General features: G+C 47.5%; 2 protein-coding genes across 4 annotated transcripts; both read left to right on the top strand.

Moving 5' to 3' along the window:
* Positions 1-9,567: 9,567 nt before the first annotated feature.
* On the top strand, positions 9,568-34,493 carry SGPP1 (sphingosine-1-phosphate phosphatase 1). Its single transcript, XM_077323897.1, has 4 exons — positions 9,568-10,974; positions 27,063-27,152; positions 30,823-34,016; positions 34,161-34,493. Exons 1-3 carry the CDS (start codon positions 10,249-10,251, stop codon positions 31,372-31,374), a joined length of 1,368 nt encoding a protein of 455 aa, XP_077180012.1. The 5' UTR covers positions 9,568-10,248; the 3' UTR covers positions 31,375-34,016; positions 34,161-34,493.
* Positions 34,494-40,387: 5,894 nt separating this feature from the next.
* Positions 40,388-56,913, top strand: WDR89 (WD repeat domain 89). 3 transcript variants are annotated; one of them, XM_077323898.1, is made up of 2 exons: positions 40,388-40,519; positions 52,198-56,913. In XM_077323898.1, exons 1-2 carry the CDS (start codon positions 40,446-40,448, stop codon positions 53,390-53,392), a joined length of 1,269 nt encoding a protein of 422 aa, XP_077180013.1. In that variant the 5' UTR covers positions 40,388-40,445; the 3' UTR covers positions 53,393-56,913. The 3 variants fall into 3 exon arrangements, with proteins under 3 accessions (XP_077180013.1, XP_077180015.1, XP_077180014.1); XM_077323900.1 differs by lacking the exon at positions 40,388-40,519 and adding an exon at positions 45,934-46,129; XM_077323899.1 differs by lacking the exon at positions 40,388-40,519 and adding an exon at positions 51,067-51,324.
* Positions 56,914-70,947: the final 14,034 nt, after the last annotated feature.

The following is a 70,947-nucleotide window of genomic DNA, read 5'->3' on the forward strand; positions in this document are numbered from 1 at the left end:
ATCAGGGAAGGCAACTGTGCCAAGAAAGGTATGCCATGTGCATGTGCGTGTGTCCGTGCGTGTGTGTGTATGTTTGGTGAATTTTGCAGATTGTTTGTTGATTCAGTCAGTGCTTGCCCAAAAAAGAACAGGGAAAAGAAACCGCTGAGCAGGAAGTAGTGTTGGATGAACGCCTAACATTCAAAGCAGAAATGAAACAACACAAAGCCGAGCCCCTCCCGATTGAAAGGGAGATGCTAATATTTCCCGAACTTTGCCCTCTTCTGCTGTTAGGGCCAAGCGGCCGGGAGGGACAGATGCCACCTAACCTAAGTCACAACAACTGGGCAAAGTCCACAGGCCATCCAAGGAAATGGGCATTGCTCTTTTAACTCTTGCACAGAAAAACACTCACAGCCACATGAAAGGCGGTTTTGAAGGAGTGGGCATGCATGATCACAGGAGTCATCAGAGCTGACAGGCAGTGCTCATGCTGGTATGTACAACTTGTACTGAGGCAAACTAGTTTTGCCTCCTCCCTTCGTTACAGTTGCTGCCCACTGGGGGAGCATGGAGTTCTCCCAGAATGTCATGCTCCAGAGGGCCAAAGATGAGTTCTCCAGGAGAAAATGGCAGCTTCAGTGCCATCTCCACTAAACTCCCTTCCCGAACTTTACCTTTCCCAGGCATTGCCCCCAAAATTGACCACACATTGGACAGACCACCCTTGGTCTTAGAACTGGGTGTTATTTATTTATTTGATTTGTATCCCACCACTCCCCAATGGGCAGGTAACATGGTCTTAAAACCCCATTAAAACACCCCCATTAAAAGACTGAAAAACCCATAACATGGCGGATGATCTCCCAACCTACTTCCCCATTCCAACTAGAGGCGTTGAGAGCATGGGGTGGCATGATGTCCACAGGCCCACAACCTCCCTTCGCTGGGTGGAGCAGTTAGATTTGTAGTGTGTTAGCTTATGGATGGGGAGTTTGTTCCTTTTCCCCTCTTGTTTTTATTTTACTTATATTTATCTGGGTTTTTAAAATTAATATTCTTCAGATCTTCCTATTTAGTCTATCTTTTAACTCATAGTCTCAGAGTAGCTTTTACCTCCATGCGATTTCAAACAATGCCAACAGCTCTGCTGAGTGGGTGATACCATAAAACACCAAAAGATCAATGCTTCTGTATTTGTGGAGCGTTAGTTCTGCAGGATCTCCCACATTACATTCTCACTTGCCCATTGTATACAGATCCTAGGGCCAAATTTCTTGCTGGCCTACTTTTGTTGTTGTTATGTGCGAAGTCGTGTCCAACCCATCGCGACCCCATGGACAATGATCCTCCAGGCCTTCCTGTCCTCTACCATTCCCTGGAGTCCATTTAAGTTTGCACCGACTGCTTCAGTGACTCCATCCAGCCACCTCATTCTCTGTCGTCCCCTTCTTCTTTTGCCCTCGATCGCTCCCAGCATTAGGCTCTTCTCCAGGGAGTCCTTCCTTCTCATGAGGTGGCCAAAGTATTTGAGTTTCATCTTCAGGATCTGGCCTTCTAAAGAGCAGTCAGGGTTGATCTCCTCTAGGACTGACCGGTTTGTTCGCCTTGCAGTCCAAGGGACTCGCAAGAGTCCTCTCCAGCACCAGAGTTCAAAAGCCTCAATTCTTTGACGCTCGGCCTTCCTTATGGTCCAACTCTCGCAGCCATACATTGCGACTGGGAATACCATAGCCTTGACTAAACGCACTTTTGTTGGCAGGGTGATGTCTCTGCTTTTTAGGATGCTGTCTAGATTTGCCATAGCTTTCCTCCCCAGGAGCAAGCGTCTTTTAATTTCTTTGCTGCAGTCCCCATCTGCAGTGATCTTGGAGCCCAGGAAAATAAAATCTGGCCTACTAGATGGGCTAAATCTGTGGTTCCCAACCCCCGGTCCGGAGAAGGGGACCGGTCCGTGGATCAGCACTGGGCCGCAGCTCCTCCTCATCCTCCTCCCCGGCTGCTGCCTTAAGGGCTGCCTTCCACTCTGCCGCTGGTTCACCTTTGGTGCTCTCCAGCGGCCACCATGGCTGGGGCTCCCCCTCAGCGTGGCACTGCGCGGCTGCTGCTGGCAGCACCCCCCAACAGGTAGCAGAAAGTCAGGGGCTCCGGCAAAAAAGCAAGTGGAGTCGGGGCTCAGGTGGTGGCAACGTCCCTCGGCAAAAGACTACCCCCCCGGGCCTCAGTAAAATTGTCAAGCGTTGACTGGTCCCCAGTGATAAAAAGGTTGGGGACCAGTGGGCTAAATGATAAATCTGACCAGGAAAAACTTGTGTTCTTGTTAGCAGATACTAATTCATTTGCTTCTAACAAAATGTCATTATTTGCCCTTGCGGTAAAGAAAATAAGGGCCAAAGTGGTCCTGCAGAGAGCAAATACCTAGAATAGATATAGGATAGGTGGATGTATGTAATCTGGAAATGTTCTTATGATGTTAAGTAATTATTATCTGAGATTGCACATTCTCTTATCTACTTTTTTATTACTGATTTGAAATGTTTGAAATCCTTTTATATTTTCCTTTTATATTGTAATGGCCTATGGCTACATGCAATAAAATCTGACTTGACTATTACTATTCTGGTCTAAGGCTATTTAAATAAACTAATAATCTAAGAACTAAGACCGCCCCTGGAGTCCTGTGTGCAGTTCTGGAGGACTCACTTCAAAAAGGAAGTGGACAAAAGGGAGAAGGCGCAGAGGAGAGTGACAAGGATGATCTGAGACCAAGCCCTGTGAGGAAAGGCTGAGGGACTTGGGGATGTTCCGCCTGGAGAAGAGGAGGTGGAAAGGGGACAGGATGGCTCTCTTGAAGTATCTGGTAGGTTGTCACTTGGAGGAGAGCAGGGAAAGGTTCCTGTTGGCAGCAGAGGAGAGGACCTGCAGTAAGGTCCTCTCCTCTGTGTAGAATAGTACCAGCTAGATGTCAGGAAACTTTTTTTCACAGTAGTTCAGTAGTGGAATGGGCTGCCTAAGAAGATGGGGAGCTTCCCCTCACTGGTGGTCTTCAAGCTGTGGCTGGACAGCTAATTATCCTGGATGCTTGGGGCTGGTCCTGCATTGAGGAGGCGGCTGGACTAGATGGCCTGGATGACCCCTTCCCACTTTTAACATCCAGAAATTTCCCATGCTGGAGTTGGCAACCCTATCTCCTCCTCTCTCCCAGCCTGTTTGTTACTACATGCAGAAGTGTAGATTTTCAACCAAGCAAGAATTTTTTCTCCTTTCAACAACAGTCATTGTGGTTTGGGACTGTTGAAAAAGGAAGGTACTGCAGGACTTTCTGTAATTATTTAGTTCCTTTTACTGATAGGTCTTTGCAGCAGTGGGCATGGTGGAAGGATTGGAGCATTTTCAGCATTTTGCACCATGATGACAATAGCACTTTTAGGGGGAATCAGCACGTTCTACATAGAATCATAGAATCCTAGAGTTGGAACTTTCCATAGAGGACATCTAGTCCAACCACTTGCTCAATGCAGGATCAGCCTCAAGAATGCAGGACAATAATTCCCTCTGTAACGCTATTACAGCAATGGTTAGACAATACTGTTACCTACCCTTGAGTCATAATTATATACATTTGTAAACAGATCTGGCTGGACCGCCTTACATTTTGCCATAGGAAACCACCAGGATCTACTTCTTTTCCATTGCCAATTCCTTTTCTTTCTGCTTCCCTCCCTCTGGGATTTTATATAGGACAAGAAGGGGTTTGTTTATATAGGACAAGAAGGGGTTTGATTGCGTAGTCCCTGGTTATGCAACTAGAGGGGGGGGGGAAATGATGTTCCAAGTTTATTCTCCCCATTCGGTGCTGACAAATCCTCCCACACCTCCCGTTCTCTGCTTTTTGAAATCCTTCAAAATGCTGAAGGAAGAAGGAAGAACAAAAACAAGGCTTTTGGTACAGGTCTACGCATGTCTGCCTATTACATTTTCATCTCGCCCTTCCTTTGAGACGCTCCAGGTGGAGTCAACAGCTCTAGTCTCTCTAATGTACACTTTCTCAATCAGGGTTTCATGAAACGCTGGGGTTTCTTGAGGGCCCCGGAAAGGTTTCCTGAAAGGGTGGGTGTTAATTCTTTATATATATATATATATATATATATATATATATATATATATATATATATATATATATATATATATATATATATATATATATATATATATATATATATATATATATATATATATATATATATATATATATATATATATATATATATATTTTAAATTTGTTAAGCATTTATTGAACACCCCCTAATGGTTAATGATGGGCCTGGGGAGGGGGTGGAAAGGGGAGGGGGCCTGGATGGGCGTGTCCGCAGCTCTGCTTCGCAACAATATTCTGCATGATTGCACCACTTCTGAGGTTTCTCAAAGCCTAAAGAATGTTTCAGGGGTTTCTCAACGGTAAAAAAAGTTAAGAAAGGCTGCTTTAATGTATCCTCCTTTCAGATTATGCTGGGAGAGAGTGAATGGCCCCAGGACTGTCAGCTAGTGAATTTCAGGGCAGAGCAGAATTACTGGGTTCTCCCTCACTGCTGAAGGGGATAGCGTAGGGTAGTCAGCTCCAGGTTGGGGAACAGAGTTTCGGGGGTGGAGCCTGAAGATAGGGGCCTCAGTACGGTATAAGGCCACGTAATCCACTTTCCAAAGCATCCATTTTCTCCACACAATCTGACCTTCATACCCTGGAGTTCAGGTACAATCCTAGGTCAGCAGTTCTCAACCTGGGCGTCGATCGACTTTTTCCCCAGGGTTTGCCGCTGTGCCGCCACCTTCCTAATGGCACAAGGGTTGCATGCTCTGGCACACTCCGGCCATCACGGAAGCCTGAGGCAGCCAGCGCTGCAATGCAGAGGCGAAGGGCACTGGTGCCGCCCCTTCCCTTCCATGCCGTGGTGCTGGCAGCCTCAGGCTTCTGTGATCACCAGCATGCCGGAGCACGCAACCCTACGACCCCCTTTGGGTCGCTGAGGTCGCCACGCCGACGACGACACCGCAAAGGGGTGTCGCACCATCAAGTAGGTTGAGAACCACTGTTCTAGGGCAGTGGTCCCCAACCTTTTTATCTCCAGGGACCGGGGGGTAGACTTTTGCCGAGGGACGTCGCCACTGCTGCCTGAGCCCCTGTTCCGCTTGCTTTCCTGCAGGCGCTCCTGCCTTCCCACCGGTGCCCCTGCCTTCCCGCCGCCCGCTGGGGGGCGCTGCTAGCAGCCCCTGTGCAGTGCCATGCCGAGGGGGAGCCCCAGCCATGGCAGCCGCTGGAAAGCACCAAAGGAGAGCCAGTGACAGAGTGGCAGGGCAGCCCCCAAGGTAGCAGCCAAGGAGGAGGACGAGGAGGAGCTGCAGCCCGGTACTGACTGTTCCTCGGACCAGTCCCGGTCCCCGGACCGGGGGTTGGAGACCACTGTTCTAGGGGTTCCTCAGGTCCCACCTACAGACTGGCATCCCTATGGTGGTGGAGTGACCATCTGAACCCAGGCTTTCTACCAATACATCAGGCCTACGACTGAGGCCAGGAAATTAACACCGATAAAAGGCTGACCCTCTCTGCTCGCGCCATCTACGAAACACCACCCACCCAACTTCAATGGAATTCTCCTTGATAATATTCAATAGGGGTGGTTTAATAATATCATTTTGTTCACTATGTTTTAATTTAAAACGTTTGATCACTGTTTATCAATGTCACTTTGTATATGCCTCGTTGTTACTCACCCTGAGCCAACCGGGAAGGGCAGGCTATACAAATGAAGCCATTTATCACTGTTGTTGTTGTTAGGCTGTCTGTTCCAAAGTGAGATTCAAATGGTTAGCCGTGTTGGCCTGAAGCAGTGGAACAAATTTGAGCCCTGGAGTACCTTTATGACAGACAGGGTACGAGCTTTCATGTGCACGCTTGCTTCTTCAGACACAGTGTAACAGAATTTCCTCAACCATTACATTATAGGTAGAGGAGGAATTAGTTGCCAGGATGGGTTAGTTAGGGTCAAAACGCTGCAGCAACTTGTTGATTATAGCTTGGATTGGATAAAGGCAGGAGGCAAGATCTCTGAATAGCGGTAAATTAGCATACACATTAGAGCCTCTTGTGGCGCTGAGTGGTAAGGCAGCAGACATGCAGTCTGAAGCTCTGCCCATGAGGCTGGGAGTTCAATCCCAGCGGCTGGCTCAGCTTTCCATCCTACCGAGGTTGGTAAAATGAGTACCCAGCTTGCTGGGGGGTAAATGGTAATGACTGGGGAAGGCACTGGCAAACCACCCCGTATTGAGTCTGCCATGAAAACGCTAGAGGACGTCACCCCAAGGGTCAGACATGACCCAGTGCTTGCACAGGAGATACCTTTACATTTAGCATACACATTTTATTTTTATTTTTTATTTTTATATCACCCTTCCCTACGGCCCTCGGCGATTTACATGGAACGTTTCACACATTTACATAGAACTTTACGATAATCTATAACAGGGGTAGTCAAACTGCGGCCCTCCAGATGTCCGTGGACTACTATTTCCATGAGCCCCTGCCAGCATTCCATGAGCCCCTGTGCACATTTGCTGGCAGGGGCTCATGGGGATTGTAGTCCATGGACATCTGGAGGGCCGCAGTTTGACTACCCCTGATCTATAACATGGCACAAATTTCAAAGAACATCTCAACAAAATATCAGGTAACAATCACAACACAGCATGAATAATAACACTGATATACCCCTGGGGAGATCAAGTTCCTCAGTCATGGAAGGGGCATCTGGGGAAAGGGGACCAGCAGATGTACTGAGTCGGTGAGAGAACATATGTTGAATCAAATGGCACTTCAAAGACAGACAAAGACAACTAAGCCCACCCTTCTCACTACCTACTATGTGATGATTGGCTGACTGGGAGCAGGCTGTTAATTCAATTACCTTATATACCCACGTATAAGCTGAGAAGGACTTTTTCAATGTGAATACTGTGCTGAAAAACTCGGCTTATAAACAAGTATCTACGGTAAACGTACCACTGGCCTCAACATTTGTTTTATTCCAATGTCAGTACCTTTTGTTTAAATAAGAGCACATAGGCCCCAAAGCTGCCTTATAAGCAGTCTGGATAGCCTGGCCTAGTTTGAGCTTGGCACAACTTGGAAGCTAACCTGGCTCGGCTACAGTTAATACTCGGATGGAAAACCACCAAACAAGCCCAGGGTTGCTATGCAGACCCTATGGAATGGGTCACATAATTTGGCTGGACCGTGACAGCATGTCTTTGTGTTCTATGCATACTGAGAAATGAGCTCTGCTGGGTTTGCTAGGAGAACGGTTGGTTGTGATATCCTACTTTTCAGTACAAGAAAGCATCTCAAAGTGGCTTACAATCACCTTCCCTTTCCTCTCCCCACAACAGACACCCTGTGAGGGAGGTGAGGCTGAGAGAACCCTGATATTACTGAAGAAGAAGAGTTGGTTCTTATATGCTACTTTTCTCTACCCAAAGGAGTGCAGAGGACGAGGGATCAAACCAGATTAGAAGCCGCCACTCTTAACCACTAGGTCTGATCCAATGTGATCCAAGGGTTGCCAGACACCGCCAGCCATTGGTAGGGTGGTAGAGTGGCCAGTTCTGGATTGGGAAATGCCTAGAAATTTGGGGGTGGAGCCAATGCCTTCAAGTTCACCTTCCAAGGGCACCATTTCCTTTGGGGGGACTGATGTCTGTAGTTTGGAGATGAGCTGTAATTCTGGGAGAACCCCAAGACCCACCTGGAAGTTGACATCCCTGGCTGATCCAGAGAAGCCCACAAATCATATGCCAGAATCAATGTATGAGGCACCAGGCTGAGAGTCCTTTGGCCTGCGTCTGACGGGCTGCACCTCTAGAAATGCTCAGGTTTTCAGTTCCTGCAAGGAGATTTAAAAAAAAGAAGAAGTCATATTCAGCGGTACTCAGATAGTGCTAAGCAGGGTTTTTCCATGGGCACAGAAGGGGAAAACAAAATGCTCATGGACTGTGCCCACTTTAAAGGATGGAGAGAGAAAAAGGCACCATGCATACTTAGCTAGACTGGGGGTGGGCAGGCTAGAAGAAGAGTTGGTTCTTATATGCCGCTTTTCTCTACTCAAAGGAGTCTCAAAGCGGCTTACAGTCACCTTCCCTTTCCTCCCCCACAACATACACCCTGTGAGGGAGGTGAGGCTGAGAGAGCCCTGATGTTACTGTTTCATGTATCGTTGACTAGTTTTAATGTAAACCGTCCTGAGCCTTCGGGGAGGGCGGTATATAAATCTAAATAAAATAAATAAATAAATAAATAAGAAGAATTGGTTCTTATATGCTGCTTATCTCTACCTGAATGAGTCTCAAACCGGCTTCCAATTGTCTTCCCTTTCCTCTCTCCACAACAAGCACCCTGTGAGGAAGGTAAGGCTCAGTCAGAACAGCCTTATCAGTGCCGGGGAGAGCCCAAGGTCACCCAACTGGTTGCATGTGGGGGAGCGGGGAATCAAACCGTGCTCCTAACCGCTACACCAAGCTGGCTCACAAAAGAAATGTTAGTGGCAATAATAGCCAATGAGTCCCTGTCACTTCCCAACTTCCTAACGTACCAGAAACACTTCTGTCCAGTGGAGACCTAGCAGCAACGCTATGTCCCACTGTTTCCAGGTTCCTCAGTCTGGAGATGGCCCGAAAGCCCCTCCCTTGACGCATATGTTGCTAGTCTTTCAGGTGCTCCTGACTCTTGTCCTTTTCTGGTGCTGCAGACAGACTAACTTGGCTACTTGTCTTGGGAGGGAGCCGTAACTCATGAAAGCTCCTCCCCTGGCCCAAATCTTGTCAGTCTTTCAGTTGTGCCTGAATTTTGGCTCTTTTCTCTATGCTACAGACATAATAAGACTATCCATGCTGGAGGTGAGCAGTGACTCACGGAAACACTTCCACTACCCCAAGTTTTGTTAGTCTTTCAGGTGCTCCTGGACTCTGGCTCTTTTCTCCTGCTACAGACAGACTAACAGGGCCACCCATCCTTGAAGTGAGCCGTGAGTCACCAAAACGCCACCCCTGTCACAGATGTTGTTAGTCTTTCAGGTGCTCCTGGACTCTGGCTCTTTTCTCCTGCTCCAGACAGCACCCTTTTCTTTTGTTGCTGTCCCTTGGTAATTAAAAAAAAATCATAATATAAAAACATGTCAAAGGAGGAAAGTTAAAAAAAAACAAAACAGTAGTACACACGCACAAAAATCCCTTTAAAAAAAGGCAGCCCTGTCCTGCGCATGCGCCACCAAGCCTTCCATCTTCTCGGACCAGCCCGCGCGCGGGCGCTTGTCGCCGTGCGCGCTCCTTTCGCGAGCGGCGTTGGCCGTCCTGACAGAAGCAGCGCGCGCGGCCTCATTCCATCCCTCGTGAGAGCGCTTAGGACGCCCTGACGGGAATCGGGGCGGGCGGGCGCGCGCGCGCGCGAGCCAGCGTAGGCGGCGGTTGAGAACGACGGTTGAGAGAGGGGGCGCGAGGCAGCGATGAGGGGAGGGGAGGGGCGGGCGGCCTCGGGGGCGGGGCTTCGTCGCGAGAGCGCGCAAAGGCTGAGGCGGGGAGAGACTAGCGAGCCGGTCGCCGACCTCCTGACGACGCCTGACGGGATGACGGAGAGGCCGGGCGGCCGCCGGACGGGCTGATCGAGCGGGGCCGAGCCGCTTTCCCTCCTTTCTCGCCGCAGGCGCCCGCGGGCACAGCCCCCTCCCCCTCCCTCACGCGCCCACTCCTTTATTCAAGCCCCCCCTTCTAGGGACCCCCCCCTCCCCCGGTGTCTCTCGGCCTGCTGCTGCCCCCTTCATGCAGCCCTAAGACCCCCACCCCCCTTTTGCCTGCCCTCTTTCCTAGTTACTGGCCAGGGGGTGGGAAAGCAGGTAACCCCCCCCTCCCCCCTTCCCCGGGGCCTGTTCGCTCTCTGGCATCGGAGCTGTCCCAAGTCCTACTTCCCCAAATCAGATTCCCCCCACCTCCAGGTCAAATTGGGAACATTGACGCTCCCCAGTCAGAAATCCCTCCTCCCTCCAGACCTGCCAGGTTTAGGTACCCCCTCCCCCACCCAGTCAGACCCCACCCAAATCAGTCTTGGAGGAGGGGCCCGGCTAGTCCTCCCCATACAAATTGGGACATATCCCTCGCCTGGGCTGACACCGTCGAGGCTGCCTCCCCATCCGCCTGTCCTGAGCCGGCCCCGGCCCCTTCCCTTCAGCCATGGCCGTCTTCCACCGCTGGGCCGCTTACCTGCAGGATCCGGAAAAAGTGGCCCGTTTCCAAAGGCTGTGCGGCGTGGAACCCGTTCTGGATTGGAGGTCTGGCGCCTCGGAACAGGCTCAGGAGCAAAGGGCGTCTGAAGTTTTCTTGGTCAACGGGAGCTGCCTGGCTCCCCAGGCGGATGGCGAGGGTGACGGGAGGCGCCGGTTGCAGAGCGCTGGGGGTGCCAGGGAGAAAGGCAACGGGTGGCACTCCAATGGCATGAAAAACGGGATGCTTTCTGGAGAAACCTGTGCGGCAGAGTCCCAGCAGGGGCCTCCAGAGGATGGGAAGGAGCACCGCTGGGGTATGCAAAGGATGCCCCGGCGCAACTCCCTGACTGGGGAAACCGTGTGCCAAGCGTTCCGAATCCGCAGCCGTTTCTTCTACTATCTGTTCACCCTGGGCACGGAGCTGGGCAACGAGCTCTTCTATATACTGTTTTTCCCCTTCTGCATCTGGAACCTGGATGCTTGGATAGGCAGGAGGCTCATTATCGTATGGGTCTTGGTCATGTATCTGGGTCAGTGTACCAAGGACGTTATCCGCTGGCCGCGGCCTGCCTCCCCGCCAGTGGTGAAGCTGGAGATCTTCTACAACTCAGAATACAGTATGCCCTCCACCCATGCCATGTCAGGCACAGCCATCCCTCTAACGCTGATTCTGCTTAGCTATGGAAGGTGGCAGGTAAGCGAGCCCCCTTTTCCTCCCCTTTCAGATTAAAGATTTTAGCCACAGCCACTACTGTTAAAATAGTCCGGTGAAATAGTCTCCATCTTTGGAGATTCTTAAACAGGGGCTGGAGAGCCATCTGACAGAGAGGCTGATTCTGTGAAGGTTCAAGGGGATGGCAGGTGACAGTGGATGAGCGAGAGGGTCGTGAGTGTCCTGTAATGTGCAGGGGGTTGGACTAGATGACCCAGGAGATCCCTTCCAGCTCTTATTATTCTATGATTCTAAAATATGGCACAGCTCTGCTGCTTTGAAATGCATGCAAAATGAGCGTATCCTTTATCAGGTTAACACTTGGTACCAGGTACTTTAGTTAATGTGGTGCAGGAGCCAGAATGTATGACTGGGGTTGGTTTAAATCTTCACTCAGCCACGATGCTTGCTGGATGACCTTGAGGCAGCTGTGCTTTCTTTCTGTCTAAACTAAATAAAAAAAAACTGGGGGGGGGAAATGATGTATGCCTTCTTGAATTACTAGAAGGCTGGTGGAATTCCCCCCCCCTAAGATTGGTAGATGTGATATTAAACCTTTAGGCTAATTTTGAAGGTTGATATTAATATCGTAATCCCAGGCATCTGAACGGGGGCTCTGTTTTGTCAAAATGTAGCATCTATGTTAAACTTCTCAGGCATTCTTGTAGTCTTTTTATTTGAAAACTCTTGAGTGTGCCTCAGCTGTTAGCACTGTGTATGTATTTACTGTATCAGCTGAAAGCCAGGCTGAATGAAAGACATGAAAATAGAACAATACATTTAACGTAATTTTCCGTTCCCTCAGTTGGAAGATTTAAGTCCCTCCACAATGTCTGTCTGAAATAGAAATTGTAGCAATGTTAGTTTTATCTCTTATTTTTTAGCTTCCTTTAGCACAAGAAAAAGCAGGAGGTGACCTATATTTCTTATTCAGTGGGAGTTGAACATGCTTCCAGATAAACATCCCTTTAATTAGTTCCTTAAAGCAGGGGTAGTCAATCTGTGATCCTCCAGATGTTCATGGACTACAATTCCCATGAGACCCTGCCAACATTTGCTGGCAGGGGCTCATGGGAATTGTAATCCATGAACATCTGGAGGACCACAGGTTGACTACCCCTGCAGGCTTAAAGGGACTTCTGAACCTTAACTCTGGAGACATAGATGTAAAATACCAGTTCATCTCATCTGTGATTCAATTCCAGTGACACAGAACTCTTCATGCACCAGCTAGTAACTCCATGGAGGCCTGGGTGGGTGTTGTGATATTGATGTAAATAAATATCATATGCAGTAATCGCACTTCTTTGGTAACTGTCTACGAGTTGGCAAAGGTGGGAATATGACCACAGAGAAAGGACTTGGATAGGAATTACGTCACTTTCCTGTTAATGTTGCATTTGTACTTCTGAACACAGTCCAGCGTTGCTCTAATAACTGGCTTTCTTAACCCCTTCCCCCCCCCCCCATGCTCCTCTGTATGCCTGGGCCTTGTACCCAGTGACTTCTGGTTCCCTTTAAAAATAACTCCCTCTCCCCAATCTTTGCCTTTAAAAAGAAATCTTAATGCCAGGTTTGTCCTTATCTTCACCACATTCTGCTGTTAACTAAGACAACAGGAAAATTGCTGACTTCGGTGACTGACAGCTGAGGCAATGAGAATTTGCTGAGAGGAACAGTTCCGTAGACACTTTCTGTTGGCAGAATGTCATAGTTTGTATCACTTTAATTTGTATAAGATACTGATCCCTACTCTTAACATGTAGTTAACCAAATAATAGCTGCTCCTCCACCACACCTAAATGTGGTAAAATTGTTCTATGTGAAAATAATCTGGGAGGATAGAGAAGTCTCTCAAGGAGATGTTTGGGTTACAAAAATCAGGATAGAGTATTGCTGTGTGATTTCACTTGTTAACTTCATTTTAGTCCAAACTGAAACTTTTGTACAGTTACGGTGGGTATGGATTTGGGGCTACAATGCTCCTTTAAAATGGACTGTCTATCCTCTCTTGCAGAGAAAATTCCACGTAGGAAAATTTCTTGAGGGAAAGGGTTGCATTTAGAAGATCTAGGAGCTGTGTAAACAGCTTGATCAAAATGCCACTGGTCAGAATAGTTCCATTTAAGTACAGTTAGTGAATAACTGTTCTGTTGCACTAAAATGCTTCTGGAGATGTAAAACCATGAAGTCTGAGGTAGCTTGTGAGTCTATTGCTAACATCAGTTTTATGTCTTAATGCTGGGAAGCAGCTTTTGTATTACTTGTTCTTTAAACTGATGTTCTAATGCATATTTACCTGAGATCAAGCCCTGCTGAATAAAGTGCTTCTGAGTACATATGCATAAGCTTGCATAGCAATTTGTAAGGTTTTTCTGATTCAGTTTTGATGACATTACTAGACAAGACTGAGATATGGGCAGAGAGGTTAAGTCATTCTGATGTTATGCATAAAATTATTAGATTCAGAATGGGATCACAAAGGGACATGCTTTTTGTCTTACTGCAGGCTTGATGAAATCCTAGCCAATGGAATCCTTAGTCTCAGGTTCCTGCTGCTAAAATCCTGTTCAATACCAATACTTCTCTGAGGGCTACATTTACTTCTTGCATTTCATTTCTAGAAATTTTTTGCATCTCCTTGGGAGCTTGCTGGGTAACCTTGGGCTGGCTACCTACTCTCAGCCTAACCTACCTAACAGGTTTGTTGTGAGGATTGTTGTTGTCTGCCATTTAGTTGTGTCTGACTCTTGGCAATCCCATGGCATAGCTGCTGCCATGATCCCTGATTCCACACATCCTCCCACAGCCATGCAATGTTCTGGCCGGTGTCAACTTGACCACGCCCAACCACCATGCTCTCTTTTTCCACTGACCAATCCTAATATAATTGCTTTCCCTATTGAGTTACATCAAAAGACATATTAGACTTTGTGCACCACAGTATTTCCTTGTTTGTGACTTTTGCTGTCCGTGGAACCCACAGAAGACTTCTCCAACACTAGAGTTCAAATGAATCGATTCTTCTCATGTCCGATTCTTTCATTGTTCAACTTTGACAGCCATAAGTGGCTATTGGGAATATGATAGATCTAACTAATCTACGTTTGGTAGTCAGGCTTCTGTCCTTGCTTTTCCATGTTCAGTTCAAGCTCATCATTGCTGAGTGACCCAGAGCAATTTGACATTTTATTTCCAGTCTGCAATTGCCACTCACATTAATTTGTGATCCAAGAAAAATAAAGTCTTGATCACATTAGATCTCTTCACCATCTATTGTTATTGTAACATGTCTATTTTATGCAGTGTTCTGTTTTTTGCAGTGTTCATCATTTATGTCTTTTTAGTGTTTAAGAAACCTTTTTGATTAGCTGTTCTAGGCCTTCCTTAGTTTCTGACTGGAGGGTAGGATTGTGAAGATAAAACAAAAGAGTAATGCACGTTGCCTTGGGTTCCCAAGGCACAAAGGAGAGATAAAAGTTTGGAGCAGGTGACCACTTAATAAATATTATTTTCTCATCTTAATCAGTGGTTCCCATCATGAATTGGATTTAGTCTAAAGGGAGTTCATGATGCTATACAATTGTTGGTCTGCCATCACTGTGCTGTATTCCAGTGATTTGTATACCACAGTGAGGTGTTTTTCCTCCCTTATTGCATGTTATTTCTCAGCTATACCCACGTCTGAAATATGAACAATTTGCTGTTTTAAAGTCCTTACGCTTAATTTTTTTAGAGTAAAAGAAAGCTCACTTGAGTTATAAGCATTTCAGACAAATTGTTTCCTTACACATAGTCCCGAAACCATTGTTTCCTTATAATGGCTATTGGCACGAACTCCATCCCTAGAAAGAAGGAAGGTATTCTAGGGAAGCCTTTTCACAGTGTATTGAATCCGGGCTTGTTAGAGAACATGTAATATATCCCACAAATTCCCCAGTGATAAGAATTTTCATGAGCGACACCATCTCACAACTATGCAAGTCTCACAGACTTGCAAAAGAGAAGCCACAACACTCCTGTCACTGACCCAAAAGAAACACTTTGTCCTTTGTTTGCATGTGTTGTTTTAAGTTATCAGAGATGCCAGTTTGAGGTTGAAGAGAACAAAATAATCCGATCTTGCAGCATAAAACATTTTGACCATCATTAATGCCTCTTAAAACTGTAGCTCTGTGTTATTCAAGAGCAGAATAATTACATAATTCATGTTCCTGAAAAAAAAAATTATTTTGTGTAAACAGCTTACCAAAGACTACTTTAAACAAAAGCAAAAAAAGTATCTTATTAGAGGAATAAAGATTTTTCTTCTTCCTCTTGTTGCCTGTCTCCCTAATGATACATTGTTGCTTACTCAATAAAACTACCCTAAGGGCCAATGTATGCCTATATATACTGCACTGCAAACAGAACTCTGAAATAATATTTCAAGTTTTAATTTCAGCACAGCTGCAAATAAAAATTAAACTTCCAGGAGACAAGATAGATCTGTACAAGAAAGCTAGTATTTGTACTTGGGCTGGGAATATTATTCTCTGTTCGTGTTCAGTATTCAGTATTCTCTTTTCTCTCATCCCATTTTTCCTACTTTTGAGTTGGTATTGGCATTTATTATGACCTGCTAAGTACAGCGGTTAAGAGCAGCAGGTTCTAATCTAGTGAGCCCGGTTTGATTCCTCACTCCTCCACATGCAGGTTCAACCCTATCTTCAGCTGTGACAGTTCTCTTAGGGCTGTTCTCATAAAGCAGTCTTGTCAGAGCTCTCTCAGCTCCACCTGTCTCACAGCATATATGTTTTGGGACAGGGAGAGAGATACTTTGAGATTCCTTCGGGTAGAGAAAAGGGGTTTAAAACCAACTCTTCTTCTCTGCTTGTTTGGTAATGCTGCAGCAGGAAAAACAGTCTACCATGGCACTAATTTCTTTCAGTATCCACCCATTGCAGCCTGCAGCAGACATTGTAAATGTTCAAGCTTGCTTTAGGCCCTTGCGTAATTTATATACAACCTCTAGCAAGTACTAGTTTTTGCTGAGATAGGGCATTCTTAAATGTGACACTTTTCAGACTCATTTCTTCTGGGAAGTTATCACGTGTTCTAACAAAACAAAAAAACCAACAACAAACTTCTTCTATTCAACACCTGAGTCAGTTTGTTCCAGTGGTAGAAAAGACAGGTCTTGTAACTGATATGAAATAGTAAACATGATTTAATAGGGTTACCATGTTTTGAGAATCAAAAAAGAAGGCATATTCCTGATTACTTCAAGCAAGTGATTACTATGGCAAATCTCCTTTTAAATATCCCTCCTATTAAAGATGGGGTCATTGTTACTAATTAAGAATATTCTTGACCTTCCAACTCCAGCCACCAAAAAGAGAAGACCTCTTGGAACCCTAGATTAAATTGTGGGGGAGGGGAGTTTATGCTACAGAAATATTAGCAGTGCGATCTGATGTAGATATACTCAGAACCCTATTCAGGGTCTGTTCAATAGGGATACTCCTGGGAATGTCTTCTGAGGCTTGTACTGTAAAGATGCTGAAGAAAACTTCTGCCTTTTCTGAACATTTAACCTGTGAAAAAGAAGTGTTGGTTTTTATGCCCCACTTTTTTCTACCTAAAGAGTCTTAAAGTGGCTTCCAATTGCCTTCCCTTCCTCTCCCCATGGCAAGCACCTCGTGAGGTGGGTGAGGCTGAGAGAGCTCTGAAAGAACTGTGACTAGCCCAAGGTCACCCAGCAGGCTTCTTGCGGAGGAGGAGTGGGGATCAAACCTGGTTCTCCAGATTAAAGTCTGTGGCTTTTAACTATATCACACTGACTCTCCAAGCCTCCATGACTTTTCTTCAAATATTTATAAGCTTGTTGAACTAGAGTGGAAAAACTGCACAAAACTATTAAATATGTGGGCTGCCTTTGACTTAGAGGGCAGACGGGCTGGTTCCAGATGTTATGAAATAAGGTTCACAAGTCAGAAAAATCTCGAATGCTTTTTTATTCCCTCTGTTTCATGTTTCAAATCACTGTTTCTCAACAGTTACACTAAGGCTAGAAAGCAGACCTCGAATTGCTTTATTACCAGGGAGAAAAAACAAGATCAATTTAGTTTTGAAGGTTTGATCCACAAGCGCACATGGTCTGTGGGTTCCCAAGCTCAAGTTAGTTTTTTGCCACCTGACCCAGCCAGCCACATTGTATAGGTCACTGAAAACCTCCAGTACCAACCCGATCTTCAACAAACAGCAGCTATGCAAACAAATTCAGAACTCAGGGCACTCCTGCCTCAGCAACATCACAGCATCATCCTAGAAGAACCACTGTTCTTTGTTATGATATTGCAGAATAGAAACTGAGGACTTTCAAACATTGTTTTTCTAGCATAGTTCTAAGCCCCCTTCCCTTTGCAAAGCTATTATTTTGTTGGTAAAATTTATTTTATTGTTGGAAACCTTCCATATTAGGGAGTTATTCCAGGAGTATCCAGGATGCTTTTATGAAGTTTAGGAGTGATTTTTTTTAAATCAACCTTTCTGTAGTGAAGCACTGGCTCAGATATTGTGGGACACATTTCCAAGTGGCAAGAACAAGATCAGGCTGTAGATTTCTATGGATTTGGCTTGAAAAATGTGTAATGAATACAAATGTTTAACTGTGGCTGTGTATGCTTCCCTTACTACCTGTGGCTAGTAAAACCAGAGTCCAGTAGCACCTTTAAGGCCAACAAAGATTTATTCAAGGCGTGAGCTTTCGAGTGCAAGCACTCTTCGTCAGACTGAAAACTGACTGACGAAGAATGCTTGCACTCGAAAGCTCACGCCTTGAATAAATCTGTGTTGGTCTTAAAGGTGCTACTGGACTCTCATTTTATTGTGCTTCTTCAGACCAACACGGCTACTCATTTGAATCTACCTGTGGCTGGAAATGTTATTGTGTTGTCTGGGGACTACAGCCACTTGGCTATTCATCACTTTGCTGTCTGTGCCAGGGACCTAAACTGTAACTCTGATCTTCTCCAAAAGTTCCCGGATCATTAGTGATTCATATGTAGCTGTTAGCACTTTGTGTCCAGATATCTTCCCTTAGCCTTTTGATTTTATTGGTTAGATTCCTATAATTTATTTGAAAGCAAATGCTTAGCTTCAAATATTTATTTTTTTAGACTTTTATTCCACCCTGGAGAGGAGCCTCTTGTGGCGCAGAGTGGTAAGGCAGCAGACATGCTGTCTGAAGCTCTGCCCATGAGGTTGGGAGTTCAATCCCAGCAGCCGGCTCAAGGTTGACTCAGCCTTCCATCCTTCCGAGGTTGGTAAAATGAGTACCCAGCTTGCTGGGGGGTAAATGTTAACGACTGGGGAAGGCACTTGCAAACCACCCCGTATTGAGTCTGCCATGAAAACGCTAGGGGGTGTCACCCCAAGGGTCAGACATGACCCGGTGCTTGCACAGGGGATACCTTTATCTTTATCTTTTACCACCCTGGAATCTTCACAATAAAATCCCTGAATGCACTGCAGCAAGCTGCTTACAATATACATTCAGTATTTAGAGTTTGCTGTCCCTTCACTTTTTTGTAAGGTATCGTGGTTATAGTATGGGTATCCTATCCATTATGTTTGACATGCACAATGGACTTTTAATAGTAATTTGGAGAGCTGTCATACGAAGGCTAATTTTATTCATTGCTATCTGAACCAATCCGGTTCAACAAAAGACTCTCCCCTGCCCTTGCCATAGTCCTGATCCAAACCAGCTCCCAGTGGTGTCTGGGAACAGTTCTTAGCAGCTGCGGTTTGACTGTGGGGAGGGAGATTCTGAGTTCTGCAGATCAGTTCAAGGCCTCTAAAGCCCCCAAGAGGAGATGCTGCAGGGCGGTGGTGGACAACTAGCACATCTCCCCCAGTTCTGCTGGTCACTTACGTGATTGGCTCATGCCTGGTGTCAGAGCTTCCCAGAGGCAAACTTAGGTCATAGTATCATAGAATCATAGAATAATAGTGTTGGAAGGGACCTCATGGGTCATCTAGTCCAACCCCTTGCACTATGCAGGACACTCTTTTGAATTAATCTCATCGCATTCGTTCTGGTCTGTCCCTCCAGGGCAAGAGAGAACAATTCTGCTCCATCCTCTATATTAGTGGTCCCCAACTTTTTTATCACCGGGGACCATTCAACGCCGGGGACCACTCACCGGGGACCACTCAACGCCTTTTCCTGAGGCCCAGTGGGGGGGGGGGTGTAGTTTACTCCTCTACTCTCAACCACTGCCCTAACGCTCTCTGATCGCTATGGTAATGTTTAAACATCCCTTCAAAATAAGATACAGACACGTCACAACAATGAACATAAGGAACATTTTATTTTCATGGAAATTTTAATTCATGACAATGACAAATCAATGGAAACCCTGAGCTTATTTCTCTGCAACGAGATAGTCCCATCTGGGAGTGATGGGAGACAATGACACCCAAGGTGTGTTGTAAAGGGCTGGGGGGGATGATGTAAAGCAGTGGTCCCCAACCTTTTTGAGGCTGGGGACCGGCAGGGCAACTGCCCGCCCGTGCATGTGTGCATGCACGGCTGGGCCGCGCATGTGCAATGCGCGGGCGCAGCCCTGATTCCCTCTCCCCCCCCTCCCGCAGTAAGAAGCTTCCCGGGCTGCAAGCTTGCGGCCTGCAAAGTTTTTTACTGCGGGGGGGGGGCGGGGAGAGGGAGCTGCGGCCCGGCGCCAAGGCCTTCGCGGCCCGGCACCAGGCTGCGGCCCGCGGGTTGGGGACCACTGATGTAAAGGGCCGGGGGGGGGGGAGAAGGCATCCTTCGGGGCCCACCTCCAATTAGTTGAAGGACCACATGTGGTCCGCGGCCCACAGGTTGGGGATCGCTACTCTATATGGCAGCCTTTTAAATACTTGAAGATGGTTATCAGATCCCCTCGCAGTCGTCTCCTCTCTAGGCTAAAGTCAACACCATCTTTCCCAGCTCCTGGGCAGGGAGATTCCAGTTGGGAAATCAGAACCTAACTGGTTTTAATAATGATAATGATAATAATAATAATAAACATTGTACCCTATAGGAATGGACAGTGACTTACAATATAAATATAAATAAAAACATAAATTACATAAAATCACTAGTTAAAACCTACACTTTAAAACTGTCAATAGATAGGAGACCTAATCAAATGTTTTTATGAATAAAACTGTCTTCAGCTGTCTAGTAAAGATAGAGAATGAGGGGGGCCAGGCATACTTCCCTGGGGAGGTTGTGGTGATGCCAGTGAAAAGACCCTCGCTCGTGTACCCTCCAGACCAGCTTCCTTGATCAATCAAGAGGGCTTCTCCCTGATATGCATGAAATTACAGGTGTGCATGCCTCCGACCAATTTTATAGATGCCACTGAAAGTGGTTTTGACTCCTATTGTTCCTATGCATGTGCGAAGCAGGAATGAGGCAATCCTCAGTAAATTTGTATTAGTTTTAAAATCAATTTATTACCATTCATGAAAAAAGACTGTTAGTCACATATTAAGTAGATATCAGGAAAAAACTTTTTTCACAGTTGGAGTAATTCAGCAGTGGAATGGGCTGCCTGAGTACATGTTGAGCTCCCCCTCACTGGTGGTCTTTAAGCAGCAGCTGGACAGATACTTGTCCTGGATGCTTTAGGCCAGGGGTAGTCAAACTGCGGCCCTCCAGATGTCCATGGACTACAATTCCCAGGAGCCCCTGCCAGCGAATGCTGGCAGGGGTTTCTGGGAATTGTAGTCCATGGACATCTGGAGGGCCACAGTTTGACTACCCTTGCTTTAGGCTAATTCCTCATTGAGCAGGGGGTGGGACTAGATGGCCCAGTTCTATGATTCTAGCTGCTTACAAATTTCTACATGTGATGGAATATTGCATCTATCTTGATATAATATTAATAAGCAGGGAGGATTCATGAGGACTTGAAAGGAAAGGGAAATCTCATTTCATCGCCCCATAGCTCCTGCTTTCCACCACCCTGTTGCTGGCTCTGATTTGCCACCTCCAGGTGATGACTAATCCTGGTCTATCTCCTGACTACCACAACCTTTGAGGCATTTACTCATACACTGTTAAACTTTGGTCTGGGAGCCCAAGTCTGTGCATACACAGACATGTACTTATGGTTATATTTCAAGGGGAAATGAGAAAGAGAAAGCAAGTAAGCATAAGAACCCTGCTGCATAAGATCAGTGGTCTGTTTAATCTAGAGTCCTGTCTCACAAATAGTAAAATCGGTTGCCTACAAGATACTGGCTAAGGTCTTCCCTAATAGACCTTTTTAGTATTGGTATTCAGAGGTTTAATGGATTAATAAATGGAGGTTCCCTTCATTCACTAAGGCTAGTAGCCACCAATGGAGTTCTCTAGCTGAATCTGTATTTTTCCGGCTTAAAGAGATCTGTGCTTATGGCCATAACTAAATCCAGTGGAAGTGAATCCCATCATGGAATTCCTCATTAAGTAGAGAAGTATATCCTTTGATCCATCCTAAGCCTGTTGCCCATCAATTTCATTGGGTGCTTCTAGGTTCTAATATTATGGGAGAGGGAGAAAACTCCCCAGCTCATGCCACGTGTCTCTCCATAGTTTCCCTTTTTTTTCTAGACTGAAAAGTCCTAGAGGTTCTTCATAGGAGAGATGCTGTGCAATCCCTTGATCATCTCAGCTTCCCTCATCTGTACTTTTTCCAGATCTGCAGTAATCTTTTTGAGTTATAGTTACCATAACTTCACACAATACTTAAAATAGGCCACACCTTATCTTTATGCAACAACATTATAATATTGGCTGTTTATTTTCAGTCATAGAATCATTGAATACTTGAGTTGGAAGGGATCTCCTGGGTCATCTACTCCAACCCCTGCGCTATGCAGAATGCTCACAACCCTATTGCTCATCCACTGTAACCTACCATCCCCTTGAACCTTCACAGAATCAGCCTCTCCATCAGATGGCTATCCAGACTCTGTTTAAAAATCTCCAAAGATGGAGAACCCACCATCTCCCGAGGAAACCTGTTCCACTGAGAAACCGCTCTGACTTTCAGGAACCTCTTCTGGATGTTTAGACAGAATTTCTTTTGAATTTATTTCATCCTATTGGTTCTGGTCCATCCCTCCTTTTCTGAATAACCTTTCACCAGCTGCCCACTGAGTCAATGGTTTCATTGAGCTATGCACTGGAACTTCAAGATCTCTTTCCTTCTCAGCATACATTTAAAGTATATTTTGTTCCTGGGTGCATCACCATAGGCCCTGTGGGTGACTGACACTGAATTTTGTTTGCCATGTTATTTTCCATTCACTCAAGTCAGAGAAATGTTTTTGGAGCTTTTCACCATCTGTCTTGGTTTTCACCTTCCTGAATAGTTTGGAGTCATCTGCAAATTAGGACCACTATACTGCTCATCCCCCATTCCAGATCATTGATGAATAATTTAAATAATGATGGTTCAAATACAGACCTTTGTAGAACACCACCGCCCAGTACCCTCCATTATGAGAACTGTCCCATTGATTCTCATTCTTCCTGTAGTTTGGACATGTTTAATACATAAAACGATTGAGAGGAACCGGAGCTTTTAGTGTTTTGTGGGGCCTGCAAAATGGAGCTCTTCTGCCAGGTCTATGGTTGAAGCTGGCGGTAGCGAGGAAGATCTGCAGGGTCCCCATGGTATACTCAACAGTCAATTCGCATTGTGACCCTCTTTATTTCCCCTTAGAGTTTTAGGGGGGGGAGGAGGTTGGGGTAGTTTTACTGCCATGTCCTGTTTTTATTGTAATTTTTGCTATCCATTTTAATGGGGCTTTATTGGAGTTTATATTTATTTATTTGTTATTTAGCTTTCTTACTTGCCTCTCCCTGGAGGCTCGAGGCAAGTTGTAGCACATACACCCCAGTAAAACCATACAATAAAACCCATAAGAACAAGAATATATACAATTAACAAGCACAATACAAGCACAATAAAAACAAGATAGCAAAAGGTTACTAGACACGAGCCAGTTTCTCACCACAAGCCAGTTCCGAGAGTGGCGGGCAATAAATTGAATATAATAATAATTTAGGTAAACCATGTGTTTATTGAGTCCAGTGATTGGCTTGATTGACTGAATGGCTAGAAGGGAAGATAAACATCAAAAATGCAGTGCTGTGAAATCAGAGTTATGCAAGCATTCTGGAAGCAGTCATATTTCATAGAATCACAGAATCATAGAGTTGGAAGGGGCCACATAGGCCATCTAGTCCAAGCCCCTGCTCAACGCAGGATCAGCCCAAAGCATCCTAAAGCATCCAAGAAAAGTGTGCATCCAACCTTTGCTTGAAGACTGCCAGTGAGGGGGAGCTCACCACCTCCTTAGGCAGCCTCTTCCACTGCTGAACTACTGTGAAAAATTTCCACTCATCAGTGAAATCCATTTATATACAGTGCCCTCCAAAAGAGAAGGGGCCGAGGGGAGGGGAAGGCATTGTAATGAAGGCTGCTTTGGTGTCAAGTTGACTGGGCAGACCAAGGAGGGATGTCTGGCTTAAAGTGGGGGGGGGGGAAGGAAAAGGGCAAATGGAACAGAGCCTTGGAAGCATCAGAAAAAACAGAAAGATGGGAAGAGAAATAGCACAATGGACAGTGGCTGGTCAGAAGTGAAAAGGAGGAAAGAATACACTGTTGGCAGGAAGAGGACTTTTTTCAGTAAAGTTCTGAGAAAGAGGAGAGAGAGACGAAGAGAGCCAGAGGCAAGGGCATGGTTGGGTGGGTGAAGACAGATGATGATCTGGGCATGGAATTGGGGTCACTTTGTGGGCAGTTAGTTGTGATGCTATGATTCTAACATCTGTGGCAGGACATTCTGTTGTTCCATATGCACTGGTAATTCAATTTGGTCTGGGTGTGAAGACATCCCATAGAGCAGGTTTTCATGAAACCCTGGGGGTTCTTGACAGCACTGCGTAGGTTTCCTGAATGGGTGTGAGGTAATTAATTTTTAATATATTTTTAAAAAATGTGTTAAACATTTTTTCAGGTGATATGACCACATATGATTATGTCGACCCTTTCCGCCTTTCCCCAAATGGCCAGTGATGGGCCTGGAAGGGGTGGGAAGGGGATGGGCCTTGGGTGGGCATGTATACAGCTATGCTACTAAAACATATTCTGCACTTTCGTGCCATTTCTGTGGTTTCTTGAAGAGTATTTTAATGGTTTCTCAACAGTAAAAAAGGTGATAAAGGCTGCCATAGAGTCATGAATGGTTGATGAATGGGTGTGACAATTAAGAAATGGCTGTCTTGCCATGTGATTGCATTTTATCACATGGATTCTTATCATGATTCGCTTGACCCAAGATGGAATCTGCCCACATCTATGGTTTATTTATTTGTGTTATTTATAGTCTGCCTTTCTCACTGGTATTCAAGATGGATTATTACAAGATAGGACATTATACAAGATAGGACATTCAATAAACAATGAAATACAACTTGGGTTGTAGAACCCAACCAGAAATCTAAAATAAAACTGAAGCAAAGCATAAGTGGCTGCATAGACCTCAGTGCATTGATGACAACTACTGGTAACTTATGAATGTAAAGGTAAAGGTAAAGGTAAAGGTATCCCCTGTGCAAGCACCGGGTCATGTCTGACCCTTGGGGTGACGCCCTCTAGCATTTTCATGGCAGACTCAATACGGGGTGGTTTGCCAGTGCCTTCCCCAGTCATTACCGTTTACCCCCCAGCAAGCTGGGTACTCATTTTACCGACCTCAGAAGTATGGAAGGCTGAGTCAACCTTGAGCCGGCTGCTGGGATCGAACTCCCAACCTCATGGGCAAAGCTTTCAGACGGCTGCCTTACCACTCTGCGCCACAAGAGGCTCTTACTTATGAATGTACTAGGGGCCAAGTCCCTTGGCATTCAGGAATACAACAGGCACTTGATTGGGGTCTGTGTGTGGAAGAACTCTCCCTCCCCCCAGGACCCAGAAAGGCTGCAGGCTGGAGACCCCTGGGGAAGGGAACTCACCAGCAGGGGCAGCTCTCACACAGCAGGGATCTGCAGCCTCTGAGCCTCGGAGGGAAGTGGAATGATGAAGGGGTGATCAGGGGTGGGGGACGGAAGGTGATTGGTTGGCTGCTGGACAGACAGGCAAGCCATTTGGAGGAGGAGGCACTCAGGGATGGTACAGTTACCCTGAGTGGGTGTTAAGCGCTGAGTGGCAAGTCATGAGACCAGCTCCTCTTCCAAGGCCTTACCAGATATATATTATGTGGAACAGATTTGCAAGCATCCTTAGGATGATGACATCTGTGGTAATAGATCAGACATCTTAATTATCAAGAAAAATGGTTTCTTTTTGTCCTCAGGTTTGTTGGATTTAACATGATGTTATGCTTTTGTGGGGCACAATACAAGCTGTGCCATCCTTATACTATTACCACTTGTAAATAATCTTGTGTGCTTGAAGAATCACTAGCAATATGCATAATGAGTTTGTTCTGTTCCTTTGCTCAAGTAAGTAGCTTTATCCTGTTAGCTGAAAGAGTATCATTTACTCTGAACAGCCAAGTGATACTCTTCTTGCGCCAAGGCAGGCCCCGACACGTGCACTTGTGGTGATTAGATATTGTGAAAGCAGTAGTAAAGAGATCAAAGCCCTATTGCATTCCAGTCGCCATCTACTTTGTTTTCCTTGTATGTATCAGATGCTGAAGGATCAGGCATGGAGTTCATTTTTGTTTTGGAGTAGGCGTAAAAGGCCAGCCAACTGAGCTTCATGGTTCTGAGAGGGTTTGAACGTTCGATTTGGATGCAGAAAAACTTTACTTCTGAACCTGGCCTAGGCCTCATGTAGCACTTCATCATGGTTACTAGGCAGTGGGTTTGAACAGATTAACAGATGTTACTTAAAGCTTATTGTGTTTAATATTACTATTATTACCACTAGTGTGCAGATTTCTACATATGTTCATAATCTGGCTCCTTTCTTTGCTATTGGCTTCTATCAGTGGTCATTCTCTCGTCCCTTCCCTCAGCCAACCTAGGAACAATTGCTGTTTGGATCTTCCCTTCCCAGAACTTGAGTTCTGTAAGGCATTCCATCTAGACTTCCGTATTTTTATTTTCCCTTCCGATCCCCCTTTCTTTTTATGTTGGATTACATTATGTTGTTAGGTGCATTTAGATGGTAACCGTGTTGGTCTGAAGCAGCAGACAAAGTTTTAGTTCAGTAGCACTTTTAACAACAACAAAGTTTTATTGAAGATATACTAGCAGAAAAGCCCGTTGTATGAAAAATACAACAGGCACTAGCCTTCCCCCCTCCCCCTGACATGGGCAGGCCTGCTGAAGCCATGGTGGGGCTGCTGGGGCGGGGGCAAGCACTGGCGGGGGTTCCCTCCCCCCACCCGGGCAGCCCTGGCGAGACCACAGCTGCTTGGGGCAGTGGGAGCTCTGGCAGTCCCAGGCCCTCCCCCCTCCCTCCCTCCCTCCTAGCTCCTGTTTGCTGCCTGGCTTACCGCTGGCCTGTACTTCTTCCATGTGGAAGAAGTTGGAGGGGGATGCGGCCAGGGGCGGGACAGCCTAGCTGATTGGCTGTTCGTTGGATGATTGGTCAATCAGGTAGGCAATGAGTCCCAACTCCTCTCACCCCTTCAGTAGGGCTTTATGTTACAGAAGATAAGCTTGTGTGTACATGAACACTTTTCCAGAACCTATAAGAGAATGTTGTTGGTCTTATAAGTGTTGCAGGACTCAAACTTTGTTACATTGTTTGGTAGTTACTTTGAATTTCAACCACCTTGAAGGACAGATATATACCATCATCAAATAATGTAATACACAGGAGAATTCATGGAGGAAATCATTTACAAGTATGCAAGTCTGTGGCTTATGCCTGATTTCTTGTTCTAGTGCTCATGTATGTGTTGTTTTCATTTGTTTTGCAAAAGATAAGACCAAATAAGTGTTTATTACATTGAAAATGACTTACCAGTAAACTTTTCTTTTCTAACTATTCAACATTCTCTCTTTTTCCCTCCTTCCTTTCCAGTATCCAGTGTTCTATGGGCTGGTTCTTGCAGTCTGCTGGTGCTTACTGGTTTGCTTTAGTCGGATATATATGGGAATGCATTCAGTTCTGGTAAGACCAAGTTACGTCTTCTATGTGATAATTGAAATTCTGCTTAGATCTTGCCTATGTTTGCATGAAAAGGGTAGTTTGTGAATCAGAAATATCCGGGATGCAGCCACGTGCAACAAAGTACATAGCAGAAATCACTTATTTTCTTGATCATAAATGTAGACATTCTGTATTTATATAGAATGAAACATACTGTTGCAAATTGTAGCATCTTTACAGTTAGAGCATCAGAGGTTTTCCTATACCTTAAAAATCAATACCTCTGATGTTATAGGCTCTGGCTCATCCCCCCCCCTTTTTATGCCTCAGCAAGGACCTGTGCCCAGTACAATTGTTAAGTTTAATTAAAGTAACTCAGGAACTAATTACTTGTCATATGCTGATTGTGTGTGTGTTAAGTGCCATCAGGTAGCTTATGATTTACAGCAAGCCTATGAATTAATGACCTCCAGAACATCCTACTGTGGTTCCTACCTTGCTCAGGTCTTGCAGATTGAGGTCTGTGGCTCAGATCTTGCAAATGGAGGGCAACAAACATAAACACGTACGAATCGAAGAGGAAACCATGTTGGCTCAGGCCAATAGTCCATCCAGTCCAGCTTTCTGTCCCACAGTGCCAAACCTCAGGAACCCTCAGGAAGACCACCAGCAGGGCCAGAAGCCCTTCCACTGTTCACAACCCCCCTCCACAACAACAAGAATACAGATCATCACTGTCCCAGACATAGTGTGCCATCTATTCCTTGTGGTTAATAGCCACTCATGGACCTCTGTTCTATATATTTATCCAGTTCTCTCTTGAAGCTGTCTATGCTTGTAGCTATCACCATTTCTTGTGGCTGTGAATGCCACATATTAATAACTCTGGGTAAAGAAGCACTTTTAGACATCAAAATTGAAGATGTGTGAACAGGCTTCCTCGGGAGGTGGTGGGTTCTCCATCTTTGGAGATTTTTAACCAGAGGCTGGAGAACCATCTGACGGAGAGGCTGATTCTGTGAAGGCTCAAGGGGGTGGCAGGTTACAGTGGATGAGCGAGAGGGTTGTGAGTGTCCTGCATAGTGTAGGGGGTTGGACTAGATGACCCATGAGGTCCCTTCCAACTCTATGATTCTATGTGTGTCAAGTCACGTCTGATCTCTGACTAAAGGTGATCAATTAATGACCTCAAAAATAGCCAATCATTAGCAGCCTTGCTGGTGCTTACCAAGGGCCGTGGCTTCCTTGATTGAGTCAACCAATCTCTTATTGTAAACCAAGGGCCGTGGCTTCCTTGATTGAGTCAACCAATCTCTTATTGTAAACCAAGGGCCGTGGCTTCTTTGATTAAGTCAACACATCTCTTATTGAGTCTTCCTCTTTTCCTGCTGTCTTCCTCTTTTCCTAACATTATCATCTATTCACAGTGAGCCTTGTTTCCTCATCACAAGATCAAAGTATGACAGCCTCAGTTCGGTAATTTTCTCTTCTGGGGAGAGAGGTCCTTCACTGGATCAAACTGTGATCCATAAAAGTCAGCCTTTTTATTTTTGCAAGGATCCTAGCAACTTGAAGCTTGTCCACTAGAAATGGGCCACTGATCCACCAGTAGATTTGTGATCTAGAAGAAGAAGAAGAAGAGTTGGTTCTTATATGCCGCTTTTTCCTACCCAGAGGCTCAAAGCGGCTTACAGTCGCCTTCCCATTCCTCTAATCTTAACTTCTTTCACCTGCAGCAGAAAAGGTGAATTGTTCAAGCTTTATTTGCAAAGAACCAAAATGTTTTCTTTCTTGGAGAATGCAGCGTGTTCCCCTTCTTAAGGAAGGCTTCAGAAGTTATTTCCTTTGAAGTCTGCCTTCCATTTGACATATCCCCCCCCCACACACACACACAAACAACCCTGGTGTTAATGTTTTGGCCAGGTTTATCACTATTGAGAGCTTTTGATCTCTTTCATTCAAGATGATACAAAAGAGAACCGATTCCAATACCATAGTTTCTTCCAGCTATGGCCCTGGAATCTAACAGTTCAAGTCTGGTTCTCCCCCATCCTCCACTTTTCAAGTTCCTTTTTTGTAAGGGAGAGCTGGAACTCAGAAATGGGAGCTCTGACAGAGAGACTCTTCAGCACTCCGTCAAATGCAGGTTTTTTGTATGAGAGTAGTGAGGAGCTGTTTTGAAAGTGTCTGTTGGCTTACCAGTGACTGAAAGCCCTTGGCCTGCTGCTGCAGTGTATGTAGACTTATGTAGCACATCCTGTTTGCATGCTGCAGCCCTTTTCCCACCATGACAGGTGTGCATACCTGCATATAGCCATACAAATGAAAGGGAACAGACAGAATTAACAGGGTACTATACCAGTGTGAGAGCCTCTTGTGGCACAGAATGGTAAGCGGCAGAAATGCTGTCTGAAGCTGGCTGTCCATGAGGTTGGGAGTTCAATCCCAGCAGCCGGCTCAAGGTTGACTCAGCCTTCCATCCTTCCGAGGTCGGTAAAATGAGTACCCAACTTGCTGGGGGGTAAACGGTAATGACTGGGGAAGGCACTGGCAAACCACCCCGTATTGAGTCTGCCATGAAAATGCTGGAGGGCGTCACCCCAAGGGTCAGACCTGACTCAGTGCTTGCACAGGGGATACCTTTACCTTTACCTTTTATACCAGTGTGACCACATGACAAAGAAACACAGAAAATCTTGGTAGCAGTTATATAGCTTTAGAATACATACTTGAAGTATTATGAGGGTGCAATGACTTGATAATCTAGCCATGAAACTACTAAAAGAACTCAACCATATAAACCAGGGGTAGTCAAACTGCGGCCCTCCAGATGTCCATGGACTACAATTCCCAGAAGCCCCTGTCAGACTACCCCTGATATAAACTGTGACTCATGAAAATGATTGCCCTGCTACGGATCTTATTAAAGGTGCTACTGGACTCTTGCTGTTTTCTACTGCTACAAACAGACTAACATGGTTACCCACCTTGATCTATGACTTTGAGAATTTACATGGATGATACAATTTCAGGAATGTAGTAGTCCTGTCACTTGTGTATTGTGGGCACCAATGAAGACACCAGCAAACTGGCTGCAGAAGTACCTGTTAACCCACAGAGATCCGCTGGCATGTGTTGCATAGGTGCACTTTTTGGTTTTGCTGGAGCAATATAGACACCTATGTGTTTATTTACAAATTGCACATCTATTTGCATGCCGTGATCAGGACCACCAAGGTGGCTAACAGATTAAAAACATAAGCAATAGAGCCACATCTTAAAAACCATTCAAACCGAGGCATTAAAAAAATTAACCAGCAATTTGGACATAGGGCAGGAGGGAGGAATAGCTAAGGGAATGCCAAACAAAGCAAAGAAGACTTTTTCTGCCGGTTGAAGATGGCAACAGAAGGATACTGGCAAGTCTCTCTGGGGAGAGATTTCTAGAGTTTGGTGCCCCAACCCAGAAGTCCCTTTCCCAGGTTCCTGCCCACATAATCTCAGAAGGCAGACTAGTGACTGTGATCTCACTCCTTCCTTATTATGCTCCCATGCCAGTGTCCTTTTGGAAGTGTTTTTAAAATATGTCGTCTCTATCTTTCTTGTATTAAAATCTGTATGTAGCATGTAGCCACCACACTTATAACATACACATCATGTTTAATCTCCCCCCCCCCCCCCGCCTCAACAGGATGTCATTGCCGGATTCTTCTACGCTACTCTCATCTTGGCTGTCTTCCTTCCAGCTGTGGACCTAGTTGACAACTTCAATTTAACCTACAAGTACGCCCCACTCATAATCATCAGCCTCCATCTCGCCCTGGGGATTTTCTCCTTCACTCTCGACACCTGGAGCACATCACGAGGGGACACAGCTCAGATCCTGGGCTGTGGAGCCGGCGTGGCTTGCGGCTCACACATGAACTACCTGCTGAATCTGATGCCCGATCCTTCCCCAGAGGCCCTTCCCCTGCCGGTTCCCTCCCTCACCGTGGCTGTCCTCGGGAAAGCCATGCTGCGGCTGCTGATCGGCGTGGTGATCCTGCTGCTGACCAAGACGGCCATGAAGAAAGTCAGCATCCCCCTGGCGTGTAAAATCTTCCGCATCCCTTGCGACGACGTCCGACAAGCCCGGCAGCGAATGGAAATAGAACTGCCGTATCGCTACTTCACCTACGGGATGGTGGGATTCTCCCTCATGTTCTTGATCCCTTCCTTGTTTGGCATCATGGGACTTTCTTGACACTGGTGTCTGCTATACGTGAGACAAGTAGAGCGTTAACCGCTTCCCCAGGAAAGGTGCGTTGTTTGAGAGCTGCAGCTGAAATAACAGGTGGGAAGCCAAGAGCTTAGATCCTGGCGATTAAGACCTGGAAACGTCAGGTCTCTAAAAATGCCATGTCTAGTCTTGCAAAAAAGGGCAACAAACGGTAAACACGCTGTCTGTGAGTCTGTCTGTGTGCATAGGTGGGGTTCATGCCTCCGGCTATAAACGGACTTCTCTTTCTTTGGAGACACACAAAAAAAGCAGGTCTGTTTATAGCTGATCCAAAAGCTCCACCTGCGGTCAATCAAAGCCATTTCATATTAAGTTATTTGCGTCTTTGGATGACTCCCAAATATTTGACGTAGGACACCATTCCCCTGGACCAACATCGCAGTGGTCTCTGGCTCAGAGGAGCCAGCGTTCACAGTCTCTTTCCGTCTTCTAAAACGACTTTCAGTTTGCCAGAGCAAAACTGTTAAGATTCAAGTACTGTATGTTTTGCTTGATCATTGTGCCTTTGTGTTGCTCGACTGAGGGGGGGGGGGAAAGCACCATCTACTGTGATGTAAATACAAGAAAGCCTGCTAACTTTATTTTCAATTTTTACTGAATCAGGCAGATATTTTAAAATCTAGATAGCCACAGAACTAAGGGCAGGAGATTGTATCTTGCATCTTGGACATATGAAAACGCAGCGAGCTGGGACAAACGTTGGGATTCACTAGCTGTGAAGAGATGCTTAATCCCTTTTTTAATAGATATTTTTAAGCACACTGTACGTTATTGGAAGAGCATATATTTTTCTGCTGATTGTCTTAATGTGTAATAATACGCCTATTTTGTCCAAACGTAAGAGCTAAAAAAAAAAAAAGAAGAAAATCACAAATTGAAGCCATTCACGTGTTTTGCTGCAAATTGACCTCTCCTCGCACGTGCCGTTTCTTCAGGTGCTTTTCCAATTAAGCCGTTTTAACCATAGTTTCAGTAGAAGCCCGCACAAAACTCGCTTCTAACAAACTGTTTGCTGCCCAGCTTTTGAGACTGCAGCGTTGTGCAGTTTCCCGCAAATGGCCAAAGGGTGTATCTCAGTGAAGACGGTACAGTGGACCAAAGGGAGGCAATCCTGTCTAGCTTGGAGATGACAGTGGTGGCCTAGCGAGAGAACAAGTTTTCTGGGCCAGCAGAGTCTCCCAGCGTGGCGAGTGGTCCCCAGGCTCTCTGGAGATCTGCTTGCTACTTTGGGTTGCAAGGAAGCACCTGAGGAACAAGAGCCTTATTAGCTCACCTCAAATCTCTGCTTTTCACCGAAACTAGAGACCAAAGTTTGACTTGCTCAAACCTGTGCAAAGGCAAACTGAGGGCGAACGGAGCCTTGGGCAAACAAGCAGAATAGGTCAAAGCTTTGTGCATCTCCGCAGGGCCTTCAGTCTGTCACAGCAGCCTCTTTCTCTCGGTTCTCCTTTGCTGCTTGCGGCACCCGGCAGAACGATCAAAGCCTGCGTTCCGCCGGGAATTTCATTTGACTCAGGCGACCTGACCTTTCAAAGTCGGCCGGCTCAAGTCCCCATTGACTCGAGGTACAATAGGTTGTGGCTCGCAGCACCCACCTCACACCATTTCAGGAGCTGCTGCTCTAATAGTTGAGTGCTGAAATAAGGCAGAGGAGTGATTGGTGCAAGGTCTTGAAATCGGGGAACCCCGTGGATTGCACCCTGTCCTTTATTTTTATTTCATTTTCCGGATCGATGCAAACTTGAAGCTGTATTAGTCATGTCGTTACGAGCTCAGCCGCGTTCCCCAATAAACCTCTCCGTGACAAAGGCACTGACTTCCTGCCCATCGCCTGCCGTGGCGGGTAGTCGCTCATCTCTCACCGCCTACACCTGGAAGGTGTCCCAGAGTGACCATTGCGGCGGTAATGCTGTTACAAACATGCCCCCCCAAAGGACTCTGGCCTTGATCCAACTGGCGGGATGGGAGAGTTGTGACTCAGTTTTCCTTCGGAACGGCAGCTCTGCATGCCTCACAGTAGGCTGCTGTTGAAACCGAGGGACAGACAAAAGAAGTGTGTGTTAGGGCCTGCTGGCTGAAAGGAAGGAGCTCTCCCCATTCCACGGGGCTTGGGCAAAACCCCCTTGCCTTTGCCAAAGGCCCCTTGGTTGAACCTTGCCTGTGAACATCCAACTTCATTTTTAACAGCTGCTAAAGGGGAACTTGCTTAGAAACGAGTCAGTATCAGCCTCCTTTTCCTTTTCAGTTCCTTCGGCTGCGATCCACAGAGAAAATCCCATGGCGCTCTGCGGGGCCTACTTTTGAGTTAGGAGGAGGCATCGCTTGGCCCCCTCTGTATAGGTGCTTGCTACCGTGCATTAAAAGGAACAAAAGCTTTGGCGGGAACTCTAATAATTACACCATTCCCTAAGACTAGAAACGTCTAGTAAGCCGCTGGGAAACATGAGTCTGTCCCTTTCGTAGAAACGTGTATAGTTGAAGCATTCGTAAGAGCATTCCGGGCGATGTGCCTCTCATCCCAATTTCCTTTAATGCACTTGGCTTTTTGAATAAAGAACGTTAACGTGAATGGTAGAAAGAGCTATCCGGGGAACGGCTGCTCTAAGGCAGGGGTAGTCAACCTGTGGTCCTCCAGATGTACATGAACTACAATTCCCATGAGCCCCTGCCAGCAAATGCTGGCAGGGGCTCATGGGAATTGTAGTCCATGGACATCTGGAGGACCACAGGTTGACTACCCCTGCTCTAAGCGAAGGTCCTGCGGTCATAGGTGGGATTCCGTTTGCAAGCAGTAACCATTAATGTAGAAAGATCCAGTTTTGCTGTAAGAGCTGATTTCCTCCTTGTGTCTGTCTCCGGAGGTGGGGTATATATATTAATTGCACTGTAGCATATTCTACTGTTACGCTGTCCGTCGTTGTTAACGCTGCCTCCAGTCTCTCTCGAAATACGGTATCCCACTTGCATTTTTAAGTTAATCTATATTACCAGAATTTTTTTTCCCCAATGGGACCGGAAGGCCCTTAACTGTAGATCACAAGTATACCTACTATATGATTTGAAAATAAAAGGAAATGCTAGAACCCTGTGGTGCGCCTTGTGAACTCTCCTGGGAACTGATAACAGAAACTCAAGTCCTAACAAGACATTCAGATAAATGCTTGTTCTATGTTCTGTGTCTATGAATATTTGCCAAATCAAAATGATGTCCCTTGGGTATTTCCATTGATCTTATCCTATCCGGTTAAAGAAGAAGGTAAAAGGAAAAGATGGTAGACTGAACACCAGCCAGATATTTATCTGTGTGTCATGGTGCTCACTTAAAGGCCTTAGTATTGTGGTCTCTTTCCCCCTCTCCAGCGTTCTCCACTTTTGTGCTTTTCAGATCAGTCTTGCAATATGTCCCCTCTGCACGGCTTTCCAGGGTCTCAGGCAGAAGGCTTTCATATCACCTCCTGCCTGGTACTTTGAAGTGTAGATGCTGGGGACTGAACCTCGGACCTTCAGCATGCCAAGCAGAGGCTCTGCTGTTGAGCCACAGTCTCTAATAAATATTTAACACAGGAAGCGGCTTATCCTGAAATCATTGGTCTATTCAGGTCAGTCTTTCCCATCCCCTCCTGCCTGGTCCTTGGAACTGGAGATGTTGGGGATTGAACCTGGGACCTTCTGAATGCCATGCAGAGGCTCTGCCACTGAGCCTCCTCTAAGGGAGGCAGGGGAAGCTGTAGTTCTGAGCCCTGCAGACTTCTTATTCTTTGAAGAGTGTATCCTTACTTGAGCGTCACCTCCAGACTTGACAGTGACTAAGGATATCACAGTAATTAAATTGAAATCCCTTATGAAGTAAGATGTAATCTGTCCGCTCCTTTTCCAGGGCATGTCTGGATATTCCCGCCTTCCCACCTTTCCTCTTGGGCAATTCTCACATTACAGGTTGGTCTTGATCTTTGCAGCCTAACTAGAAAGAGATGGTTCGTTCTGATTCCCCCTTCCTCTCTGAAAGGCTCCTAGTGTATTATAATAAGACCTCATCTCATGTTCTCCTCTGGTGACCCTCTGAGGGAAAAGGAATCTTGTCCAAAGCCAACTGTTGAGCTCCGTGGCCTGGATCCCACCAGCAAGTTCTGAGGTCCCCTACAGAGCCTACAGGCACCTTTGAAATTTTGAGACAGGGTGGTGGACACAACCACAAAATGACTGCCAGAAGAAGCAGAGCTGACCACAAAATGGCTGACACAGGAGACAGAGCCAAGCTTGAGAAGTAGTGTTGGGGTATACAAGATCTGTGGTGCGCATAATTTAACAGCATAAGAATATTCTACAGGGGGCATTGGTGATAACATCCTGATAACAATCACATAACCTTCTCCATTGGAGTCTTCGTGCTTCCTTGAGCACACTGCCTGGTTGTATTCCCTCCAAAGAACGTGAGGCTGTTAGGACTGTCTCTTCCCTCCCTTCCGCTTTTGTCTCTGTTCTCAATAAAACTATTTTACTGTTTTACTCTGGCACAAGAGAGCCACCTTGGCATAGTGCTTAGGTGTGCGGACTTCTGATCTGGCGAGCCGGGTTTGATTTTCTGCTCCCCCACATGCAGCCAGCTGGGTGACCTTGGGCTCACCACAGCACTGATAAAGGTGTTCTGACCGAGCAGAAATATCAGGGCTCTCTCAGCCTCACCCACCCCACAGGGTGTCTGTTGTGGGGAGAGGAAAGGGAAGGCGAATGTAAGCCACTTTGAGACTCCTTCGGGTAGAGAAAAGCGGCATATAAGAACCAACTCTTCTTCTTCCTCAGTAATATCAGGGCTCTCTCAGCCTCACCTTCCTCCCAGGGTGTCTGTTGTGGGGAGAGGAAAGGGGACTGTAAGCCACTTTGAGACTCCTCCGAGTAGAGGAAAGCAGCATATAAGAACCAACTCTGCTTCTTCTTTTAAGCAGCCGGTGCTCTGCTCCCTGGCATTTTAAAATTTCCAGTAGTCAGGACTCGGATGTTGCAGGAAGTCTAGGTCCTTTACCTCGTAGCGGGTTGAGGGCCACAGGCCTAGAACTCGGCATGGCCAGCCATGGTGAGAACAGACCCTGCTTTTGACCAAGAGAATGGGAGGCTTCCAGCTGAGCTGCGCACTCTCAGCATGATGCAGCCAAGTGAGTGACGCCTGGATTGCCTCGCCTCCCGTTCCCGACTTGCCTTTCTCTCCCTGGCCGCTGTTTCTCTCTCCACTCGGGGTTTGCCATGTGCCTTCCTGCCACCCCTCTGCAGACAGGACACGGAGCCACGGGCTGTCTCCCTTGAACAAGCGGCACCTGTGTCAGCTCTGCCTCCTCTTGGCTTGTAAAGCATAAAGGCTCCAGCCGCAGAGACTAAACCCTGCTGGCGTATTTTGTGCACATGTATTTTTCTACTTCTTGGATGTCACTCTTCACCCCCTTTGCTTTGGGCTCAGTGTTTCTGCTTGGGGCATCACTCCTTCTGGCCATGCTCTTCTCTCCTTTATTTTGCAGCAGGGGGTATGTGCTTTCGTGAGTCGATGCTCACTCCTTCAAAAGAGCCACATGTTTTGTTAGGCTTTCAGGCACTCCCGGCCTGGTAGTTTTGCTTCCTGACGTTTCACTCTGGCTTGGAGAGATTCCCATCTTGCCGTGTCCTACCTCTGAAGATGTCATAGAATCCTAGAGTGGGAAGGGGCCATCCAGGCCATCCAGTCCCACCCCTGCTCAGTGCAGGGTCAGCCTCAAGCATCCAGGAGAAGGATCTGTCCAGCTGCTGCTTGAAGACCGCCAGTGAGGGGGAGCTCCCCACCTCCTTAGGCAGCCCCTTCCACTGCTGAACTAGACTCCTAGAATCCTAGAGTGGGAAGGGGCCATCCAGGCCATCCAGTCCCACCCCCTGCTAAGTGCAGGATCAGCCTCAAGCATCCAGGAGAAGGATCTGCCCAGCCGCTGCTTGAAGACCGCCAGTGAGGGGGAGCTCCCCACCTCCTGAGGCAGCCCCTTCCTCTGCTGAACTAGACTCCTAGAATCCTAGAGTGGGAAGGGGCCATACGGGCCATCTAGTCCCACCTCCTGCTCAGTGCAGGATCAGCCTCAAGCATCCAGGAGAAGGATCTGTCCAGCCGCTGCTTGAAGATGGCCAGTGAGGGGGAGCTCCCCACCTCCTTAGGCAGCCCCTTCCACTGCTGCATGACTTGGACTGTGAAATTTCCCCCCAGATATCTAGCCAGTATCGTTCTCCATATACTGTATATACTCGCATATAAGCCAAGTTTTTCAGCCCTTTTTTAAAGCTGAAAAAGTCCCCCTTGGCTTATATGCGGGTATAAAAAAACCCAGCTGCCAGACAAGACAGGAAGGTGTGAGACAAGTATACTTGCCCGAAGAGAAGAAGCAGGAACAAAGGAGAGACGCAGCACGGCCGGGAGGGAAAGAACAGTCTCTGTGTCCCCCTCTCCCTGCCTTAACAAGGCCAGCACAAGGCTATCATGTGCAGGAAGCTGTAGGAAGCTCTCTGAACAGAGAGCAGAAGGAGGAAACACCCCTCGAGGAAGGTATGGAAAGTGGAGGGAACAGAACACCTGGCTAAGAAGAAGGGAAGCAGCACAGGACTGGATATCAAAAGGCAAGAGAGGAAAGAGGGAGGAGGAAGGTGGGAAGAAAAGGGGAAAAAAGATCCTGCTCAAAATGAGAAAAAAGGAGGAAAGGCGAAAAAAAAAACACTATCCAAACACCACCCTTGGCTTATATGGAAGTCAATAAGTTTTCCAGCATTTTGGGGTTAAATTAGGTGCCTCAGCTTATATGCGGGTCAGCTTATATGCGAGTATATACGGTAGTTTAAATCCATTCCTGCAAGATCTTTCTTCTGCTGCCAATGGGAACTGCTCCCTGCCCTCCTCCAAGTGACAACCTTTCAAATACTTAAAGAGGGCTATCGTGTCCCCTCTCCACCTCCTCTTCTCCAGGCTGAACATCCCCAAGTCCCTCAGCCTATCCTCATAATATTTGGTCCCCAGGCCCTGGATCATCCTCACTGCTCTCCTCTGCACCCTCTCCATTTTGTCCACGTCCTTTTTGTCAGCCAGTCTCTGGTGAAACATCAGGCACCGAAAAGACAAGAACATGGCCACCCAACCCAGAAATACCACCACCATCACCAATACCTGCTGAACTTTGCAGCCGGGTGAAGATCTGAACCTGGAGCAGCCAGGCCAAGTTTAATCACCCTCCTTAAAACTACTGTGCTAAATTAGTTTCTCCTGTTGCTTTCAGTAATATCAAAAGAGCAAGAGAGAGAGGCTCTCTTGGCTAGGAGAGCCACAGGTACTCTTTGTGCCACCTACCCGTTCTACCTGTTGGAGCTGCAGACCAGGTTTACTACCAGAGGTATAGCAGACGGCAAAGGATCTTGAGTAATATGGTTGGTGCTGTAAATTCTCTTGGAGATCAGATCCTTACACAATTGGAAGAACGGTCCCCCCACCAACCCAGGCTTTTATTACCAAAAATAGTATCACAGTATTTTACAATTACCTTCCCTTTTTCTCCCCACAACAGACACCCAGTGAGTTGGGTGGGGTTAAGGGAGCTCAGAGAGAATTGGGACTAGTCCATGGTCACATAGCTGGCTGCAGGTGGAGGAGGGGGGAAACAAACTCTGTTCTCTAGATTAGAGGCTGCTGCTCTAAATCGCAAGGAGAAGAGTTGGGTTTTATATGCCACTTTTCTGTTCGAGGAGAAAAACAGACACCGTGAGGCCGGTGGGGCTGAGAGAGTTCTGACTGGACTGCTCTGTCAGGGTAGCTCTATCAGGGCTATAATGAGCCTAAGTTAACCCAGCTGGATGCATGTGGAGGAGGCGTGGGGAATCAAACCCGTTTGCCAGATTAGAAGCTCTTAACCACTAGACCACTCTGACTCTCAAGAAGAATAAGAGTTTTTCTCTATCTGAAGGAGCCTCACAGCAGCTTGCAGTCATCTTCCCCTCCTCACAACAGACACCCTGTGAGGGAGGGGAGGCTGAGAGAGCCCCGATATTACTGAGGAAGAAGAAGAGTTGGGTCTTATATGACGCTTTTCTCTACCCGAAGGAGTCTCAAAGCGGCTTACGTTCGCCTTCCCTTTCCTCTCCCCACAACAGACACCCTGTGAGGGAGGTGAGGCTGAGAGAGCCCTGATATTAAAGCTTGGTCAGAACAGCTCTAACAGGACTGTGACTAACCCAAGGTCACCCAGAATCAAATCCGGCTCACCGGATTAGAACTCGACCTTCCTAACCACTACCCCAAGCTGTCTCAACACCTAAGGGCCACTGTGGAGGCCATATAGTTCAACCCCCTGCTCCAGCCCCCTCCCAAATCCCCCACTTCCACAACGCAGAACTGGCAGCTTTAAGGTCTTCTCCTGTATAGCTTCCATCATTAAGGCTAAAGAGAATCCTTCAGCTTGGTCTTATCCAGGTCTCAGCCCAACAGCGCCCCCTGGTGCCTACGCTTTCCTGCAGCATCGTCGCCCTCTGCCGGCGCGCGGACGCCCCGCCCCCTCCACCTCCGCTTTACGGCGCCTTGCGATCAAAGAGGAGCACGTTCGTTCATTTGCCAATCCCTTCCGGTTCCGAATTGAAGATGAGTGGTCCGAGGACCTCAAAAAAATAGGAAGGACGGCTCGTGAGACTTCAGAAGAACAGACGAAGAGTTACCCTGGCCCCTCTGCAAATTCGGCTTCCGATTCGCACCAGGGCTGCGGGGCATTCGAGCCTTCCACTGCAATTTCTCCCCTAAAACTTCAATGCAGCCATTACCCTCTTGGAAGAATTTTGTAACATGCGGCCTGATGAGTTGCACCTCGAGCCCGCGGCAATCGAATGCAAACCGGAAGCTGCGGGGATTGATGAGTGCTGTGATTTGCCGTATCTCTACCTCCCGGATGGGAACCGGGACGCTGACGCGCTGGAAGCCCCGCCCCTATCCTTCCTTTGCCCAATCGGCGTAGCGGAAGGCCCCTCGAGGCGAGCCGGAATGCTATAGCGAGCAGCCAATGGGAGCTCGCTGGGCGGGGCTTGCAGGAGCAGGAAGAAGGGGCTGGAGCGCTTCTCTTCTCCGCCGCAGGAGGTAACCGTGCACGTGTCTTTGGTACTCGGGTGTCGGTCTAGTACAGGGGTAGTCAAACTGCGGCCCACCAGATGTCCATGGACTACAATTCCCATGAGCCCCTGCCAGCATTTTCTGGCAGGAGCTCCTGGGAATTGCTGGCAGGGGCTCCTGGGAATTGTAGTCCATAGACATCTGGAGGGCCGCAGTTTGACTACCCCTGGTCTAGTAGGTGTGAATGGCTGTTCTTGGTGGCCGCTTCTCCCCGCTCGTCAGGATTTCAACCCCGGTTTCCCTTGGCTCTTCTCGAGCCGCAGAGGGTGGGATCGGGGAGTCAGTGACCGTTTATTAACGGCTGTAAGAGCCTTGGGATTTACCCCCGCGTGTTGATCGCTCTCTCCCTACCTGCCTATTCAAGTATTGTTTTGAAGCAGCACAACAAAATTTGTGTCCAAGAGCAATTGTTCATCTTAAAGGTGTTATTGGACTCTGATTTTGTTGCCCAAGTATATGGCTGAGGAAATTCTGTTTCATTATATTTGAAGACGACCTTTTGGGTCCGGGGGCACCTTGAAGACCAACCAAATTTTACTCAAGGTATCAGCTTTCCTGTGCACACACACTAACTCAGATTCAAGTGGGTAGCCCTGTTGGTCTGAGTACAAAAAAAACCCCCAAAACAACAGAGTCCAGTGGCACCTTTAAGACCAACAAAGATGTATTCAAGGCGTGAGCTTTCGAGCGCTCAAAAGCCCACGCCTTTAATACATTTTGGTTGGTCTGGAAAGTGTGTTTGGACTCTACGATTGTTGCACTAACTCAGATACTGTGATATGGGGTGGGAGTAATCGGTTCATACTCATAGGTAGAGTGTGAGAGTCAATTAGCATAAGGAAAACGGTTAACGGATTCCAGAGCTAGATAGGGAAAGCCAGCAATTTGGTTAAATTGAGACTGCCTTGCATGGGAAACACCTTGGGTTCAATAAAGGTGTCTTCATAGGAGAGTAATCAGCAAATCTACACATATCAAAAGATGGGTACTTGTACACGAAGGCTTGTGCCTTGAATAAAACTTTGTCTTCAAGGGGGTCTCTGGAGTCCCAACTTTATTAGAGCAACAGCTTGACGTGTGGAGGCTCCATTGCTGGCATCTTCAGTTAAAAGGGCGACAAATAATATGGGATAATGACTTTCTGCATAACGGGAGATGCTAGGGCAGTGGGGGCGAACCTATGGTGTGTGTGCCAGAGGCGGCACTCAGAGCCTTCTCGGTGGGCACGTGGGCCGTCAGTCCGGCATGGAGTTTGCTGAGTCGGCCTGCACGAGATCTGGCTTCCTGGCCCCTGGAGGATGGGGAGGATTCTTCCCATGTGTTCCCTGGCCCGGGAAGCGATTGGGTGGCTTGGGTCATTCAGCTGGGCTGGTGTCTGCAAGCGGGAGCGGGAGCGGGAGCGGGAGCGGGAGCGGGAGCGGGGGGGGGGGGGGCTGTGTCAAATGGAGCCTGGGGAGAGCAGAGCCTGGAGAGGGGGGGAGGCACGATAGTCTCTGTAGTATTGCCCTGCCCTCGCATCTCCTTTATCCCATTTCCTGCTCCAAGTTGTTGTTTTTTTAATGGTGTGGTCCCCACGACCAGAAAGCTACATTGTCAAGGGTAAAATAAAATCCTTAAAGTGTTCACGGTCTTTTTGGGATCAGGGAGGCAAAACACATTCCCGCTTGTGCTTTTTGGAGCTGAGGAATGAAAGGGAAAAGGGGGGTGGGGAGGGTGATCAAGCAGCTTTCTCTGGATCATCCAGGCATGCAAGCCCCTTGTTTTAAAACCTTCCGTTTACACAAAACGATGTCCTGGGCTCCAGTTTCCCATGTGCAGCCTCTCAAGAATCCACCCAGACATAAATAAAGTCCAAAAATATACACATCCCCAAAAGGGGGGGGGGATGAATTCTGTATCGTTCTGGCGTTTCTCCATAGCAACGCGGAAGTGTTGATATTTATTAAAAACGCATCTGTGTTGTGGCATTAACCCATAGCAACGCGGAAGTGCTTAAAAAAAATTAATTTCAGGGGTTGGGGGCAGGGAAGAAAGCTTCAGTCCACAAGAGACCTGCTGTGCTGGGATTGACAAGCCACGGAGCAGGGGGAGAAGTCCTTTTTACTTTCCCTTGCAGCCTCGTAGGGAGGCAAAAAGCTGCAATGGGGGCAGAGGGAAAACACGGGAGGGGTTTCCCGTGAGGAGGTCTATAAACCCACCATCCCTCGGTGTTTAAATGGTCACAGGTTTCAAGGAGGACTGCCTGTGTAGTGCCATCAAGTGGAGTAATTGTGGATCACGCCTCCTTCTGATTTGGAGAAAATAGGTAAAGGTATCCCCTGTGCAAGCACCGGGTCATGTCCAGCGTTTTCATGGCAGACTCGATACAGGGGGGTTTGCCAGTGCCTTCCCCCGTCATTACTGTTTACCCCCCAGCAAGCTGGGTACTCATTTTACCAACCTCAGAAGGATGGAAGGCTGAGTCAACCTTGAGCCGGCTGCTGGGATTGAACTCCCGGCCTCATGGGCAAAGCTTCCAGACGGCTGCCTTACCACTCTGCGCCACAAGAGGCTCGTTGCTTGGAGAAAATAAGGTCAGTTAAAAAGTAAGACAACTCAGGGTACAGGAGTTCAGGCGTTTGTATCCTATGGCTCCAGGCCAAACTGTGGGTCATTATGGAACCAAACAGGGTTCTTTTACAAAGAAAATCTTGACGTTATGCTGGAGTTTGGTAGGACAATGTCCCGACAGCATTGTGGGCCACCTGGGTGCTGGCCAAGGACCCAGGAAACCTGCGTTCAAATCCCCACTCAGCCATGGATGTTCGTGAGTGACCTTGGGCCGGTTGTACTTTCTCCACCTCACCTACCTCAAAGGGTCATTGCAGTGATAAAGTGGGGGAAATGAGGTATGTAGCCCTGAGTTCCTTGGGCAAAGGGAGAGGTAAAAAGTACTATAAATTCTTTGTTATGTTTTGGTCTGGATGGCTCATTGGCCTGATCCAGCATGGCTTCTCTTAGGTTCTTATATCTGGGACAGTCGTGTTTTGTCATTGTGGTGCCTGCGGGTCAATAGTGGGAAGGCTTCCAGAGTTCTGGTCCTGCTGGTGGACCTCCTGAGGGTCCCTGAGTTTAGGCCATAGGGCGACCTGGATGGGTTGGTCTGGATGGGTAATTGCCCTGATCCAACATGACTGCAAATGCAACTCGCCAGATTAGAAGCCGCTGCTCTTAACCGCTACACCATGCTGCCTCCAACTTCTGAGGCAGCCATTTTGTGCCGTGCCCACCATGTGGTGTCAGAATGCCAAAGGTGCCTGCAGTCCCAAAAAGGACGGGGACAGATGTGGGCATTCTTCATCCTAGCAGCCTTTTGGGTGTAATGTCATAGAACATCTGTTGGCTTTTCGATTCCTGTCTGCCCGTTCTCATGACTTGGGCTGTTCTTCTGGGGCTCATTCGTTGGCTGATGCCCAGGCTTATGTTGTGGCAGCCTCTTGGTTGCTCGTAAGCCCCACTGAACTCTGAAGGCCTTACTCCTGAGTAACCGCACATGCAGTTTCTCTGGAGGATCTTCACCCCCTGTGATTCAGAAGAGCAAAAAAACCCAGCATCCTCTGCCTCATCCCAGATTTCGACCTCGGTGGTGCCGTGTGGATTTGGTTGCCGAGCATGGCTTTTTCAGTTCCGGTCGCCTTGGCAACCGGCCTTACGTAATATCAGTGGGGACCGCCAGAGAGCTTGAAGGCCCAGCCGGAGAAATCATGAAACGCAGAAGATGAATCATGCCAAGACATTAAAAGAGCTATTTGGTGGTGTCAGGTTGTGAGAAAGACTTTCATGGGCCGGGCTGTACCTACCTGGTACCAGAGTAACTTTTCCTGCCGTGTGGCCCAGGCTAGCCTGCTTCATCAGATCTCGGAAGCCAAACAGGGGCAAGCAGTGGCCTAACACCTCTGCTCATCTCTTGCCTCAGAAACACTGCAGGGCCGTTGTGATCCAGCTGAGGCTTGATGGCACTCCAGCCTTAGAGGAGGTGGGAGGGATCACTGGAGAAGGTTTTGTTAGAGACTTTCTGAATGGACCGAGGAAGGAAAGAGACCAAGATGTAGGAGGAAAGGTTGGGGGAGCTTGGTCTCTTTAGCCTGGAGAGGAGACGACTGAGAGGGGATCTGATAACCATCTTCAAGTATTTAAAGGGCTGCCATGTAGAGGATGGAGCAGAGTTGTTCTCTCTTGCCCCAGAGGGACAGACCAGAACCAATGGGATGAAATTAATACAAAGGAAATTCCATCTAAACATCCAGAAGAAGATCCTGACAGAGTGGTTCCTCAGTGGAACAGGCTTCCTCGGGAGGTGGTGGGTTCTCCATTTTTGGAGATTTTAAAGCAGAGGCTGGAGAGCCATCTGACGGAGGGGCTGATTCTGTGAAGGCTCAAGGGGGTGGCAGGTGACAGTGGATGAGCGAGAGGGTTGTGAGTGTCCTGAATAGTGCAGGGGGTTGGACTAGATGACCCAGGAGGGCCCTTCCACCTCTATGATTCTATGATTCTATGAGATGGGGAGAAGAAGACAAAGAAATCAAGTACTGTTAACAATTCTGGACACAAAAAAGAAACTGCCCCTGCTTTTCTCCCCCCTGTTTCTTTGATCGGGTTTGATTTTTATTGGGTACCCAGCTCAGTGGCATTGCCCCCAGGGGATAATACAAAAAAGTCTTGTGAGATTGTCTCCTCGCGGAAAGATTCTCTGAGAGGAGGTGGAAGAATGTAATTTATGAATCACCGGGCTATTTTTGAAAACCTTGTAGGAATAATTAAAAAAAAATGACTCACGGGTCTCTCTTTAGCCCAAGAAATGCTGCTTATAATGTGTGTGTCAAAACGTGGAACAGAGCAATACATCTCTTTAGCCCAAATAATGTTAGGGCTGGTGGGGGGGGGGGATCAGTTGGGCTTCTTACAGCAAGTGACATTGTCCCTTTTAAAAAAATTTGTGGGATTCTATGTCCCCTTCCTGAAACAGAACAAACAGTGTGTGTGAGGGGGGAGATCTGAATGCCGTGGATGAGCTCTTGGAGACAAGCAAGCGCAAGAAAGCGCAAGAAGAACATTTTGTGTATCTGAACGCTTCGACGGCCTGGTAGGCACGCAACACTGTCATCCTGGATGATGAGCTAGTGGTACTCAACCTGCCTAATGCCGCGACCCTTTAACACAGTTCCTTATGTTGTGGTGACCCCCAACCAGAAAATTAGGCAAGGGTTCTTTCACAGAAATTAAACCAATATGACCAATGGCGTGAAGATCCATTGTTCAAGATTGTATATAAATTGTTTTTTTTTCCAGGGTTTCTGCCTCTTGTCCTACTATGCTGATCTTGCTCTTTTCTGCTGCTCCAGAGAGACGAACGCTCTATCTCGATCTACCCTGGCCAAGCTGCTTGCCCTGCTGCAACCCCTGTAGCGGTTAAGAAAGGCTGACTCTACTCTGGAGAACCAAGTTTGATTCCCTCCTCCTTTTCAGGCTGGCTGGGTGAACTTCAGCCAGTGGCAGTTCTTTCAGAGCTCTCTCAGCCCCACCTCACCATCTCACAAGGTGCATATTGTGGGGAGAGGAAGAAAAGGCAATTGTAAGCCGCTTTGAGATTCCTGCAGGTGGTGAAAAGTGGGATACAAAAACCAGCTCCTCCTCCTCCCTCTCCCCAATGTATTTAAAGTACCCCTCTTCTCCCTTGCACTTGGGCTTTCCCTCTGTGTGTGGCTCCGCCTCCTGTGGGGGCCATTTTGTGGCAAGCTCTGGCTCCTGCGGCAGCCATTTTGTCATTGCCCTGTCAGAATTCCAAAGGTGAACACGGGCTGCTAAGGGTCGGGGAGGTAGATTTTGAGGTAGGTGAATGTTGAGAGCTGCCCTGCAGCCCTTGAGGAAGGGCAGCACAGAAATGCAATGAATTCATAAGCTTTAGCCACCTGCTCAGCATGTTTGTCCTTTCCTGAAACCGGTACTTGGTGGCTGCTTTAGAAAAGCTTGACAACGTGAGAGGAGAGAATCCTAAAAAAGTGCATTCGAGAGGGACCGTAGGGTCATAAATTGGGGGTGGAAATGGCCCCTCTAGACTTGGCCACCGGGCTTGCTGGCCTTCCACCTGCCTTGTGGAAGTTTTCCGTTTCTCGCTTCTTCATTTCCTGCTGGGCTTGGAAGGTCACAATTTCCAATTTCTCCCCCAAGGCGAGTTGCAGCCTCCCGTGCCAACTCTGCCCCCCGAAGCCAAACGGCGCCTTCCTCTTGTGAAGGGGAAGAGCGGACGGCTACACCCAGGAGAGCCCGCCCGGATTGTTTAGGTGACCTTCAGTTGAGCATCCTTAGTGAGGCTTGGCAGTTCGGGGTTTTTTTGTCGGCTGACGTTTTGCTACGCTTCCGTAATGCGATTTGATGAGATGTGGCAGTCAACAAAAACACAGCTTCCGAGGCTATGGCCCCATGGTGGAGGATTTTGCCTTTTCCCCGTGAAAAGGTGGTGCCCTCAGATGGCAAGGACATACAAGTGCTGCTCCAGAAAACATAGAAAGGAATTTTTATGTGAAGATATACAATGCCAGCCTGGAAGAGTTCCAGACTTTTTGGACCAGAAGGACTCTTGGGGAAGTGTTTCTAAAAAAAAATAATCTAAGAATAGTTTTTGCCTCTTAGTTTATCTACGAGGGACAGTTGGCTCTTAGGACAGTTGGCTCTTGGACGAGGTTGCCCCAGTGCCTCTGCATGAGTCACTGATCTGGGTCACCTGATTGCAGGAACAGCAACACATACAGCCCTTCTGTGACTGCTTGCCTCAAAGCTAGTGCTATTTCTCCAGATTTAAAGATGCTTCCAGTTTCTCCCCATATTTTTCTGTTTCCAGTCTATCTGGAATGTAAGCTATTGATAGATCAAGATGGGTAGCCATGTTAGTCGGTCTATAGAATCATAATAGAGTTGGAAGGGACCTCCTGGGTCATCTAATCCAACCCCTGGCACTGTGCAGGACACTCTCAACCCTCTCGCTCATCCATTTTATTTATTTTATTATATTTATACATTGCTCTGCCTTGCAGCTCAGGGCGGTTTACGTTGGGACTTCCATGAAACAGTACAATATGATGAACATCTGGAATTAGAGTCATAGAATCACAGAATCATAAAATTGGAAGGGGCCTCCTGGGTCATCTAGTCCAACCCCCTGCACTATGCAGGACACTCACCACCCTCTCGCTCATCCACTGTCACCTGCCACCCCCTTGGACCTTCATAGAATCAGCCTCTCCGTCAGATGGCTCTCCAGCCTCTGTTTAAAAATCTCCAAAGATGGAGAACCCACCACCTCCCGAGGAAGCCTGTTCCACCGAGGAACCGCTCTGACTGTCAGGAGCTTCTTCTGGAGGTTTAGGCGGAATTTCTTTTGCATTAATTTTACCCCATTGGTTCTGGTCGATCTCTCTGGGGCAAGAGAGAACAACTCTGCTCCGTCCTCAACATGGCAGCCTTAACAGCAGTAGAATCCAGTAGCACCTTAAAGACTAACCAAATTTGTGGCAGGGAATGAGCTTTTGGGAGTGACTTCAGATACAGCTGGAAAGCGAACTCATCTGAAATCACTCCCCTCTCCAAGGCGTAAGGACCGATGGAGTCACGTTCTAGCTGTACCTGAAGAAGTGAGACACAAATTTGATGAGTCTCTCCGGTGTTCCTGGACTCCTGCTCTTTTCTGCTGCTATGGACAACTAACAAGGCTACCCATCGTGGAAGGGAGCCGTGACTCACGGAAGCTCCTGCCCTGCCACAAATTTTCCTAGTCTTTAAGCTGCTGCTCAGCTGCTGAGAGAAAGACGTCAGTGGGGAAAAGAGCAAATGTCAAAAATGGAGTTTTCGGCATGCAAAGGAAGAACTTCCAGGAGGGGGTGAGGAGAGCCGAGGAGGGAGAACTCTCTGTCAGGGATCCTTTGGGGACTTCTAGGAACTTGGTGGGCTTTGCTTCGTGGAAAGTGGCGTCGGGTCTCCACCAATTCACGGTAACCAGTGATGGAATTTTGGCATTATTTTGGCAGCTGCATGGTTCTGAGTCTCCGCTCTGTAATGGGAGCATGTTGAAGGCGGGGGCACTTTGTCCGAACGTCCATTGAGGGTCCCTTTGAAAGTTCCCCTCACCTTTCCCTCCTCCCCACAAGTTGAATTTACTCCTGGATTTGGAGACCAGGCAGGGGAGCAGTCGACCAGAAGAAGAGTTGCTTTAATTAATATGTCTTATTTAAAAGTAGTACATTGCATATTACAGAACTATTATTTCTTGAAGACGTTAAGCTCCTGTTTTATAGTCCAAAACGAAGGTGGGAAAAAAAACACCAAATCTTTTTCTAGAAGGCAACTGTTAAGAAGAGAGGGAAGGAAAGATCCATAATACAATTTGCATTTTATAGCTCAGTTATTCCTTTCCATCTCATTGTACTGATGAGTGGTTTTTGTTATACCATGCTTTTCCCTACCCTTCAGTCTCAAGCGGCTTATAATCACCTTCCCTTCCTCTCCCCACAACAGGCCCCTTGTGAGGCAGGTGGGGCTGAGAGAGTTCTGAGAGAACTGTCTATCCCAAGATCACCCAGCTGGCTGCATATGGAAAAAGCTGGTTTTATACCCCGCTTTTCTCTGCCCTAAGGGGTCTCAAAGTGGTTTCCCTTCCTCTCCCCACAACAGGCCCCTTGTGAGGCAGCTGGAATTGAGAGAGTTAGGAGAGAAAGCTTCATGTGCAAGAGAAGTGGGGAATCTCCAGATTACAGTCCATCGCTCTTACCCACGCTGACTCGTGTAAGCAGGGAGGAGCAGAGACGGGTATTTGCAGGGGAGAAGACATTGATAGTCTCCCTTGGGAGTTCCTTCCTGGCTGTGATATTTGCAGAGCAAGAGTCATAGAATCATAGAGTTGGAAGGGGCCATACAGGCCATCTAGTCCAACCCCCTGCTCAACGCAGTCAAAAGATCCTTCTCACAAACTCAGGCTTAGCATGGAACTAACACAGGTTGACAGCAGGGATGATAGGGTTGCCAGCTCTGGGTTGTGAAATGCCTGCAGAATTGGTGGGCAGAGCCTAAGGTGGGCAGGGCTTAGAGAGGGGACAGACTTCAGTGGAGTATAATTTCACAGAGGTCACCTTCTAAAGTAGCCATTTTAGCCAGGGGAACTGATCTCTGTCACCTGGAGATCAGATGCAACCTGACGGTTGGCAGCTGCAGCAGAACAGGGAACCTGCTTGGTCTCCCCCTAGTCTACACGTTTGTAATATCTAACTAAGCACCATGTGTCTTTAGCACAAGAAGGGAACTGAAGCCAAAAAGGTTGCACATCCCAGCCAAGAAGAAGAGTTGGAGACCTGGCTTTTATATCCTGCTTCTGGGAGTCTCAAAGCGGCTTAAAGTTGCCTTCCCTTCCTCTCCCAATAGCAGGCACCTTGTGAGGTAGGTGGGGCTGAGAGAGCTCTGAGAGAACTGTGACTGGATCAAGGTCACCCCGCTGACTGCCTGTGACAGAGGAGTGGGGAACCAAACCCAGTTCTCTAGATCAGGGGTAGTCAACCTGTGGTCCTCCAGATGTCCATGGAGTACAATTCCCATGAGCCCCTGCCAGTGTTTGCTGGCAGGGGCTCATGGGAATTGTACTCCATGGACATCTGGAGGACCACAGGTTGACTACCCCTGATCTAGATGAGTCCACCGTTCTTACACCACACCACTCTGGCTCTCAAGGCACAGCATCCCCCACTCCACGCCCCAGTTCTGTCTGGAAATCGGATGGGAGCCTCTGTTTATGCCTTCTGAACCACTTAGGGCAGGGGTAGTCAAACTGCGGCCCTCCAGATGTCCATGGACTACAATTCCCAGGAGCCCCTGCCAGCAAATGCTGGCAGGGGCTCCTGGGAATTGTAGTCCATGGACATCTGGAGGGCCGCAGTTTGACTACCCCTGGCTTAGGGCACTGGATGGTATTAGGAGCTGGGTGTTCTGTTTATGTAATTCCATCACTAATAGCTCGGGCAGCCTAAAGGACAGATTTAGGGCGGCGTGGCCGGAGCCGGCTTAGGCTTCTGCCGGGTTCGCCTCGTACAAGTAGGGGGCCGGGAGGATGCGTGCTTTCTCGTCCCCTTGGCCTGACGTCAGCGATTTGATGCCGTGATCGTATTAATAATAGTGACGGGAATTTGCTGAGAAGGGCTACTTGGGGGTGGGAAGTTAACCGGAGGGCGGGGGGCAACATCGTCACAGGACATCACACACATGTTTGTGTAATCATTTGTGAGGTCATTTGTGATTTGGGGATTAAGCATTTGCTGTTTCTTGGGGAGGGGGTGGATCAAGGAGGGTGAGGTGGGTGGGAAAGCCTTGCCTTGGGAATTCAGTTTTGAATCCTATGGGATCTTTCTGGTGCTGCTGGGCTTGGGTTTTGCTCTGCCGGCGTTTGCAAATGTGCCGGGCATTTTTGAACTGTGAATTGGGTGGGGAGGGGGGAAGGGGGAGAATAGTGATTCAGTAGGGCCGGGGTCCCTCACCTTCTTGAGCCTGTGGGCACTTTTGGAATTCTGATGCGGCAGGATGGGCTAAGCCTCAAAACGGCTCCCGCAGGAGGCTGAACAAGTGACAAAACTGCTGCTGCGGCTGGTTTAGGGTTTCTCACCTCTGGGTGGCAGCTGGAGACCCCCTGGAATCCATCTCCAGATGACAGACATCCTTTTCCCTAGAGAAAATGGCGGCCTCGGAGGGTGAATTCTATGGTAATATACCTTCCTGGGGTCTCCCCCTAGGCTCCCCCGGCCCAATCCTCAGGTATTTCTCAACCCAGAATTAAAACCCTGAAGCAGATTACTTCATGCACTCACTGAGGATCCTTGTGCTGTGTGTGGCTAATACAATCCAGACAGAACGAATTCAGAGTATGGTAGAACCTTTAAGACTAATGCAGTTTTATTCAGAGTACTAGCTGCAAAGCCCGTTCGTAAGAACGGCCTTTGCAAGGGCTCCCCCTCCGCCTCCCTGTGGTGGCCCTCCACCCTGGCAACTCTACGGTTTCCCCGTGGGCTGCCCAGCACACCTGCGGCAAGCAGGGAAGCCCTCCCTGGCTCCCTTCCTCCTGGCGGCTCCAGTCAGAAGGACTAGATGGACCCCTGGTCTGATCCAGCAGGGCTCTTCTGATGTCCTTAGGAAGGCCTCGGCCTCTCTGCCCTGTTGCTGGCCCTCCAGAGGAACTGGCTGGCCCCTGTGTGAGGCAGGAGGCTGGACTGGATGGACCCCTGGTCTGATCCAGCAGGGCTCTTCTGATGTTCTTATGAAGGCCTCGACTTCTGTGCCCTGTTGTTGGATCTCCAGGAGAACTGGCTGGCCAGTGTGAGTCAGGAGGACTAGATGGACCACTGGTCACATCCAGCAGGGCTCTTCTGATGTTCTTATGTACTAACTTTTTATTTTGGAGAAAACTCAGTGTGTGGCAAAACATGCATATCCTGCTATTGTCTGGATAATAAAAATGGCTCTTCAATATTATCACTGGTCCTAACTATTAGGATATACGGCAAGATCCTCTCCACATTTTAAGGTATGAAATGGAAATTCTTAACCTTACCAACATTATTTCTTCCTCTCTTTTTCAGACCCCGACCTTTCCTGGAAGCACAGTTAGTCACAGTTGCTATGGAGAAGATCAGAGAGCAATTTTCCAGTCTCCAAATAGCAAGACGGAGCAGGCTGCTGGAAGACCCAACTTACTTGTTGGACATAGATGTTTCAAGAGGAGGAGGAAGCCATTCAGCGGCCGCCTCCCATTCCAACAACTCAATTGGAGTTTACGATATCGAGACGTTGAATCTGCTACGGGAGTATAGTAGCCACCCGGGATTACTCAGTGGGGTCAGGTTTGCTCATGAGCATGCAGACCTTCTGTTTTCAGCCTGCAGTGATGGAACAGTGAAATGTTGGGACACACGTTTAGCTACTTCGGAGGCAGCCCAGTTGTTTCGTGGCTATCCTTCGAACGTTTTCATCAGTTTTGATGTCAACTGCAACGATCTCATTGTTTGTGCTGGCACGGAGAAGGCGGAAGAAGAAGACGTCTTCATGGCCTTCTGGGATGCCCGTGGTGGCAACAGCAGTGTCCCTTCCAGCAAAAGCCTTTTGGGGGTGTATTCAGAGTCCCACAGTGATGACATCACAAGGATTTGTTTTCATCCCCGCCGACCAAACATGGTGGCTTCAGGGTCAACTGACGGGCTGGTGAACGTCTTTGACATTAACCGGGACAACGAAGACGATGCTCTGACGTCAACCTGTAACTCGGGCTCGTCGGTCAGTTTTGTCGGATGGTCTGGCAAAGATTTTTGGCAGGTCTACTGCACGACACACGATGAGGGGTTTTCTTGGTGGGATCTCACGCAGCTGGATACCGAGGAGCCAGTTGTGCTGTTGCAAATCCCAGATGCTAGGGAAGCAGCCAGCCTAGGCAAGATGGAGCTGAACTACTTGATTGGCGGTTTATATCATGAGAAGTCGGATCACCTTTTCGTTCTTGGAGGAACATCAATGGGAAACCTCCATCTTCTGGACTGTGACACTGACGGTCTAAGCCCGGTGGGGACCCTTCGAGGAGGACACTCGGCTCCTGTCCGCTCTTTTCACTGGAACGCGGCGGATGACTCTTTGTTGACGGGTGGAGAGGATGCTCAGTTGTTGCTATGGAAACTTGGAGCTGTGGAGAAGGCCTCTGGGAAGAAGGCCTCCATGAAAATGTCTTCTTCCGTCCACCAGCGAGTGCGAGTTCACCAAAACCCTCTCAAGAGCAAGAAGAAATGAGTCTTTTTTAAAGCTCTGGAGGAGGTCTAAAGGTCTGGAGGAGGACGCTTGTTTTTGAGCGTCACAACTTTTAAAGAAGGGCTGAGTTACTTGCCGGAGTGTTGCTCAGATGTGGCTTTTATACACACGTAGCAACCCTGTAGTGAGTCTGCCAAGAAAACGCTAGAGGGCATCACCCCAAAGGTCAGACATGACTCAGTGCTTGCACAGGGAATACCTTTAGCAACCCAGATCCTGCGAATGTTTATTCAGAAGCATCCCATTGGTGGGCGCTGAACCTTCACTTCCTTCCTTTTAATGTGTTTTTTAGGACTGCAGCCTCAAGAAGAAAAAATACACCAAAGAAATCTTTTTGTTTTAAGTACCGTTTTCCTGTGGAAGGTGCTTATGAGACGTTAGCTTTCCCTTGCATATTTCTGCAGACTCAAAATGTTATTTTGGTATTTGAGTTTCCGTGAGAAAAGCATAATATAAATAAGGGACTGTTTAAAAACTAAGTCCTGTCCTTAATGGTGGGGTCGATTATGCGAACAATTCAGGTGGCCAAATCTGAGTTGGGAAAGACCAGGAGATTTTGGGGTGGGGCTTGAGGAGGGCGGGTTTTAGGACGGACCTTCAATGGGGGATTATGCCAGAGTCCACCTTCCAAAGCACTCCATTTTCTTCAGGTGACCTCTGATCTCTGTTGCCTGATCAGTTTTGATAGCGGGAGAGCAGCTGTAGAAGTGGAATTAAAAACAAAATCTCTCTCTCTCTTCCCATCCCCCCTGAGTTTCAGATGGATAAAGGATATTAAATAGAAAAAAAACTTAGTGTCCCCCCCCATCTTTCAAAGAGTTCAATGACCCAACCAACTTGGACAATTTTTTGGGTTTTTTTGGCTGAGGGAAAACAAGTATGGTCAAAGCAATATCTTTTAAAATGGGGGCTTTGTTCCCGACTCTGGCTGTGATGCTCTCTTGCAGAACATGTGAGCTTTTGCTACTGGCATTCCCATCAGCAGGATGATAGAGGTTGTTATTGTGGAGTTTAAATGTAAAAAGAAAAGCAAATCAATTATTTGCCTTGGAAGCACAGAAGCTTAAGGCAGTACCCCCGATCCTCCATGTTTCTTGATTAAGAGAAAAAGGCTGTTCCAACAGATTACAAAGATGATCTGATTCCAGTGGTAGCAAGAAACAGAAATTTTACTTGCAAAAATAGATAGGAGCACATCTTACATGACATATTCATGCAGGTGCATTTAGCTTACTGTGAATGGATTAACTTCAAAAAAGAGGTTAAATTGCTACAGCTCCAAGCCCAGGTAACAGAGAAAAGAAGAGACGACCTATATAAAATGAAAAACAGAAAGGCAAGCAAGGCCAAGGAGGCTCAACATTTCACTGATGAGAGGGTGGGGCCAACTGGCAAATGTACCTGATTGAGAAAGAATGCTCTTAACCCTTTCTCTCCCTCCTCCTTGCAGTATCCAACAGGCTTTCGGGTGAGGGGCAGAAGGGACTGAAGTACTAAAGAACTTCAAACAGGCTGTCCTGTGTTTCATTCTATGAAAATTCTTTTTACACCATCCTGGGCACAGGGGATAGGGGTCTGAACACGTCCTGAGTCCCTTGACCTAGGTCAAGGCCAGTGGTTCTTAACATTTGGGGGGGGGGGCATGGACCACTTTCAGAATCTGATGAACGCTTGGGACCCCGGCACAGAAATAATGCCATTGCAAGGCGATGGTGGTGATTGTACATTACCTGGATATATACAGTAGCCTGCATTTGTTTCGAGTGAAACAGTACTGTAATAGAATAACTAAGAAAGTTTGAGTCCAGGGGCACGTTGAAGACCAGCCAAGTTTAATTCCAGGTAGAAGCTTTTGCGTGTATGCAGAGTTCTTCAGCTACAAAGCATCTTGAGGAGCGTGCTTGCACACACACAAAAGGACGTGGATAAAAAGCCCTAGGAGGAATAGCTCAGGGAATTTTCAGCCTGGAGGTGCAGAGGAGACAGAATTAAGTATTTGAAAAGTTGTCACTCAGATGAGGGTAGGTAAAGGTTCCTGTTGGCAGCAGAGGAGAGGAGTTTGAATGATATCAGCTAGATATCAGGGGAAAATTTTTCACAGAGTAGTTCAGTAGAATTGATTGCCCAAGGAGGTGGGGCACTCCCCTTCACTGTTGGTCTTCAAGCAGCGGCTGGACAGATCCTTAACCTGGATGCTTGAGGCTGATCCTGCATTGAGCAGGGGGTGGGACTAGATGGCCTGGATGGCCCGTCCCACTCTAGGATTCTAGTTCAGCAGTGGAGTGGGCTGCCTAAGGAGGTGGGGAGCTCCCCCTCACTGGCGGTCTTCAAGCAGCGGCTGGACAGATCCTTAACCTGGATGCTTGAGGCTGATCCTGCACTGAGCAGAGGGTGGGACTAGAAGGCCTTTGTGGCCCCTTCCCACTCTAGGATTCTGAGATTGGAGAACTCTGTTGCAGAGCAAGTAAGATGGACCAGGATAAGGCCGTTTCTTGCGTTCCTTTGGCTTAGCTGCTTTTAAAACTGCTGAAGCTGACCTCAGTGATTCTAGGTTGGGACTCTCTGTCTGGCTTCAGGTTTGTCCCTTTTAAACTCCTGCCTATTCTTGACTGTCACCTCGGAGACGCTGCAGTGCTCTGTGTCAGTTGCTTTGTGCTTATTTTTGTCGTCGTCCCCCCCCCCCAACCTACCACCACTCTTTCGAGATGTGTCTAAATCTGGGCGTGGGCGGGATACTAAATGACATTTTCCTTCGCTTATCCATATGGCGATGTCTTTGCAGGACTGGGCTGGGCAAGGCTCGCTCTGTTACTCCCCTACGTGCTGGGAGCAAGATTTCGCTGCTTGTAAAGCAAATGGGGGCGTGAAAGGCTAACACATTCCAAACTCCCTTAGGGAAAAAAAAAGTCTCCTTGGCAGCTTTCACATGACATCAGGTTTGCAGCCTGAATCCTGGCCTTCTCTTGCAATCTTGGGTACATTTCGAGTGGTGGAAGACGGCGTCGAGGGCCGGTTTAAAAAACCCATCAGTCTTAATTGGGGGGGGGGGAACTATTGTGTCAGATCTTGGCCAATGTGAATTAACCTTTCAACCATCTTGACATTTAACCACAGTGAGCTTTCCTTTACAAGCTGTCCTTTAGGACAGGGATAGTCAACCTGTGGTCCTCCAGATGTCCATGGACTACAATTCCCCTGAGCCCCTGCCAGCAAACGCTGGCAGGGGCTCATGGGAATTGTAGTCCATGGACATCTGGAGGACCGCAGGTTGACTACCCCTGCTTTAGGATGCTTTGGAGCCTGATGGAGGGAGGGGGAGGGAAGGTTTTGCTGTACAAAGGGTAAACGTTTGGCATTGTCGCCAGAAACGGCTCGGAACCAGGAAGGAGAATTCTGCCAAAGTGCTTGGCTTGTAGCAGTGCAGTTTTGCCAGCAATTTTGAAAGGAAAATCCACACAGGGCCAGTGTTAACTGGCCAAGGAAATGAACCCTGGGTTACCAGTGAGGGGGGAGCTCAGCACCTTCTTGACTAGGCTGCCTAAGGTGCTGAGCTCCCCCTCCCTGCTCATAGATGCTTTAGAGCAGTGGTCCCCAACCTTTTTATCACCGGGGACCGGTCAACGCTTGACAATTTTACTGAGGCCTGGGGGGGGGGGTAGTCTGTTGCTGAGGGACATTGTCGCCACTGCCTGAGCCCCTGCTCCACTTGCTTTCCCGCCGGCACCCCCGACTTCCCGCTGTCCGCTGGGGGGCGCTGCCAGCAGCTGATGCGCAATGCCCCGCCGAGGGGGAGCCCCAGCCATGGTGGTCGCTGGAGAGCACCAAAGGTGAGCCGGTGGCAGAGTGGCAGGGCAGCCCCCTAGGCAGCACCTGGGGAGGACGAGGAGGAGGAGCCGCGGACTGGTCCCGGTCCCTGAACCGGGGGTTGGGGACCACTGCTTTACAGCCAGCTTCATGTCGTGGTGAAGAGCAGCAGTCTCTAATTTGGTGAGTCGGGTTTGATTCCCTGCCCCTCCACATGCAGCCTGCTGGGTGACCTTGGGCTAGGTACAGCCCCACCTACTTCACTGGGGTGTCTATTGCTGGAAGAGGAAGGGAAGGCGATTTCATCGGGTCGTGAAAAGTGAGCTATTCTGTTTTTGACCCCATTTAGCTTTTAAATTATTCATTTCAGATTTTATAATTGAGTTTTAATGAAGTGTTTTAACTATGATTGTGAATAACACAATGTACACCGCCCTGAGCCAGCTCACTGGGTAGGGCAGTATATAACTCAAATAAATAGAAAATATATAAAAAACAGCTCTTCTTCGGCTGATCTTGCATTGAGCACGGGGTTAGACTATATGGCCTGTATGGCCCCTTCTGACTCTATGATTCTAGGACTTCCTTGGTGCTTTCCCATCCAAATAATAACCATGGATAACCCCTGGTTCTGACAAATTCAGGCTAAGGGGGTTACGAAAAATACTTGGACTTCATGTGATTTTGACTGCCTCAAAAACTCTGGCTTAAGGTTTTGATGTGATCTATGTTGTGTGTTTTATTAATACGGTCAGCCATCTTGAGTTCCGTACGGAAGAGAGGTGGCAAACAAAACATTTTAAAGAAATGAAACAAGTAGGATTTGCAACAGTGACCACGCCAACTCTACCATTTAGTTATGTCAAGAACACTGCTTCTACTCCACATAAATGAAACACTTTTCTGACTCTTCCTTCCACCCCCAGAGTGCTCATATCACTATCTAAAATTGACTGCCATAGAGACGGCTCCTAGCTGTGTAGAGGAGGTAGAAAACTATGGGACGCGCTTAGTTCAGCTAATGCTAACTTGATGACAATCCCCCTCCCCAGAGAGGTCTGCCTGGCGTTGAGTGGAGCCAGGGCCTTTTTTGGCTCCAGACTGGTGGAATAAGTTGCCATCTGAAGTGCATGCCCTCCTAGAGCTCCCTAAATTCCAGAGGGCATGCAAGATGGCCCTCTTCAACCAGACATTTGGTTAAGGCCAGGGCCCACCATGACCATTCAATAGTACCCCCCCACCACACACACACCAATCTGAACAACCCAACCCCCGTTATCCTTCATTCTGTGCATGGTGGCAATGTCATAGCCAGGCTATGGGTGCAAGAAATAGATATCTGAAGCATTTCTTAATGTATTTTAGAATTTTTAATTTGCGCGGGTTTTTAATCCTATTGATGTGAGCTGCCCCTAGACTTCTGGAGGGGGGAAGGCTTACAAGTCAAAACATAAATAAATAAAATCAATAAATGAATAAATAATCCACAGTAAGAGAATCATTCATAGCTGACCCAAGAATGCTTCGATGCTTTATTCATTAAAAAAAAAATTACAAAAATATTTTCACACACAAAAAAGCTAACATAGCAAACAAACAAGGCTCATATAGCCAGCTTCCTTTTTTCTAATGTCTCTTATCAGCAGGGAAGGAAAGAAAGGGGGGGGGGAGGAAGGGGTTAGGGCAGGAATGCTGGTTGGGAAAGTCAGGTGTGACATTATGAATTCAATTAAACTCAGAATAAAGGATCCTTTGCTCAAACAGGTGCAAGAATTCATGCCAAAAGGGGGTGAAGGTTGAAGAGTTTGTTCTTATGTGCCTTAGCTGTAAATCCACGCAGGTGGGTTTAATGGCTTTTAGTGCGATTTGCCATTGGGTCAGTTGGACTAGATTATTCAGGTTCTGCCGAGAGCAGATATAATCCAAATGAAATTTGGTTTGGCTTATACGTAAGGATAGGTTGCCCAGGAGCTTTTTAAAGGCAAAGCGGAATGTGTGTTTGTGTGTGTGTGCCAGTTACTGAGGCTGCGAAAGCTTCTGGTCCCAGAAAATAAGTTGTATAATATTGCTAGACGGCTGTGGATGGGGGAGTAAATTCTGTGGACAATACGCTACCCTGGTCCAATTAGTGAGATGAGTGTACTAGTTCCCTGGAGATCCATTCTCTCCAGAAAAACACCCATCCTAATCCTAGGGTTTCCCCAAATCATTAGATCTCTGTGCGAACAAAAATCAAAAGCCAGTGGATGACAACGGATTGGGTTTGGAGAGCACTCAGACATGCTGTATAGCAGTGGTCCCCAACCCCCGGTCCGGGGATCGGTACCGGTCCGTAAATCAGTCGGTACTGGGCTGCGGCTCCAACTTGTCCTCCTCCCCAGCTGCTGCCTAGGGGGCTGGCCTGCCACTCTGCTGCCGGCTCACCTTTGGTGCTTTCCAGCAGCCGCCATGGCTGGGGCTCCCCCTCAGTGTGGCACTGCGCAGCTGCTGCTGGCAGCACCCCCCATTGGACAGCAGGAAGTCAGGGGCGCCAGAAGGAAAGTAAGTGGAGCAGGGGCTCAGACGGCGGCAACATCCCTTGGCAAAAGACTACCCCCCCCCTCCTGGGGCCTCAGTAAAATTGTCAAGCGTTGACCGGTCCCCAGTGATAAAAAGGTTGGGGACCACTGCTGTATAGAGCAGGGGTAGTCAACCTGTGGTCCTCCAGATGTCCGTGGAGTACAATTCCCATGAGCCCCTGCCAGCGTTTGCTGGCAGGGGCTCATGGGAATTGTAGTCCATGGACATCTGGAGGACCACAGGTTGTCTACCCCTGGTATAGAGCTCGGAAGCTGTGCTCCCTCTCCTTTACTTGCTTTGTCCTGCCTTTCTCCCCCATGGGGGACCTGAACAGCTTACATCATACTCATCTCCTGTTTTATCCTCACAACAGCCCTGCAAGGTAGGCTTGGCAGGGTGCATGTAATTGGTCCTAGGGCACCCAGCCAGCTTTCATTGTCAGAACAGGGATTCAAAGCTGGGTCTTCCAGATCTTAGCCTAACACTGTTTTTGTTTGGAGATGGATCAAGATGAGTTAGTCGAGGAGTTAGTCGGTCTGCAGCAATGGAAAAGATCAAGAGCCCTGGAGCATCTTAAAGACTAACAACATTTGTGGCAGGGCAGGAGCTTTTCTGTTGGAATCCGCAGGATGTGTAGTGTGTATGATTTAAAAGCATATGAATATCCTACAGGAAGCATCAGAGGAGATGCAGTTAGCAGTTAGTGTAGGAACTTCCGGATGTTTGTCAGATCATCTCCCTATGTCCTGATTGGATCATTTGGAGACTTACAATCATAGAATCATAGAGTTGGAAGGGACCTTACAGTCTCCTGAACTATCCAGGACACTCCCAACCCTATCGCTCATCCAGAGTCACCAGCCAGCCCCTTGAACCTTCTCTGTCAGATGGCTCTCCAGCCTCTGTTTAAAAATCTCCAAAGATGGAGAACCCACCACCTCCTGAGGAAGCCTGTTCCACTGAGGAACCGCTCTAACTGTCAGGATCTTCTTCCGGATGTTTAGATGGAATTTCTTTTGAATTAATTTCCTCCCATTGGTTCTGGTCCATCCCTCTGGGGCAAGGGAGAACAACTTTTCTCCATCCTCTATATGGCAGCCTTTTAAATATTTGAAGATGGCTATCAAATCCCCTCTCAATCGTCTCCTCTCCAGGCTAAACAGAATTCCTGCTCCCTTGAGCGCACTTCCTCCTCGCTTGCCTCTAGAACAGAACAGGTAGGAATCTCTCCTCTTTTTTTACAAAGTTGTTTTTCTTAATAAAAATATTTCATTCTCTTAAGCAGCTTGGTGATCTGCCTCTTTGCATATGTAAACTCTGCCCACACTTTCATGGTCACTGCTCACTTCTTCAGACATCACATGCAGGCTGTAAGGTGCTACTGGATCCGTACTCTGTTCTACTGACCTGTAACATACTGTATATTTTTCCCCGCGGAACTTGATGCTCAGTCAGTTACAACAATCTCGCAAGGCACTGTGTGTCAACCCAGGAGGAGGAGAGGGAGACCCTTCTCCCGTGAGTGGCAACCAGCCACAATACACCACTGACTTCCTTGCATTTATACGGCGTCATGCACGTGTCCTGAGGAAATGCTAGCTTCACAGTAACGGATGATTTCTTGCTATGTGGTGGGTGGGAATGCCTCGTCTGATAACGACAGAACACCTTACATAGGCAAAGAACCAAAACTGAACACCTACACAAAGTTGCCTTCTATGAATGATATCATCAGTCTATCAAGGTCAATACTGTCTACTCAGACTGGCAGTAGCGCTCCAAGGTCTTGGGAAGAGGGCTTTCACAGCACCTGCCACCTGATCCTTTCTGTAGGAAATGCCAAACAGATGTTCATCGATTCAGCCAAGGTCTTTTTCCTAAAGGCAGCTAATGCTTTCTAGCCCTCATATGCGCATAAGGAAACAACAGCTGGTTCAAGGTATGCAGGTTCAGACTGTGAATGTGTGCGACAAAATATTATTATTATTATTATTAGAATTTATTGCCCACCACTCTTGGAAAGCCAGCTTGTGGTGGGTTACAAGTTAAATAAATACAATTCCCCCCAAATCCCCCTAAAACACAGTAATTAATAAAGAACAAGAACACGACAGCAGACCAACCCCCCACCTACCCCCACAGGGGACCAGGGGGAAGCAGCTGGCCACCATAGATAGAACATAGTGGAGTACCTCTCCTCCTTACTCCTCCTTTGGGGGGGGCACAGATTTTGCTTTGTCCAGCAAAGGGGATTGGACTAGATGGCCTGTATGGCCCCTTCCAACTCTATGATTCTATGATCTTCTCTTCATCCTGGCCTCAACCATAGGCCTGGTGGAAGAGCTCTGTTTTGCAGTCCCTGCGAAAAGCCAGAAATTCCTGCAGGGCCTGCATCTCTAGAGAGCCAGTTTGGTGCCATGGTTAGGAGTGCGGACTTCTAATCTGGCGAGCTGAGTTTGATTCTGCACTCCCCCGCATGCAGCCAGCTGGGTGACCTTGGGCTTGCCACGGCACTGATAAAGCTGTTTTGACCAAGCAGGGATATCAGGGCTCTTTCAGCCTCACCCACCTTACAGAGTGTCTGTTGTGGGGAGAGGAAAGGGATTGTAAGCCGCTCTGAGACTCCTTCAGGTAGAGAAAAGCGGCATATAAGAACCAACTCTTCTTCTTCCTCTAGGAGCTCATTTCACCAGGTAGGGGCTGGGACCAAAAAGGCCCTGGCTCTAGTTGAAGACAGGCAAGCCTCTTTGGGGCCGGGGATGACCAGTAAGTTGGAACCCGGAGAGCGCAAGGCCCTGTGGTGGGCATAGGGTGACAGTCGGTCTCGCAAATATGTGGGTCCCAGGCCATGTAAGTCCTTAAAGGGCAGTACCAGAACCACTGTGCTTGTGGGAGGAGGAACTGTGTTCTTTTGCATGACTTCTTTTGCAGTGCTCCTTATGAGCATTACTGCCTTACTGCATGGCAGAATTTCTGCTTGGGATGCTGGATGTGAATACTCTCCTGGTCTCATGCTTCATCCATATTCATGTTGGGATGAGCTAGCCAACTGCGTTTGGTCAATAGGAAAGGCAGGCCCGTTTGTTTCTCACACAACGCCCTGGACGATCTTCAACATCTCCGCCACTTGCAACCCTTTTACCTCCCATGTTGAAGGTATGTTAATTTAGCAAACCGATTGCTGGCATCTTGAGACGGCTTCTTTCAAGAATGTTAGTGTGATCGAAAACAACAAAATCTGTGAGCTGCTACTGATAGTGCTGAGTCTGGTAGCTGCTGTAGAAGGGCTTCATTTCCAAGATTTAGTGAAATGACAATTTCCCTTTCAACAAAAATAGTGCTGCATGTAAGGATCTGTTGGTCTCTAAGGAGCCACTGGACGTGAACCTCTCTGACCTACTGCAGACACACATAGCTGCCTTCAAAGAATTGAGGCTTTTGAACTCTGGTGCTGGAGAAGACTCTGGCGAGTCCCTTGGACTGCAAGGCGAACAAACCGGTCAGTCCTAGAGGAGATCAGCCCTGACTGCTCCTTAGAAGGCCAGATCCTGAAGATGAAACTCAAATACTTTGGGCACCTCATGAGAAGGAAGGACTCCCTGGGGAAGAGCCTAATGCTGGAAGCGATTGAGGTCAAAAGAAGAAGGGGACGATAGAGAATGAGGTGGCTGGATGGAGTCACTGAAGCAGTAGGTGCAAACTTAAATGGACTCCGGGGAATGGTAGAGGACAGGAAGGCCTGGAGGATCATTGTCCAGGGGGTCGCGATGGGTCAGACACGACTTCGCACCTAACAACAGCAGCAGCAACAACAACGGCGTTCTAATCCTATAACCCCCCCCCCCCGCCTGTTCAGTCAGAGGTCATAACGATGGTCTCACGAAAGAAGGAGTGGGCTGATGGATCTAAGGGCTCTGCCTGGGCCTCAACCGTACGCCTGGCGGAAGAGCTCCGTTTTGCAGGCCCTGCAGAAAGCTGGTAATTATGGCAGGGCCCTTAGCTCCTCCGGGAGCTCATTCTACTAGGCTGGGGCCAGGACCGAAAAGGCCCTGGCCTGGATCGAGGCCAGACGAATATCCCGGGGACCCGGGACAACCAGTAGATTCATAATCGCAGAGTGAAGGGCCCTGCGGGCGGCATAAGCATCTCAAAAAACAGTCCCTTTTTCTTCATAACTGGAAAACTACCTTAGCAGTTGCTAAATATTTAGCTATGGTGATGGATCTCAATCTCTTCCAGATCTTTGAGTCAAAAGAACATTAAGAGAAAGGGCTCATGCTTTGTTTCAGCTCGTTTTGAGATTTCGGTTTGTTTTCAGATTTCCATTCCCCAAGCCCTATGGTACGGTTCATTGGAGGTCCCATGCAGTTGATGGTACTTGACTTAGGCTATATCTTGAGTTTCAGTGAGAATAAAAAATATGAATATCAATCATGTGGAAGAAATACAAGCTGACTGGCACATGGTATAATTGCTTAGTCTTTCACATTTTTCAGAGAAGTACTTGAGGACTTCTGATGTACCTCCTGCTCCAGAATGATAGAAGAAAGCCCGGAGTGGCATTTTGCACTGGAGAAACAGCAAGTAGACAACATGATGCTCAAAAAAACCCCATGATGCTCAGGTTAGGGATTACTACCATAATGCAAGAAGAGGAAAGATCCTTCAGCTGTCTGCGTGATTCTTCGGTATTGGGACAAAACCTTTTGATAACCACCTTCAATTATTTAAAAGGGTGCCATGTGGAGGATACAGCAGATTTGTTCTCTCAGGACCCAGAGGGACACACCAGAACGAATGGAATGAAATTCATTAATTCAGCCATGGCGGCCACTGGAGAGCACCAAAGGTTAGCCGGCGGCAGAGTGGCAGGGCACCCCCAAGGCAGCAGCCAGGGAGGAGGACGAGGAGGAGGCACGCACCAGTCCTGGTCCCCAGACCGGGGGTTGAGGACCACTGATGTAAGGTACTTCAGATGTTGCAGAATTCCAATGTGAAAAATGCTTTAGGAGTAGAAGCGAACAGCTTTGAGCACCCATTATTGTGTTGATAAATGGAACATATTTATAGAATGATCTGACACAGCACAATTGGTCTGTCCATCACCACCAATGAGCATTACACATTTGTAGTTTTTCTTAGTATGGGCATGGGAGGGAAAGTTGCGTTTAATGCTGCGCAGGTTATGCACACACAATGAAATCTGCATGCATCTGCAATAGTTACTCCACCGAGGCAGCCTTCCTGTTGCTAAATAGAGGACCTCTGTCCTTTTTTTTTTTTTTGGCTAACATTTCAAGTAGCCCTCAGGAGGACTTATTTACCAAGCCAATAAAACTGAGATTGGAAACTCAGCGGTTATCTTGAATCAACATCCTTAACTTGCATAACCCCTATTTGGCTCAGCCACAAACTGCTCATTTTTCAAATCTCAGTGATGAACAGAGACCTGTGTCTTGCAGGTCTTGTGGAAGGCCATGAATGGAATACCTTTTACACAGACATAATGAGAAAGCAGCTTTTGACTACACAATTTTTCTCAAACAGAAGAAGACGACACTTTGTTTTGTAGAGGCAGGTCCAGTGGTAATCAATGTTTGAACATGTGGCCAACCCTACCACACCAGTTTGCTATCAATACTTTAAGTGACTCTTATGAATGGTACATGGTTTTACCCTTGACTTTGTTTTACCCTTGACTTTGTTTCCCACTGAACAGCACGTGCCTTGTGCACAGAAGATCTTCGCTTCCATCCCTTGTCCGGTTCATATGCTACAGTGAACGCATGTACAATCTGCATACTGTACACTTTATTGTTCTTTACACAGGAGTTAAGTAATTATCATGCCACATTTAACACATGTATTACCAAAAATGTGATACAAAGTCCGCATTTATCCAGGACAGGGTTCTGGTATCCGCGGGGAAGCCGTGAGGCGCCGGGTGAGCTCTGCGGGCTGCAGGGAAGCCATCCCCAGCCCCCTACCCCCGTTGAGGCTGCGGCTTACCCAGCACGTGGCCTCCTGACCAGAGGCCTGCCGTGATGTGTGGGTGGCACAGCTGGCTCCTGGAGACAGGTGCTTTGCTGGGCGCGTTCAGATTGGCCCGCTGACCCAGACACCACCTGGACAGGGCCACCTACATGGCCCTTTTTCTTTTATATATAGGCCTATGGTTAAGATAATATCCCATGTTCCCAGAACATTATTTTTTTGTGCTATACTGGGTTTTTGGTGGTTCTGAAGGAAACACACACTCTCTCTGTCACACACACACACACACACACACACACACAGACGAAGCCTAGTGTGACAGGGATTTTCAGGTAGAGATATAGATTGCTTCCCTTCCCAGGGGCCTTCACCAGCCTCTTCCTCTCACAGGCATCAGTGAGAATGGTTTACTTCTATGGGAGAACTTCGTGTGTGTGTGTGTGTGGGGGGGGGGGGGGGGCGTTAGAGAGAACAAAATCTCTCCCTGACTTAATCAAGCTTTTGGGCCAGGTGCAAGTTTTGCCTACAGTCCTATCCTTGACTGCAGAGGAGTGAAAGCCATTCATGTCAAGAGTGAATACAGGCCATACAGCTCAGCATTTTGCCAATGCAGGTGAAATAAGCAAGAATATTATATAGTGCTGGCCGAGGTATTGAAATAGTCACTACCTTGTAAAAACTGTTGGAAGCTTGTCTGTACTTTCATTTATCTGCTTTATCTCAGTTATCTTTCAAGGGTGGGAGGAGCTTTCTTTGACTAGCTAATTTGGAGGAGCGACTTCTCTAATAAATCACAGATGAAAAACCATAAATTTGGAGGAAATCATGCTTAGATCAAATTTATTTCTTTATACTCTGCCCTTCCCCCCAATGGGGACCCAAAGCAGTTTATAATGTTGTGTTCCATTTTTATCCTTACAACAACCCTACCCGATAGATTCAGCTGAGCGTGTGCGGCTGGCCCGAAGTCACCAACCAGACAACAACAATCAAAGGGGGATGCATGCACTTACAATGCCTATCTGCAGGAACATGTATGGTCCCTCACACACATACAGAAATCTTACTTTCACAACAAAATAGCCATTTGTGCTCATCCCACAGTAGCACAGAGCAGTTTACGAGATTATCAGTCCTTTAGGAATGTGCTGTGTGTGAAACAGCTCGCTTCCTGTGGCAATCAAAGGGCCCTATTTGACAGCTATGGCAGGGGTGAATGTATTAAATGTTTACTACATGTTTCAAACTCTATTCATGGCCGACTCTGGGATTTCCAGCGTTTGTGCCAATTAGTTTTTTTTTGTGATCACAATGTCACTGAAGGAAAAGGTTACACGGCAAATGTTAAAAGGCTTCGCCTTGGTTACTCTTGTTAACTCTGAGCTTGCAAAGATGGAAGGAGGCAAGAAAGCAGGTTTATGTTTTGTTGAAACCTGATAGAGCCATGGATACCCTCCGCCCAGGTCTGTTCAGGTCAGCGCAAGCTTTAACTGCCTTTCACTTCCCCAGCTGAAGCTCCTGACAACTTCTTGAAAAATATCCTCTTTCGAAACAATGGCTACAGCCTGGAAATCAGAGACTGCACGCAGCTCCCCCCTCCCCGAACTAAAAACTGCGTGGGGCAGTAGCTGCACCCATGTGAACTCAGATCGGGAGATATGTAAAAGCAGATTCCGGAGAGTCCTTTCATCACGCCGATACACAACCCCTGCTCAATTAACAGTCAAGCCCCTTGCCTCTATTGAGTCTATGCAAAACGCCAGAAGAAAACAATTATTAATCTTAGGGATGCGCCCCACCGTTCTGTCATTAAAATGGCCCTCAAGGCATCTCATGACATGAGATTAAGCCATTATACTAATTCGTAAGGATAAAATCTGGAGCCAATTCTTTCAAATTGCATGATGATATTGCAGAACCTATAGGGGAAGTTGTCCCTAACAGGATATGGCTCCGAAGCACCTTGGCTAGATTGTTGGAATAAATATTTCTAGTGCTGCTATTTTTGGCAACAACTGTTTATCATGCTCAGGGTTCTGTCTGCTCCAGAATTCAGCCTCCAGCAGTGTCCAATCCAATGCCTCTGGGACAACTACAAAAAAATATGCAAGGGGAGCTTCTTGTTTCCGGCTCTCCCCCCAAATAAGTGCTGATTAGAGGTATACTATCTGGGTGGACATTTGCATTTAGTTGCCTTGGCAAGCAGCCACCAGCAGACCCATCTTTCACGTCACAAATGTGATTTTTTAAAACCAAAGAACCATTTAAAATAGAGCATACTACCACATCCTGTATGCTTCGTGTTGTGAAATAGCACGAATTCTAATGTCAGACAGAAGAAAAACCATGTCCCTATTCACTCCAACACCACCGTATCTCCTTACCATAAACCCCAAAATACTACACTTAGAACTTTATTATAACCTCCTGAGAATTTTAGCTGCTCTATTGTGAGACCTTTGATAAGCAGAGCTATACTTTAAAAGGGGATCTCCCACAGATGTAATAACATAATACTTTAATTTCACTTATTCGCCCAGGAACTCCCAACACTGAACTTGCTTTTTGCACTGCTGCAGCAACCGAGTTGATCTTTTTCATGGATACTTCCACAAGGGGTGCTATACTGTTTAGGATTTCGGAGATCCTGGAATTACCAGGGGTGTGTGTGTAAAAGGCCATTAAGTGGAGACTCTAGAGCAGGGGTAGTCAACCTGTGGTCCTCCAGATGTTCATGGACTACAATTCCCATGAGCCCCTGCCATCAAATGCTGGCAGGGGCTCATGGGAATTGTAGTCCATGGACATCTGGAGGACCACAGGTTGACTACCCCTGTTCTAGATAGTTTTCCAGACAAGTGATTAAGCTGATGTGGTTAACCACTACCTTCCTCTGCAAAGTCTTCCTTGCTGGTCTCCCTTCCAAATCCTAACTGCTTCTGTGACGAGGCTATATTATACCATTCCACATCCTGGAATTACCACATACAAGCCTTAAAAATCTCACCTTGAATGGGTTCTTTGAACAGCAGTTATGTGCACCCATGGCTCCAAGCCATACCAGGGACCCTTGCTTGACAAGGGAAATCTGACTCTGGATCACTTGCCTCCTTGCTTAAGGCACCAGCAGGCAACTGGTGTTGTCCATAGCTTCGATTTAGGGGGAAGCAGGCAATAGATCACTTTACCCCCCTCCTAACCTAACCTGTTCAACTTGGTTTAAACGCTTCCCTGGTTGATTTGTTTCACAACTTAATGGCCGCATTTTCACGAAGGAGGGACCTTGACATAATCCCAATATCCTTAATGAACCAGGCGCCAATTCAAAGATGACGCAACCGATTCTTACTGACCAAACAGACTGAATATGTTTCAGAATTGACTTGCTCCAGAAGGACTTAGGCCAACCCTTTAAAAAAAAGAGAGTAATTAAGTGATTACAGAAGCAGTTGTCTTTCTGTCCAAGGGCACGCCATGTAAGCACAACAGTGGTGGATTCTAGCGTTTCAGAGACTCGGAACAAATGGTGTTCTTTCAGACACAAAGCAACCATTTTCAATTTTTATTAATATGGAACATTCATGAATCATTCAGCTTTGGTATATTTAACAAATCCTTCCTATTGCTCGTATTTGCTCAGAATATTCACTGAAACCTAGCTATAGAACACCAAGGAATGTGGCGTGTTTCCCCTGTATCAGGTCTCATTTAGAAGGTAAAGGCAAGACATAACCAGATTTCAAAAGGGTATGCTTTAGGAACAAGATAAGGCAGTGCGTCTCTTTGGGATGGGATCACTCCTGTGCACAAGTTCAAGCAGGGGAAAGTGAGGGGAGGGCCTTATTCTGCAGGCCACCCGGCATGTGAGAGGCAGGATGAGGAATAAATATCACTATTGCGTAAGGGCCAAATTCCTACATCTAAAGATTGAACACAGCACCTCCTCTGCCACCACTGAAAGTTTATAAAGAGCTACAGCTTGTTTATTGAATTTGGCAGAACTTGGAATCTCTACTACAGTTCTTAGAAGTTATGAACCGTAAGAGAGCATTGGCTTGGCTCAGCAAGTGGAATTCTGCTGACAGAATGGGGCTTTCCTGCCTCTTTTCTCCAACTACTGCAACTGCCCGGACCATTGAAAAGCCGCTTTTGTGGACCAGGGCAGTGGTCCCCAACCCCCGGTCTGGAGACCAGTCCCGGTCCGTAGCTCCGTTGGTACCGGGCCGCGGCTCCTCGTCCTCCTCCCTGGCTGCTGCCTAGGGGGCTGCCCAGCCACTCTGCCACCGGCTCACCTTTGGTACTCCCCAGCGGCTGTCATGGCTGGGGCTCTCCCTTGGCGTGGCACTGTGCAGCTGCTGCTGGCAGCGCCCCCCATTAGGGAGTGGGAAGTCAATGGCACCGGCGGGAAAGCATGTGGAGCAGGGGCTCAGGCGGCAGTGGCAACGTCCCTCAGCAAAAGACTACCCTCCAGGGCCTCAATAAAATTGTCATGCGTTGACCAGTCCCCAGTGAAAAAAAGGTTGGGGACCACTGGACCAGGGGATCCCAAGGTGGCATGGCATGTGGCAAAGGGATCCATAGGGAAAAGTGAAGTATAACTATTTTAATAAACAAATGTTTGCTCAGTGGAGTGGTAAGATAAGGGCAGAATCTACCTTACTATACACATGGCTAGGACACATTTAGATTCAAGTCACAGCTGGTTGCATCCAGCTAAGTGCCGGCACAAGGTGGTGGCAGATGTGAGTTTCCCCTGCGTTCTCTTTCCCACGAAGGTACAAAAGAAAGAAGTCAAATTGCCAACATGGGTCCTGCGACTGGGTGCAGCAGCCATGCTGGGAAGTCTCAATAACTGTAGACAGGAGGACCAGCTTCCCTCACTTTGGATGGCAATGGGACTGCTTTTCACACAGGGTTGTTACCAAGCTGGCTGCAAATCCAGGACGTCCAACAAGGAGACACAAAGCGCTGTTATAATAATAGGCAATAATTCATTTTCTGACAATTAAAAGAACGTGTAAATAAAAGCTGTCGGCTCATGAATACCCTCTTTTTAAAGATTACAGGTCATCGGACAAATAATGTTTCTTTTGTTTGTTCTTTTAATTCCAGAGTCGCACACTAGATGGTTCTTTAATATTCACGTTATTAAGGGATTTTAGAATTAATTTCAACACTGC

The sequence above is a fragment of the Paroedura picta genome, chromosome 2 (assembly GCF_049243985.1).
Source record: "Paroedura picta isolate Pp20150507F chromosome 2, Ppicta_v3.0, whole genome shotgun sequence".
Taxonomy (NCBI): Eukaryota; Metazoa; Chordata; class Lepidosauria; order Squamata; family Gekkonidae; genus Paroedura; species Paroedura picta.

Excerpts from the sequence above, each read along its gene's own strand:
- SGPP1 (XM_077323897.1), top strand. The coding sequence starts at position 10,249 with ATGGCCGTCTTCCACCGCTGGGCCGCTTACCTGCAGGATCCGGAAAAA. Across the intron at positions 10,975-27,062 it reads TTAGCTATGGAAGGTGGCAG|TATCCAGTGTTCTATGGGCT; the intron begins GTAAGCGAGCCC and ends CTTCCTTTCCAG. Across the intron at positions 27,153-30,822 it reads TGGGAATGCATTCAGTTCTG|GATGTCATTGCCGGATTCTT; the intron begins GTAAGACCAAGT and ends CCGCCTCAACAG.
- WDR89 (XM_077323898.1), top strand. The coding sequence starts at position 40,446 with ATGGGAGCTCGCTGGGCGGGGCTTGCAGGAGCAGGAAGAAGGGGCTGG. Across the intron at positions 40,520-52,197 it reads TCTCTTCTCCGCCGCAGGAG|ACCCCGACCTTTCCTGGAAG; the intron begins GTAACCGTGCAC and ends TCTCTTTTTCAG.